At 38.7% G+C, this 72,089-nt stretch overlaps 1 protein-coding gene across 5 annotated transcripts; it reads left to right on the top strand.

Moving 5' to 3' along the window:
• Positions 1 to 31,843: 31,843 nt before the first annotated feature.
• Vstm2a (V-set and transmembrane domain containing 2A) lies at positions 31,844 to 58,234 on the top strand. Of its 5 annotated transcripts, XM_051164803.1 has the most exons (6): positions 31,848 to 32,041; positions 32,136 to 32,257; positions 34,072 to 34,238; positions 35,642 to 35,692; positions 37,406 to 37,742; positions 56,521 to 58,234. In XM_051164803.1, the coding sequence occupies exons 2-6, from the start codon at positions 32,179 to 32,181 to the stop codon at positions 56,643 to 56,645; spliced, it is 759 nt and encodes a 252-aa protein (XP_051020760.1). In that variant the 5' UTR covers positions 31,848 to 32,041; positions 32,136 to 32,178; the 3' UTR covers positions 56,646 to 58,234. The 5 variants fall into 5 exon arrangements, with proteins under 5 accessions (XP_051020756.1, XP_051020757.1, XP_051020759.1 ...); XM_051164799.1 differs by having other exon boundaries at positions 31,844 to 32,257; positions 56,399 to 58,234; XM_051164800.1 differs by lacking the exon at positions 56,521 to 58,234 and adding an exon at positions 56,261 to 56,406 and having other exon boundaries at positions 31,846 to 32,257.
• Positions 58,235 to 72,089: the final 13,855 nt, after the last annotated feature.

Raw genomic sequence — 72,089 nt, forward strand, 5'->3', positions numbered from 1 at the left:
TTTAAAAAATAATATTTTTTTAGTAATTTATTCTTGTTACATCTCAATGTTTATCCCATCCCTTGTATCCTCACATTCTTCCCCCCCCCCCCATTTTCCCATTATTCCCCTCCCCTATGACTGTTCCTGAGGGGGATTACCTCCCTCTGTCTTGGTTTCCAGCCTCAGAGACCTTCTCTTTCTCAGCCCTCTCAACTCCCACTCTCTTTCTTCCCACATCTGATCCCTTCCCCCCACACCATCCCCTACCCTGTTCCCTCTCTTCATCACTTTCTGCTGTCTAATCTCTTTCCCCTTCTGAATGAGATTCAAGCATCCTCCCTTGGGCTTTCCTTTTAACTTAGTTTCTTGGGATCTGTGAATTGCAGTATGGTTATCCTGTAATATATGGCTAATATTTGCTTACAAACGAGTACATATCATGCGTGTGTTTCTGGGTTTGGGTTACCTCACTTAGGTTAATATTTTCCAGTTCCTTCCATTTGCCTAGAAATTTCATGATTTCTTTGTTTTTAATAGCCGAGTAGTGTTCCATTGTGTAAATGTACCAGAGTTTCTTTATCCATTCTTTAGTTGAGGGACATCTAGGTTGTTTCCAGTTTCTGGCTACTATGAATAAAGCTACTATGAACATAGTTGAGCAAATGTCTTTGTTGTATAGTAGGTCATCCTTTGGGTATATGCCCAGGAGTACTATAGCTTGTTCTTGAGGTAGAGCTATTCCTCAATCTGGTAGAGCACCAGATTGATTTCCAAAGTGGCTGTACAAGTTTGCACTCCCACCAGCAATGGAGGAGTATTCTCTCTACACACTCTTGCCAGAATGTGCTGTCACTTGAGTTTTTTATATTACCCATTCTGACGGGTGAAAGACAGAATCTCAGAGTCATTTTAATCTGCATTTCCCTGATGACTAAGGATGTTGAGCATTTCTTTGCGTGCTTCTCAGCCATTAGAGATTTCTCTGTTGAGAATTCTCTGTTTAATTCTGTATCCCATTTTAATTGGATTGTTTGGTTTATTGGTGTTTAATTTCTTGAGGTCTTTGTATATTTTGGATATTAGCCCTTCGTCAGATATAGAAGATCTTTTCCCAATTGTGGGCTTTTCAAATGATCTTTTTGGCTGTTGATTTCTATGTAATTTAATTCCACTGAAAGCAGAGACATCATTTTCTTGGCCTATTTCTTTCATATATTTAAAAACTTCTTTATGTTCCCTCATTCAGTTAATTTTAGAAAGTGGCTGAGATATATATCTATTGAGTAATATAGTGAACACTATGATTATAGGAGAGCTATTCTATTTGTCAACTAGATCAAATTGTTTACTGAAGTTGTCCAAGAATTTTGTAATTCATGGTTATTAAATTTCTCATTCCGTTACTGAGAGAGTTACATTGAAATATAAACACTAATTATGGATCTCTTTTTCTCAACTTTATTTTGTTTTCATTTAAATTCTTTAAAATATACATAAACTTATTATTTTATTTATTATCGCTTAACACTTTTCTCATGATGGAATCTTCTGCTTATCTCAATAATACTACTTATTTTCAGGTCTGCTGGTTTTCTGCTGCTTTCTGCTTTGTTTTGTTGGATGTTTGTTTGTTTGTTTTGGGCAGGGTTGGCTTTGGTTGTGGCATTGCTACACCATGAGTTGACTGACTACCATTTTCTATGTGTAGTTTATTTCTTGCTATTTATAGAACTTTGTTCTATAAAATGGCTCAATTAAATTATGGAGTAAAGGTACAAATACAAAATCACTGTTCTCAGGGAAAACACTGAAAGAGACTCCCTGAAGTCTCTGATCAAATTTCCACAAATTGTGCCTTTCTTTGCTTGTGCTTCTATTTGAAGACTTGTTCTAAACATACTCTATTGAAACACTAACAATGTATTCTCATTCATAATGTTAACTCCTGCCTAAATGAAACTGACACATTTTCCTTAGGTACTTCAGTCTAACTGAATTTCCTCAGCACTATACTTAGAAGGCATTAAAACAGAAAAATTGTCAGAAAAAAAAAATTACACTAATTACAACATCTAAAAGGTCACTTTTAAAAATAACTTTATTCTCTGAGTATTTCATACAATGTACTGTAATCATATTCATAACTGTCACCCAACTCCTCCCAGATATCACCTCCACTTCCTACCAAAGCAACTTTGTGTCCTTTTTAAAAAATATTTTTAGTACAATTTGGCTGCTCATATAATCTTGACTTTGTGGCCATCAAGAGGAATGTGGTTGACCAACTTGGGGCCACACTCTTAAATAAAAGTGACTCTTATTTTATGTTGAGGTCTTTAATCAACTTGGACATTAGTTTTGTGCAGGTGATAAATATGGATCTATTTGCATTTTTCTACATGTAGACATCCAGTTACACAAGCACCATTTGTTAAAGATGCTAATTTTTCCATTGTATGCATTTGGCTTCTTTGTCAAAAAGCAAGTCTCCGTAGGTGTGTGGATTTATTTCTGGAACTTTGATTTGATTCCATTGATCAACCAGCCTATTTCTATGCCAGTACCATACCATTTTAATTACTGTTGCTCTATAGTACAGATTGAGATTAGGGATGGAGATTCCTCCGGAAGAAATTTTATTATACAGGATTGTTTTAGCTATTCTGATATTGCTGTTGTTGTTCCAATATAAAGTTGACAATTGATCATTCAAGGTGTTTTTTAAAAATTGTGTAGCTAATTTGATAGGGATTGCATTTGAATCTGTAGGTTTGCTTTTGGTAAGATTGTCATTTTTACTATATTGATTCTCCTGATTCATGAGAATGGGAGATCTTTTGATCTTCTGATATCTTCTTCAATTTTAAGTTTCTTTTATACAACTCTTTCACTTGCTTGGTTAGAGTTACACCAAGGAGAAAAAAATGGGGAAGAGCCTTGAACTCATTGGCCCAGGAGAAAACTTTCTGAACAGAACACCAATATCTCAGCCTCTAAGATCAACAAATAATAAATGGGACCTCATGAAACTAAAGAGCTTCTGTAAGGCAAAAGACATTGTCAACAGAACAAAATGACACTCTACAGATTAGAAGATCTTCACCAACCCTACATCTGAACGAGTGCTACTATCCAAAATATGTAAAGAACTCAAGAAATTAAACAACACAAAACCAAATGGCACAATTAAGAAATGGGGTTCATAAAATACTTGCAAAACGAATACAAGAACACATCAAAGATATCATTTACCATGACCAGGTAGGCTTCATTCCAGGCATGCAGGGATGGTTTAATATATGGAAATCCATCAATGTAATCCACCATATAAACAAACTGAAAATAAAAAACCACATGATCATCTCCTTAGATGCAGAGAAAGCATTTGATAAAATCTAACACCCATTCATGTTTAAAGTTTTGGAGAGATCATGGATACAAGGCACTTTCCTCAACATAATAAAGGCTGTATACAGCAAGCCAATAGCCAAAATCAAAGTAAATGGTGAGACACTCAAGGAAATTCCTCTAAAATCGGGAACAAGGCAAGGCTTCCCACTCTCTCCATATCTCTTCAATATAGTACTCGAAGTTCTAGCCAGAGCCATAAGACAACAAAAGGAGATCAAGGGTATCCAAATGGGAAAGGAGGAAGTCAAATTATCCCTATTTGCAGATGATATGATAGTGTGCATAAGTGACCCTCAAAATTCCACCAGGGAACTCCTACAGCTGATAAACAACTTCAGCAAATTGGCTGGATACAAAATTAACTCAAAAAAAAAAGTCTGTAGCCTTCCTATACACAAATGAGAAGCTTGCAGAGGAAGAAATTAGGAAAGCCACACCCTTCGCATCAGCCACAAGCAATATAAAATATTTAGGAGTTACTCTAACCAAGCAAGTGAAGGACTTGTTTGAAAAAATTTCAAAACTCTGAAGAAAGAGATTGAAGATGGCATGAGAAGATGGATTGATCTTCCTTGCTCATGGATCAGGAGAATTAACATAGTAAAAATGGCCATCTTACCAAAAGCAATCTACAGATTCAATGCAATCCCGATCAAAATACCTACACAATTTTTAAAGGCATTGAAAGTTCAATTCTGAACTTTATATGGAAAAACAAAAAACCCAGAATAGCTAAAACAATCTTGTACAATAAAAGATCATCCAGGGGAATCTCCATACCTGATCTCAAGCTGTACTACAAAGCAACAGTAATTAAAACAGCATGGTACTGGCACAGCAACAGGTTGGTTGATCAGTGGAATCGAATCGAAGACCCAGAATTGAATTCACACACATATGGTCACTTGATTTTTGACAAAGGAGCCAAATCCATTCAATGGAAAAAGGATAGCATCTTCAACAAATGGTGCTGGTCTAACTGGATGTCTGTGTGTAAAAAAATGCAACTGGACCCATATTTGTCACCTTGCAAAAAACTTAAATCCAAGTGGATCAAAGATCTCTATATAAAACCAGAAACACTGAATCTGTTAGAAGAAAAAGTGGGGAAGAGCCTGGAACACATTGGCACAGGAGAACACTTCCTGAACAGAACACCAACAGGCCAGGCCTTAAGATCAACAATTAATAAATGGGACCTCATGAGGCTGAGAAGCTTCTGTAAGGCAGGAGACAATGTCAAGAGAACAAAGCAACAGCCTACAGACTGGGAAAATATCTTCACCAACCCTACATCTGACAAAGGTCTAATATTCAAAATATATAAGGAACTCAAGAAATTAAACACCACCAAACCAAATAACCCAATTGAGAAATGGGGCTCAGAACTAAACAGAGAATTCTCAAAAGAGGAATATCAAACGGCTGAGAAACACTTAAAGAAATGCTCAACCTCCTTAGTCATCAGGGAAATGCAAATCAAAACAACTTTGAGATTTCATCTTACACCCATCAGAATGGCTAAGATCAAAAATTCAAGTGACACCACACGCTGGCGAGGATGTGGGGAGAGAGGAACACTCCTTCATTGCTGGTGGGAATGCAAACTGGTATAGCCACTTTGGAAATCTATCTGGTGCTATCTCAGAAAAATGGGAATAGGGCTTCCTCAAGACCCAGCTATTCCACTCCTTGGAACATACCCAGAAGATGCTCCAGCACACAACAAGAAACTTTGCTCAACCATGTTCATAGCAGCCTTATTCATAATAGCCAGATCATGAAAACAGCCTAAGTGTCCCTCAGTAGAAGAATGAATAAAGAAACTGTGGTACATTTACACTATGGAATACTACTCAGCTATTAAAAACAAGGAATTCCCAAAATTTGTGGACAAATGGATTGAACTAGAAATGATCATAATGAGTGAGTTAACCCAGAAGCAGAAAGAATCAAATGGTATATACTCACTTATATCTGCATACTAGCCCAAGGGGCATGTCCCAAGAAAGTCTTCACTAAACAGGAAACTAGGCAGATGGGAGGACATCCTATTGGGACTCTAGATGAGAGAAGCATGGGAGAATGGCAAAGTTGAAGGATCCAGAGGATCCTAGAAACCGACAAGAAGAATATTATGATAGGCAGGTTTGGGCTCAGGGGTCCCGATCAAACTATGGCACCAGCCAAGGACAATACAGGCAGTAAACTTCAAACCCCTACCCAGATCTAGCCAATGGACAGGAAATTCTCCACAGCTGAGTGGAGAAGGGGGTGCCTCATATTTGACCACGTCCCCTGAATGGGGAGACCTCGTGGCACTCAGAGGAAGGATAGCAGGCTACCAAGAAGAGACTTGATACCCTATGAGCATATACAGGGGGAGGAAATCCCCCTCAGTCACAGTCATAGGGGAGGGGAGTAAGGGGAAAATGGAAGGGAGGGAGGAATGGGAGGATACGAGGGATGGGATAACAATTGAGATGTAATATGAATATATTAATAAAATAAAAAAATAAAATAAAGAAATTGGGTTCAGAACTCAACAAAGAATTCTCAACAGAGGAATAGGAAATGGCTGATAAACACAGAAATGCTCCAGGCCCCTAGCCATCAGGAAAATGCAAAACCAAATGACTCTGAGATTTCATTTTATACCTATCAGAATGGTTAAGATCAAAAACTCAAGTACCAGCACATGCTGGAGAGGATGTAGAGAAAGGGGAACACTCCTCCATTGCTAATGGGAGCGCAAACTTGTACAACCACTTTGGAAATCAGTCTGGCACTTTCTCAGAAAACTGGGAATAGTTCTACCTCAAGACCAAAATATGCCACTCTTAGGAATATACCTGAAATATGCCCTACCACACATCAAGGACATTTGCTCAAGTATGTTCATAGCAACTTTATTCATAATAGCCAGAATCTGGAAACTAGATGTCCCTCAATCGAAGAATTGATTTTAAAAAAAATGTACATTTACACAATAAAATACTACTCAGCTATTTAAAATCAAGGAAATCTTGAAATTTGCAGGCAAATGGATTTAAGTAGAAGTGATCATCCTGAGTGACTTGACCCAGGCCCAGAAAGAAATGTGTTGCATATCCTCACTTGTAAGTGGATATTAGCCACATCACATAATATAGAATAATCACACTACATTACACAGACCTATAGAAGCTAAGCAACAAGGAGGATGCTTAGGAGGATGCTTAATTCTCATTCAGAAGGGCAAATAGAATAGACACTGAGAGCTATTGAAGAGAAGGAACAGGGCTGGAACCCACCACAGAGGTCCTCTGAAGACTCCACCCAGCAGGGGATTGAAGCAGATGCTGAGATTCACAACCAAACTTTGGGGTGGAGCACAGGAAGTCTAATGGAAAATTTAGCGAATAGAAGACCCTGGAGGGGAGAGGAGCTCCACAAAGAGACCAATGGACCCAACAAGTCCAAAGGAGTGGAGTGCTGCAGAGACTAATGCACCAACCAAGGGCCATGCATGGTGAAGACCTAGCCCCTCTGCTCAGGTGCAGTAGATGGGCAGCACAGTCTCCTTGTAGGTCCCCTAATACGAGGAGTAGGGACTGCTTCTGACATGGACTCTGGTGCCAACACGTTGACCACTTCCCCCTGGCAGGGCAGCCTTGCCTGTCCACAGAGGAAGAGGAAACAGGCAGTCCAGATGAGACTTGATCAGATGTTAGGGGAGGAGGGCTCCCCCTTTCTGAGGACTAGGAGAAGGGGGAATGGTGAGGGTGGTGAGGGAGGGAGGTTGGGACAGGGAAGTGACAAGGTAGGGGGCTACAATTGGGATGTAAAGTGAACAAGTTGAAAAAACAAATAATACATAATAAATAAATGCCCAATATGTAAGTTGGAGGGAGACTTGCTTGTAAGAAGAAGGGTTTTGGTGAGAGGGAGAAAAAGATAAAAGTGTATCATGGGGAGATATGACAAAAGTATACTGTAAGTATATTATATATGGATGAACTTGTGACAAATAAATAAAACCCAAAATACTCATCCCGAATATGTGTATTAGTTTCAGAACAGAAAACTCAGAAATAAACCCTTGTCTTTACTATCAGAGTATCTACAATAACACCAGTTGGAAGAATCCTCTTCAATAGCTGATGCTTTGCACACACAGCATATACACACAGAAGAGTGACACCTGAGTTGTGATACTACAGAATATCCCACGCCAATGGTAAATGCAACTGATAATTTGATAGTTATATGACTCTTTTTGTATATCCTCTCTAAACTCCAGACTTATTTTCTTTAGATGGGAATGTTAGTTATGTAAAATTTATTATTGTAAGAAGCAAATTCAGTGAGATTTTTCCTCTTGTTTTTATGGTATGAATAAAAACACTATAAAAATTCAATGTTGAGTGTGCTTGAATGGTTACTGGATCATGTAAATATGAAAGCCATTTAGATACCAAAAGGAATGACAAACTGAGGAGCATAGAATGTTTTTCTTTACCTTTGTTTTTCTTTCAACAGTTTCTATCATCTCACCACTGGCACTCCAGAAATACTGAAATTGTTTGACAATGCAACTGGGAAATGTGAAAATCCAAATGCCTACTTTATTGTGAATGAGAGAGTTTTTAGTGTGAGCTTCCATTGACTTTATCCACTGACTTCTAGATATAAAAATGGTGCTTATAAAATTGTATGTCTTGGAGCTTTATAATAAAGTTCTGTGTGAAACTTTCACCTTATTATACAGAGATTTGGGGTTGTTAACACATAATTTTGAGGATTCTGGAAAGGTGAGGGAAGCATAAGGACAACTTTCTAGTAGCTATGCTGCTGACTCCCCTACCTAAGCAAAAAAGGTTTGGTTTTCAATGCCATGGTTTTTTTTTTTAAATAATTATCTCCTTCTTTTACAAATAAAAGTTTCTTTGATGAGTGGTGAGAGCTAGTAACACAAAATGGCTTTAAATGCTGTAAGGTATCATATTATCATTTATTTATCTAAAATTATACACAATACATAGAAGTCTATGTGTACATGTATTCAGTTTAAATAAAATTATACCACTTCTGACAAAGCTTCTCCTAAGAGCCATAGGCTTAGAAATGCCCAGTACCAGGCATTAGAATACTCCTTGTCCATTGGCTACATCAGGGTAGGGGTTTGAAAAAAAAAAAAAAAAAAAAAACACTCCTTGTGAGCTGATGGGAATGGGAGTCCAAGTGACCCTCAAAACTACGTATGTGACTTCTGTTGCCCTTGGCTGTCCCATAGAGGTTGAACATAAGTCCCTATGGTTGAGGACACCATGGACCTTCTGGTGCAAGATCCAGAGGATCCTGAATTGGATCTGACTTGAATGTTTCCTCCAAGTGGGCTAGCTTTCATAATACCCATGTGTTGTGCAAGTTTCTGAAGGAGGGAAACAACCAAATGTGCTATCTATGAACCACACTGACCATTGTGGCATGATAACCCTAAGGTTCAATAGTGGCACCCATATCTCAGCAGTAACCAACACCTCTAATTGTACTTCAATTCCAGATTATTTCTAGGTTCTATTTTTGCTCATGTATAATTTTCTTGCTGTTATTTCTTGTATGAATGTTGTGTTTTAACTCAGAGAATTCCTTTGAGTGTTTTTTTTTTTTTTTTAATTCTTTGCTGGGCAATTTGCAGATCTTCGTATTGTTTATTGAGTAATTTGATGTTTCCTCAATTGTTGTTCTTGAGGCCTTGTGCTACTGTCCATTATTTAGATATTTTTGAAGACACACTTATTGCATTTATATATTGGCTTTCGATGAGAAAGCAGGTCATCAGCACGTCCAGAGACTCTCATTAAGCTGCCTAGAAAAAAAATGTGGAGAGACTTACTGTTGGGAGTTCTTGGCTTTCTCTCCTAGCCTTTGGACCTATGGGTAAATAATGTGAAGACTAGATCCATGTGGGTTTATCTACTGATGGGTCCCACTAGTGTTTCTGCTACCTGTTCCTGAAAGGAAAGTTTTACATCCTGTATTTGTAAGGGAGGCAGGAAGACTGGGTCTGTGGAGCCATTGGGAGGTGGAGAAATCCTGTAACATGACCATATTAGAGCTAAAGAGTAAGCATACATCCCAGCATATCAGGAGCTTCCTGTTGCTAGGAAACTCCTTGATTCTGAATCTGTAGAAATGACCCTAACTAGAAGTTAGGAGACAGTCTGAAAACTTGGTCTATAATGGCTTTTATTACAATTTACAGATAAATATTGGGAAATTATTGCCTTGCATACTTTATCCTGATTTCCTAGATTTGTTTAATATTCTTCACTGTTTTGTATACATTGATATATTTCATTTCATTATCTTTTCGAGGTTCTTCTTTGGCCACAGAAGGTTTTCATGTTTTGAATGGCCTTGGGAATTTTGAATCCTTCTTACCTGATAAGTGTGAAATATTTCACACATAATTATTAACTAGCTTTCTCGTGATTATATTTAGGTTGTGGGTTGGAGTAAACAATGCTCAAGGGGCTTAAGAAATAGAGCAGAGTTGCTGGGGATATTTTTCCAGGTGACCGTGTGTTTAGTTTAAATATATTTATTTTACTCTTTGATTTCAAAAATCCCACTTATTTTTTGTTGCATTAGTTCAACTTTGACCATTGAGAATTCTTTCACTTAGCTCCTGTGTCACTGTGACATGTTCCCATTACCGTCTGTTGTTACTTCACTGTTTCTTTACTTTGTGGTGCTGTAAGATACAAGCTCATCTCTTGTAAGCTATGCTCTGTCCCTGTCATGTCTCCAGGGACCCCGGTTACTTACATTGGAGATTGCTATGAGAACATGAATTCTATAAAGTAGGAGGTCTCCCTGTTACTGTGTTGTTTTTCCATCTGTGGTTCCTCAGCTGTAGAGCAATGGTATATAAAAGTTTTCTAACTCATGCAGGCATACAAACCAATTTCTACATTAAATATAAAGTAATTACAATCCATTACTGCAAGGGCCAGTCGTGCTTTCTCTCTGATTGTTCAAATGTTCTCCCTCCACCAATGAGAAGCCTAGCTCCCAAATATCTTCCAATTAAATAATTAGAATTGCTTTCCATAATACTTTCAGAATTGCCATCTCCTATTCCATGGAAAGATTTTATTAAGCAAGGAATAGTTTATCCCATTTCCTTTCTTCTGATATTGTAGACTCAAATAATATCCAAGGTTACCACAAGTCAACAACTCTTCTTTCGTCTATTTGATGAGATCATTTCATACATGCATATTATGTTATTATACTCAATGTTGAGTACTAACTATTAAGATTTGAATCTGAGATGTCCCCATTGGCTTATGTTTTGGCTTCTCCATCTGGTGCTGCTGTTTTAATAGGCAATGAAAACTTTATTTTTCTTCTCTCTTCAATTCTTAACATCCACTCTTATAACTGGAATCATAATATAAATATTTACATTTTGTTTCTTTCAGTAACATGGACTTAGGATTCATCCACACTGTTACGTATATTTATAGTTCCATTTTTGTCCTGCTAAATAGCAACAAATTTTATGGGTGTTCCTTGGTTTATTACTTACTCAGCTACTGAAAGATATCTCAGGTGCTTCTGGCTCATATCAATAAATTTTCTTCTAGCATTTGTCCTATTTATTGTGTGAAGTCTATATCCTGAAACATGCTAGTTAAGACAATGATTGAGTCTGTAATAAGCTGCCAAATTATTTTCCAATATGGTAGTACTATATTTTATCTCCACAATGACTGAGAATGCCTATTGCCCTGAACATTCGTCCAATTGCTATTAAAATTTTTATCATTTTATTATTTTTGTCAATTTGCAGCGGAACCTCATTACTGACTAGATTGCCTGCCTCATATGAAAGTGATGCTCGCATACTTACCTGTAATCTGTAATCCTTGCTGTAAGATGTGTTAGTCTTTGTGCAAATTGTAAATTAGTTATTTTTATTTAATATTTAAAGGTTTTCTATGTTCATGATGCAAGATTCTTATTAAATGTATATTTTTCAGATACTTTATTTATATCTATAGTTTTCCATCTATCATCTTCTTGTTTCCCATAAGAAAAAGATGCTGGTGTTAATGTCTAGTGATGGTTTTGCCTTAACATGTTTCTTTATATATAGCAAAATTATCCTATAACCCAAGGCCATGCTCATTTTCTCTTATGTTTTTATAAATAAAAGTCTTAGGAATTTGCACTTAATATTACACTTTTATTATACAAGAATTTTTCCCATCATTAAAAATAGATCTTTTTTTCACACTGTATATCCTGATTGTAATTTCCCTCCCCAGCTCCTCCCCACTTTCTTTCCCACCCTACTACTCCCCCAAATCTACTCTGTTTCTGTCTCTCACTACAAAATAGCAGGCTTCTAAAATGTAACATCTGAATGTACCAAAATAAAATATAGTAAGATAAAGCAAAATCCATCACACTAAACTTGGACAGGGCAGTCTAGCAGGAGAGAAAAAGAGTCTCAAGAACAGGTACAAGAATCAAAGATACACTTGTTCATACACTCAGTAGTCTCATAGAAATACTAAAATAAAATGTATAATATATATGCAGAGGACCTGATGCAGACCTGTGTAGGGCCTACACTAGCTGCTTCTGTGAACTCATATGCACCTTGATTGGTTGATTCACATGGTATTGTTCTCCTAAGTGTCTTTCTTTCTTTCTTTCTTTCTTTCTTTCTTTCTTTCTTTCTTTCTTTCTTTCTTTTTTCCTAGTGTCTTTCATCCCCTCTGGCTCTTACACTCTTTCTGTTTCCTCTTTAAAGCACTCCCTGAGCTCTGAGGGGGAAGGATTTGATGGAAGCTTCCCATTTAGACTGTGTGTGTGTGTGTGTGTGTGTGTGTGTGTGTGTGTGTGTGTGTGTATGTTTATAATGTCTGGCTGTGGGCCTCTGAATCTATTCCAATCTGCTGCCAGAGGAAGTTTCTCTGATGATGACTGCATGTATCACTACTATTTGAGTATAGCAGAATATCATTAGGAGTCATTTTATTGATACTCTTTTTAGACCAGTAGTGTTCAGTTTTACCCTAAGTCTCAGGGTATCTAGTCTTAGGTTTCTAGTCACCCATGTAGTATTGGGTATGGGTTCAATCTCCTGGAGTGGGCCGTAAGTCAAATTAGACATTGGTTGGTTACTCACACAAGTTCTATGCCACCATTGATCTTGACTATCTTGCAGGCAGAACAGATTGTAGGTCAAAGGTTTGAGATTAGATTGGTGTTTGCATTTCTCTTTTGGTAGCCTGCAGACTACCTCCCACACCAAAGAACCAAATAAGCTAAACTGTAAGATGAAGGCTCCCTGTAGGCACCAGCTGGACTTCATGTTCACTAAATTGTATGGGAGTTGTCCTGGACAATGCCACCTGCCTCATGGTCAGTTTTCAGAGAGTAATCCATTGTCTTGGTAATAGCCTGGGTTGATTGGGAATTTCCACATGACTTCCCTCAGCCATCAACTTAATTGACTGTATCCCAGTCCCATGACTGGAAACCTGTTTGGAAAGAAGAGATGGCTAGGTAAGACTCCATATTCCCCATTATTAGGAGACCTCATTAGAATCATGTTCAAAGATTTAGGAAATTTTCACTGAACTGTGTTTCAATATCATCCTTCAAATGTCCCTCATTTCTAGCTGTCTCTCCCCATGTTCTACTTGCACCATATTTCCTCTCTCCCTCTCCAGTTCATCCTCCTGTTGTCTTCTCCACCCACCTCCAGTAAACCTGTAAAATCTATTCAAATTCTTATTCCCATGAGTCCCATGTGTCCACCCTAGACATTTCCTTTATATCCAACATCTCTGGGTCTATGAGCTATAGCTTGGTTATTATTTCTTTAACAGCTAATATCCACATATATGTGACTACATATGATATTTATCTTTTAGGGTCTTGGTTACCTCATTCAGGTTGTTTCTTCCTCTAGTTCCATCCATTTACCTGCAAATCTTATCATATCATTTTTTAAACAGATGAGTAATACTCCATTCATAAACATGCCACATTATTTTTATTCATTCTTCTGTTAATAGACATAAAGATTGTTTCCGAAGTTGAACAGATATCCTTGTTGTAGAGTGGACAGTCTTTTGGAAATATGCCCAAGAATGAGACATCTGTTTTTTGACATAAACCTAGTCTCACCTTTCTGAGGAAATGCCACATTGATTGCCATAGTGGGTGTACATGTTTGCATTCCCACCAACAGTGCAGGACTGCTTCCTTTATTCCACATCCTCTCCAGCATGTGCTTTCATTTATGTTAGTGATCTTAGCCATTCGGACAGGTGTGAGATAGAGTCTCAAAATAGTTTGGAATTGCATTTTCCTGATGACTAAGGAGTTGAACATTTGTCTAAGTATTCCTCAGCCACTTGAGTTTCCTCTATTAAGAAATCTCTGTTTAACTGAGGTCAGAAACCGAGTTTTCTAGAGCATTTGAACAGGACAATATTCTACTGTCAGTGGGAATGAAATCACACAGACAGTTATTCTCATATTTAGCCTTTTTTTTAAAATACCAAGTAAAATTGTTACTAGAGACTTTGCTGTTATAAGATAGGTTCTAATGAACATGTGTGCACAGGTTTCTCTGTATGCATAGATAAGTCATTATGCAGGACAAATAAATATAAGTAGAATTTTCAATATATTTTGAAGTATAATGCACAAAAATGTCCTAAAAAATCATAGCACTTTGCATTCTCTCTTTTTTTTCATTATAATGTATAGTAGAACAATTTCCATACTCTAGCAGAAAATTAATGTTGTACTGCATATCTTTAATTTTTGCCTTTTTGATTGAAAAATAAACATTTTAATGTTAGCTAAGCTATACAAAAAATAATTCTCTGTTTAGAACAGTAGCTCATTTTAATTGGGTTATTTGGTTTTTTGATATGTAGTTTAGTGAGTTCTTTATGTATTTTGGAATATGGACCTCTATCATATGTATAGTTGGTAAAAAAAAAAAAAAAAAAAAAAAAAAAAAAAAAAAAAAAAAATCCTTTCTCATTCCGAAGGCTGCTGCTTTGTAGAAATGATGATGTCCTTTGCCTTACAGAAGCTTTGGAGCTTCAAGAAGTCTTATTTATTAACTGGCCTTAGTGCCTGTGCTATTGGTATTCTGTTCAGGAAGCCTTATGTGACAATACATCCAATACTATCAGTGTGTATCATTTTGTGTTGAGGTTTTTGATCCACTTGGACTTGAGTTTTGTGCAATGTGGTAAGTGTGGATCTATTTGCATTCTTCTATATGATGACATCCAGTTTGACAAGCACCATTTGATGAAGATACTTTCTGTTTTTCCCCCAATGTGTATTTCTGGTTTTTTATTCAAAAAAAAAAAAAAAAAAACCACAGGAGTCCATGTATATGTGCATTTATATCTGAGTCTTCAATTCAATTTATTTGATCAACATGTCTGTTTTTATGCCAGAACCATTTGTTACTATAGCTCTGTAGTATAACTTGATATTAGGGATGGTGACACCTCCAGAAGTTCTTTTATTGTACAGAATTGTTTTTATCTATCCTGTTTTGTTTTGTTTTGTTTTGTTTTTTTTCATATGACTTTCTTTGCATCTAATGGCATGATCACATGGGGGCATTTTCTATTTGTTAATATGGTAGATTGTATTTATTGATTTTCATATATTGAACCATCATCCCTGCATTTCTGTGATGAAGCCCACTTGATCATAGTGGATCATCTTTTTGATATGTTCTTAGGTATAGTTTGAAAATATTTTTGAAGATTTTTGCATCTGTATTCATTAGGGAAATTGTGTCTGTATCTATTTGCTGGGTATTTATGTTATTTGGATATCAAGGTGATTTGACTGTGGTCTCACAAATGAGTTGGGCAAAATTCCTTCTGTTTTTACTTTTGTGGAATAATTTGAGGAATATTGGTATTAATTCTTCTTTGAAAGTTGAGTAGAATTAATTCTGTGCTAAATCTATCTCATCATAGTCTTTTCGTGGGGCAGGGGTGGGAAACTATTAATGACTGTTTCTATTTTATAAGAAGCTATATGTCTATTTCAATTGTTTGTCTGACATTAATTTAACTTCAGTAGGTGGGACCTACAAAAAAAAATCTAATTCTTTTAGATATTCAAATCTGGCTGAATACAAGTTTTTAAAGTATGAGTCTGGCTTTTAGAGTCTCCATTGAGAAGTCAGGTATAATTCTAATGTACCTGCCTTTATATGTTACTTGGTCTCTTTATTTTAAGTTTTTAATCTTTTCCTTTGTTCTGTATGTTTAATAGTTTGGGAATTATGTTGTGAAGGATCTTCCTTTTCTGGTCCATTCTATGTGGTATTATATATGGTTCTTGTACCTTATAGACATCTCCTTCTTTACGTTAGGAAATTTTTCTTCTATGGTTTTGTTAAAAATATTTTCTGAGCCTTTGAGCTAGGATTCTTCAACACTTGATATTTGTTTTCCATCTATTCTATTCTGTAGGTGAAGCTTGCCTCCATGGTTTATCTTTGCATTCTTACATTTTTCATTCTTTTCCTGAATTCCCTCGGTTTGTGTTTTCTATATTGATTCTGTTTCTATTGTCAGGTCTTGAACAGTTTTATTCATTTCCTTTAATTGTTTGTGTTTTCTTGGATTTCTTTAAGGAATGTATTCAATTTCTCACATTGTCTATATTTTCTTGCATTTCTTTAGGGTATTTATTTCCTCTTTAAGGACCTCTACCATTTTCATAGAGTTTGTTTTTAGGTTTATTTGTGCTTCAGCTGTGTTGAAATATTCAGGGCCTGCTGAGGTAGGATAGCTATGGTAGAATCTTGCCCTGTTGGTTGTGTTTTTACACTGATGACTAGGCAGCTGAGCTTTGGGGTGGTTATAGATTCTAGGAACTGATTTCTGGGTTTGTCTTTGTACGGTGCATGTTTTGTTCCTTGGTTTCTTTTCCTGTCTGGAGTTTTGGAGAGTGTGATGGTTATGTGTTGCTTGAGTTCCTGGCCTGCTTTACTGGTGCGTTCATGAGGAGTCCCTACTAGTATTGGAAGTTGGGACACTGGGATGAGCCAAGTGAAGGAAAGTTGCAGGAGACGGTTACTGGATGTGTTGGGAATTGGGAAAAAAAGGAAAGAGAGAGTGTAGCATGTTTCTGGGACAGATGTGGGGATGAGCAGGAGGAAGATATTGGAATTGGAGGAGCAAATTGAGATGTATGGCTCAGCCTTCAGCCTATTTGGTGTTCTGGAAGGAAAGGCCCTGTGTAATCAGGGGTGCCTGCTGCAGTTGTGGGCTGGTACAAAGCAATGAGTAATGGAAGGGAGATTAGAAATGAACGATCCTTGGGATCCATGGGAGAGGAGAACAGGGGGCAGGTTGGGAGATACTTCGTGTTTTGCTGCAGAGCTGGGTAGTGGGACTGGAGACCTAGATCTCTGGGCATGAGGGGAGAAGAGACCTGTAAGCAAGCTACCTGGTTTTCTTGCAGGCCAATTACTCTGCTCTTTAAACTATCTTTTGAGAGTGGTATAAGATATATGTCATATAAGAAGTTCCTATTGTTAACTACAGGACTGCTATCTTTTTTTTCTGTTTAATTCCCTTTATTTTTAATAATGATGTAAGATATATCCTAATGTCTCTTGTAACAACAATAATGGATTTGGACCAGTTTCATTATTAAAGCAAGCAGGTTTTTGTTTCACCAATGATATAAAATTTGAGCAAAATTACACTCAGGTAATCAGTACTCAGTTTTAGTATGTTATATTCATTAAGACTTTATAGGTCCACGTTTTAAACCTGACCTACACAAAGCTGCATATCGCAATAAATGTAACTCAAATTGTAAATAACAAATCAACGAGTATATCAAGAAATACAAAAAAACTTAATAACCAATTACCAAATGTAATTGTTATTAAATATATCCAATAGGGTGGTTTACTCATGGAACAAATATTTAATACAATGGATCAATGACAGTTTCCTGAAAGGATATTAAAAAAAACTTTAAATTAAATTAATATAATCTGGTATAAACTGTAAAAGGGAGATGAGATAATATTTCGCTCCGGAAAATAAAACAACCTAATACACTATTTAAAAAACAGTTCTTTTCGAGACATGAAAGAGGAATATGAAATTCTGTGGTCAGTACAACAGATAAGACTAATGAGATAGGTAGGAATCTAGGCACAAAGTGCTCTCCCCACACCATTACAACAACTATTCTAATGACTATGCAGAAAAGAATAATAAAATACAGTTTGGAATCTTTGGAAGTAAATACTTTGTCACTGATTGCTTGGAAAGACACTGAGTGATTTCATCAAGAGTGAAGCAAGGAAAGCTATGCTCAAAGGCTGTTCAGCCATCCAGGTAAAAGATGATAGCAAACTGGTGATGGTGGGCGGATACTGAAACTATGAGTAGCATTAACAATAACTTAGAAAAGATAGAGCAAACAGAAAGGGTTAGGGGTTCTGCAGCAACTGGAGGACTGTGGAATGCCACAAAGGCATGCTGTGTAACAGATCTCACTGGAGAGATTTATTAGTGCGGCGGGGACTGGGGGCGGGGTATGCCAAGGGGTGCCTATGGAAGAGAAAAAGAGATCAGGCCATGAAGGCCTAGACTTTATTGTTAAGGGCATGTCACATGTGCACAGGGAGAACATGCAACTCATGGTGACAGTGGAAATGTGTTGCATTTGGCGGTTGGTGATGCCTGGGATGCAGGTGCTGGTCACTGAAGATGGGCTAGGAAAGCACATGGCCCTGGAATGTGGATGGTCCTTGGTTTTATAACAGGAGGAACTACTCAAAGTTTTCCTTACTGAAAAATTGTTTGACAACAGCTCAAATGAGTTTAGGAAGTAAAAAAAAAAAAATAAGTACTAACAGGCTAAGGTCGCTAAATAAATATGTACATTTAGTTTTGTGTGCCTGGGAGGTTTTAAGAAGAAAATTTTCACCATATAGACAGATAGCTTTAGATGCCAGGGGTGTGGTTTTTGCATGAAGGGCGTGTGCCTTTACTGTCAATGATGTGACTGAATCCAGAGGAGCTGAGGATTAAATGAAGAATGAAAAGAAGAGAGATGGCAGGGAAGAGGGTGTTTAACAGAAAAGAGGACTTTTCTTTTTAATTTAAGTAATTTATTCAGATTACATCCCGATTGTTATCCCCTCACTTGTATCTTCCCATTCCCCTCTCCCTTCCTTTCTCATCCCATTATCCTCCCCTAGGCCTATGACAGAAAAAAAGAGTATGAGGACAGACAAAAAAAGCAGGGAAAAAAAAATAGAAGGCTGGGTTTTAGAGATCAAGTGGGAAAACTGGGGAGTTGGAAGTGTCCACCAAAGTCAGCTATGTCGAAAGGTCAAGCTAGGTAAGTCATTTTTTAAAAGCCTACTCATTTTACTTTGAAAACAAGCTATCTAGTCACGTTTTTGAAAACATTGTCAGAGAAATGTTTTGGCCCTGGCCAGATTATGTTAAACTAGTGGCGAAAAGAAATGGTTCACCAGATTATGATTTATTGTGGAACTTTGTTAATATGGAGGCCTCGGCTATAATGGAGATGGCAGCATGTCACAGAAGATCTTCCAGTAAGATGTATTTCAAGGGAAACAGAAAGCAAGCTTACAACTTTTCTTGAGATGAGGTTTCTCTGTATAGCCTTAGATCCTGGAGCTCATTCTGTATACTAGCCTGGCCTCCACTCAGAGAGCCACCTGCCTCTGCTGGGACTAAAGGCATCATCCACCACACGGGCTGATGAAAACTATTCCAAGTTGGTCCAAGAAGACAGTGGGGAGAAAAATGCGGCCTGAACATTATCTGGGTGGTATGTGTTATAGATAATTGGAAAATTTCAAATCATGCCTAGAGGATGCTATTATGTAACACAAGTCTGTCGCTCACCTCTGTGTTTGTTCTCTGTCCTTTACTGTCACCTACATGTCTGTCTGGTACTGTGGCCTTATTGAGATGTGAGGACATGGGCTACATTCAGCCTCTCTGGTGTTTAAAGTTAAAATTCATAGTCCTCAGGTACTATATATCTAAAAGAAAGAAAGAAAGAAAGAAAGAAAGAAAAAGAAAGAAAGAAAGAAAGAAAGAAAGAAAGAAAGAAAGAAAGAAAGACAAGCCCACTTTTGTTTGAGGCATTGTTATCTGTAGGTTTTCTCACACAGAAAACTTAATCATTATTAATAAGAATGTCTTCTAAAAATAACAGCTTCAACTATGTAGGCAAGTTTATTCATTCTGTGACAAAGTGGATGAACTTTTCCTGCCGTAGTTTCTACTTAACATTTGCTATGTCAGCAGAAGGTATTTGCACACATAAAGGAGGAAGCCTGTGGATGGAGATTTTAGGCAACTGGCAAATGTTAGAAATAGTAACTATGGAAAATGTGAAGTGACCCAAGCAGAAACATGGAAAGTTTGCTGTTATTACTGTGAAGAACAGTTGGAAGTATGACTGAGGAAACTAGTCAAAACTGATGCTCACTAATACGACTTTAATGATAGTGATTTGTAACTTCTATTTATTTTGTTTTTAAAACCTATGAAATTGATGTCTTCATCAATAAATGACTATGTATAACACACCCATGTCAAAAATAGAAATAAGGTCATCTTCCTTTAAGCCTTATACCATATAACCTTCTTCTTTTTTCCAACACTAATTTCTAGCATAGGTCAATCAGTTGTTGAAATTTTATTGAGTACTGCTAATCAGTATGCATCCTTCTGTATCTGTTTTCTCATAATCAATGTATTTATGTGCTTTATCAAATTTTATATAGCTATATTTGTGCATTTTCTTTGCTACTTGCTGTTTTGTTATATTAATGCACCATAATCCATTTGCTGTTCTACTTTAGATGCACAAAACTTGATTTTCTCTTTTGAACTATTTAAGTTTCTTTTGTGGATTCTTAAAGGTAACTAATGTCATGTCCTTATGCTAATTTTATACTGTATATACGCCCAAACCTTTTTGATATGTACCCAGGAATGAAAATCGAATCCCTAGTATAAATATATTTATATCTAACAATTATATAAATTGTGATTAAAAAAACTAGTACTGAGTCTGTTGTATTCCTGCCATATTGCTTAAGATTCCCAAAATTACTTCAGATATAGGCTAACACTGTGTATGAAATGAGGTAGTTAGCCCTAGCTGTCAACTTAACACAATCTAGAATCACTTGGAGAGTCTCAGTGAGACACAATGTACATTTGGTTTGGTCTGTGGGCATATCTATAGAAAACTCTCATAAATAATGATGTAAATAAACCCAGATCAATATGGACAGCACCACTCCCTAGGCAGGGTGTCCTGACTATGTCAGTATAGAAACTGACCAAAGCACAAGCGAGCAAGCAAACAAGAAGCATGTACACATTTGTTTGTCTCTGCTCTTGAATATGGAGTTGACAATGCTAATTTTTTAAGTTCCTGCCATTATCAAAGACCATATCCTGAACTTGTGAGCTAAAATAAACCCATTCTTCCATGATTTGCTTTTTGTCCAGATGTTTTATCACACTAACACTAACTAACTAAATTGAGTGCTATTGGAAGATTACAAGACACAAAAAGCGCCACACTCTAAATCATTCCTCTTAAAATACATCAACATGTTCACGGTGCTTGTTTTAAGGCAATAGGGTTGTTGGGAAAATCTTTCAATTTCCCCCTCTTCCACATTCTCAATTACTGATCCATATTGGTGCAACCACTAAGCAAAAAGCATTTAAAAATAAATCTCGTGGTTTGCTTGTAAAGACCCTTACTCAAAAGGAGTAATAATTGCTACAGTTTATAGACTGCCTGCTATGTGTACTTTTTATTTGCATCTAGTAATTAATAAAATGACTAGACACATTTTCTAATATTCATTGACTAAAATATAGTGTCTCTGTAAATGAAGTTGTGTCCTTTTCTTATTGATCTGTACCAAATTTTTGGATTGTTTTATTTTGGAGATGAACTATTTATTTACTATAAGTGTCTCAAGTCTCCATGACACTAAACTACTGTCATTATTACTTAATCAATAGTGTTTTAAAATAAGCAGAACTTATTCAGCTTAAGGGGTTCAAATTTAATATTTCTCTTTAATGAATAGTGAGTTTTGCACCAGGTTAAGTAGTGTTGTTCTCTGCTAAAGGGAAGGATATTTTAGTTTGCATTTTTCCTCTGGAAATGTTGATGTCTTGTTTCTTTATTAAATAATAGTCAGCTTGAGGCATTTTCCTGTGCATCACAATTTAAAGATTATGTATTCCTTGGTCTTATTGGTCAATTACCAGTTAAACAAAAGGTCTTTCATTGATCATTTCCTTCAAATCTCATCATTGTCCTATATAAAACTTCATAAGTATAGAAGGAGATTTCTATATTTTCTATTTTAATGTCATTTGTCTGTCTTCATGCTGAGGTTTCAACTAAGCCTCATAAATGGAAGTTGTGTCTGATTTGGTTTGAATCTGTGATATCCCCTATATACTAACATTTTCAGCATTTGGTCTCCACCCTCTATTGCTGTGTGACCACTGTGAGGCCTTTGGGAAGAGAAACGGGCTGGAAGAAGTCAGTTACTGAGGGCAGGCTCGTGAAGGCTAGGACATGCCTGACACATGCTGGAAAGTGCTCAACTGACACCCCATTCATATCATAGGATGATGTGTCTCAGGAAATTAGAACAACTCTGAGGAAGCAGAACTACAGCTCAACCTTGTAAGATGTTTCTATTTATGCAGAGCTCATTGTTTGGTGAGAATGTGTAACAACAAAAGGTTACTACTAAGCCAAACTGATGCCTGGAGAATTAGGGGAGGAGGCTCTCTGTTGTAGCACACCAATTACAATTATTAAGACACTAGGAATTGCATGGATGATTATTTTCAAAAGTATTACCTGTCTACAAAAGTAGAGAAAACAAACAAAACATTAGCTCTTGCATGACTCAAGGAATTACGCACACCAAAGTAAACATCCTCTCACTATGCTCAGATACAGTAGAATGAAAAAAAAAAAATGGAGCATTCACACATACTGAAGTCACTCCAAAGCATTTTACTCAATTACTTAGAGGATAGCTATATCAAATATACAATTCCAAACTGTTGCTTTTTGTTTCCTTCTCATATATATCTCAAGAATACTGTATCAAGAACCTACAGCAACTTCTCTTTAGTCATATTTTAAACTCACTCTGTTCTGTCCACAGATGTCAGTTCTTTTCGCCTCCAATACCAAAAAAGTTACAAGAGGCCAGAGAGTATATTTTTAAATCTTTACATTTTATTTTTTTTTTATTTTTTTTATTAATTTATTCTTGTTATATTTCAATGTTTATCCCATCCCTTGTATCCTCCCATTCTTCCCTTCCTTCCATTTTCCCCTAATTCCCCTCCCCTATGACTGTTCCTGAGGGGGATTACCTACCCCTGTATATGCTCATAGGGTATCAAGTCTCTTCTTGGTAACCTGCTGTCCTTCCTCTGAGTGCCACCAGGTCTCCGCCTCCAAGGGACATGGTCAAATGTGAGGCACCAGAGTACGTGAGAAAGTCATACCCCACTCTCCACTCAACTGTGGAGAATGTTCTGACCATTGGCTAGATCTGGGTAGGGGTTTGAAGTTTACCGCCTGTATTGTCATTGGCTGGTGCCTTAGTTTGAGTGGGACCCCTGGACCCAAATCTGCCTGTCATAATGTTCTACTTGTACGTTTCTAGGACCCTCTGGATCCTTCTACTTTGCTATTCTCCCATGCTTCTTTCATCTAGAGTCCCAATAGGATGTCCTCCCCTCTGTCCCAGTTTCCCATGAAATTAAACACCACCAAACCAAATAACCCAATTGAGAAATGGGGCTTGGAACTAAACAGAGAATTCTCAACAGAGGAATAGCAAATGGCTGAGAAACACTTAAAGAAATGCTCAACCTCCTTAGTCATCAGGGAAATGCAAATCAAAACAACTCTGAGATTCCATCTTACACCCATCAGAATGGCTAAGATCAAAAATCCAAGTGACACCACATGCTGGCGAGGATGTGGGGAGAGAGGAACACTCCTTCATTGCTGGTGGGAATGCAAACTAGGACAGCCACTTTGGAAATCTATCTGGTGCTATCTCAGAAAAATGGGAATAGGGCTTACTCAAGACCCAGCTATTCCACTCCTTGGAGAGTATGTTTATCGAAAGACTATGTATATACTTTTGAAATTTTCCAGCCAACTTAATGCTTAAGGCATAGAAGAGCTACCAGCGTTCACGATGATGGAGACATATGAAAAACAGTTGATAGTCAAAATTTAGATCATCTCACTTCCCATGTAGCACATGGCCCTACCTTCTGTGTTAGAGGGAACACAACCCATCTCCCCTACATTACACTTCAATTATCTCTACTAAGGTAAACAAGATTCACTACTTTATTAAGCTCTCTTTTTTGCATGCATGTGCACACATATGCACCCACCCACAGTCACACATACATACATGTTCCATCCTTAACAAGATGGTATGCTGTCTTTAAGAGCTTTTACTCACCATGAATGCATTTTTTCAATAACTTATTTATTTTTATTTTATTATATTTTATTTTATGTATTTATTTTACTTTATTTTATGGTGGTTTAACTGCATGTATGTCTGTGTGAGGGTTTGGAGTCCCATGAAACAGGAGTTACAGACAGTTGTGACCTGCCATGTGGGTGCTGAGAATTGAACCCAGGTCGTCAGAAAGAGCAGTTGGTGCTCTTAACTACTAGGCCATCTCTCCAGCCCCACCACGGCTGAATTCTATCTTCAAAATACTAAAATTAGAATTTCAAAGCATGGGTTTTTTTGTGGATTAAACAACCAGTGGTTATTTTGAAACTCAGGTAGTTCAGTCTCAAACTTAAGTCTTTATTTTCAGATGGTCTTTTTAATTATTTGGTCCTTTATCCCTGAACAAAATACCCATGACTCACCATCCTTCACTGGTTACTTCAGTCTTCAGCTGTAGATGACTCTTTAAAAATTCTGAAAGCTCAAAATGTGGGTTGGTGGGGTTTTTTTTTTAATCTAAAATGAATCTATTCCAACTTTTGACTTCATTGGCTCATATATTTTGCCCTTTTCCTAAAATTGTTGCATGATAATTCACCCAGATACTACACCACACCGTTTTTTTTTTTTTTTCAAGCTGTTTTTACTCTACTTCACAAACTTCATTCCACTTTCTGTTCTCACACTCTTCGTGTTATTTTAGCCCTTTCTTCTCTTCATTCTCACACTCAGACCCAGTGTGTTTTCCCTTCAGTTTGTCTTGCCCTTACTCAGTATGATTCCCTAAGCTTCTCAGCACAACTATCCTAACACTCAGAAACATGGAAGGGTTCAACCACATACCTATTGTCTACGCACTGGTGGGTAATCTGAGAGGTACTGTTAGGAAGACAACAATGCCTCCCGGTTGTTATGTTTCCATAGCCTGTATTTGCTCCTCTCTCTCCTCTTCCATTACATGTGTGAAATTGTTTCTTATGGCACAGCATGCTCCCTCCTCCTTCCTCCTTTTCCCTCTCCCTCTCTTTCTTCTCACTTTGGGAGAGGAATTTTCACATCTAGCAGTCAAGCCCTCTAAGGTAAGAGTAGACCCTAGGAACTTCTTAGAGTCTCCTTTCCTCTCCCCTCCCCCAGCTTCTTAAGTTGCAATGCATTTTTTCCAAGGTTTAGTTTCCTGTGTTCACATTTTCCTCAATTCAGTGTGCTTTTGCTTCTTCTTAGCAACGATTATCAAGACTAATTGATGATTCAGTGAAGACATCCACAGCTACTCCCACATGGCCTAGGGGGCTCTCTAAAGAAAAGCTAAACAGACTCCGACTCCCTGAATATAGAATAGTCTTATTGGGATCAAACTTTTCCTTCATCCAACCTCAAATACCTCATAGGACCGAATCCTGACCTCTTAAAGCTGTCTTACGTTATCTTTCAGCGTGTGCCTTGCAAGTTTCCCAGTCATGATCCTTAACTTAATTCATCTAAGCACCCCCAGCCCCATTGCTCTTTAACTTTTTTTTTTTTTTTAATCAAAAACAGACTCCACTCTGAAGTAAAGGTGCCCCTTCCATGCCTATGCTGAGGCAGTTGCCCTTAGGTCCTGCTGCAGGGCTTGGAATGCTTGCCCTGCCCTCTACCTAGGGGCAGGCCTTCCCCACTCCCAGAGACTCACTATATAAACCAGACATTTTTGTTTCCCTTTTGCCCACCCTTGCCTTTGCCCTTTTCCCACCTCCCTGCCCTCTCTCCTCCCCTTCCCCCGCCCACCTTGTGCTCTCCCTTCCCCTCCCCTTCTAGCACTGCTTCCAATAAAGCTGCATTTCTATATTATAGCTTTGTTGCTACTAGCTCACTCCAATTATTTAATCAATCAGCTGCCATGAGTCAGGATCATCCCATCAGGTTCACAATAGTTTAATCATTCTAAGATTTCAATGATACTTCCAGGAGCCCTGGGCTTTTAGGAGTTCAAGCAGTCAACATTTATGGAGTGTGGACCCTTTATCTGAGTCACTCTTTTTCCCTCCTTATGGCTACATTAGCTTTCATAAAAAGCATTATCAAACAGAATCATTTAATATCATTTCTTTTTTCTTATTTTTCTTATTTTTTTGTACATATACATTTATAGTATTACACATATATACAATAAACTATCTACAACAAGAAGAACCACAAAATAATCAGGAATTATATAAAAGATACATTCATAGTGTTTTGGCTATTTGTATTTGGCAACCTTGAAGAAAACTTATTTCCTATCTTGTTGTGTCCTAAATTCTGAATGTAAATCAATATCTATCATATCTCATCTTTATCAACTTAAAACATCTATCTAGACCTAAGAACATCTTAATCCCTAAACTACTAAGCTTAATTGTAAAACTAAATTATCTGGTCTTCAACCCCATCAGAAACTTGAGAAGAAATAAAATTAATTATCTGAGTAGACAGGAAATGCAGATTAGCAGCTTCCAAAAGGAGAATATGACAGAGACAGATTGCTGCCTGAATGTTGGAGCATCATCTTCATCCTTCTGGCCCAATATATCTGACAGACATATTTGTGAGGCAGGAACTATTGAGGACTTGCTTACCCTGTCTTTGCAGAGTTTGGCCATCATTTTTTTAGGCAGAATTCTGTCTGTGGCAGAAAAGAAGACATTTTGCCCAGTTGCTTGTTTGCTACATTTGAAGCCATCTCCAAAAGGAGGTTCTTTGATGCTCATTATCTTCTTTTAGGTAGGCTGAATGTTGCCAGGAGTTAACCTGTCTTCTTGTCAAAGTATCTTTAAAACAATAAAAACATCTTTAAATGCCATATTCTGTAGGTCTCTGAGGTTTCTTCTGGCTGACTTAGGAAGAATAATAACTTTTAGGGGCCCAAATAAAACTGGGGACAATGGTTAAGCAAGCTAGGAATAGCATTTGTGATCCAGTTTCTAAATGTTAAGAAATTCCAGGCTTAATATACAGGAGGAGGAGGTCCCCCTCAGTCACAGTCATAGAGGAGTGGGGTAAGGGGAAAATGGGAGAAAGGGAGAAATGGGAGGATACAAGGGATGGGGTAACAATTGAGATGTAATATGAATAAATTAATAAAATATATTAAAAAATAAATAAAAATTCAAAAATAAGTAAATAGTTTATTTATTTATTCACTTTACATCCCAATTGCAGTACCCTCCTTCCTCTCTTCCAGGCCCCACCCTCCCTTCCTCTTCCCCCATCTCCCTTCCCCCATTTCTCAGGAAAGGGGAGGCCTCCCTATCAAGCCACCCCACTTTATCAAGTTGCATCTCAATTGAGTAGCCTTCTTCCCCTGTTATGTTCATTAAAGTTGTAAGCATTGACATGGAATCATGGAAAAGCTTGGAAATTATAAACTCTACCAAAAAAGCAACCATTTTTTTCTTTGCTTTCTTTTTCCAAATAATTGTTTCTAAAAAATAGACGGATATTCTGCTTACTTGTGTCTAATCAAACCCACTGTATTTGCAATGAAAAAAAATAATTTTAAATGGCAAATATCAGGTACAAGTTCTGAGCTTTGATTGAAACATAATTTTGAAGCAGGAGCTCTCTTTCCAGAGTAGCTTCAGAGAAAAAAATTCCTCAGCTTTTTTTCTTTGGTAGCTAAAGGTGCTTTGAAGAGAAGATGTTAAATTTTTCTAATGAAATTAACTATGTAACCTGTGTTCATCTAAAATTGTTTAAGTGAGAATGAATGGAAGCGGGTTGTAGATTTTGTACAGAGCAGCTAGGTAGATTGTGATATTAACTTTTAAAGAAAATATGATTCTGTTCTTTGCTTTTTCCAGAGGCCGCCTGTAGGCCAGACATTACAGTTCTAAAATGACATAAGACGACCTCATGAATAATTTGTATTCCAACTTCATGAACTTCAATTGCAAAGTTACACAAGATTTCCCAGCATAAAAGCTAGCTCTAGGTAATTTACACTTTCTTGTCATGTACAAGAGGAAAAGGTAAGGGGCATGTGCTCTGTGGGGGATTTAAATGAACAGTAGCTGGGCGTTGACGTGCTTGAACCATCTGTGTCATACACAATCTCTCCCAGAGTCCACCAGTTATTCTTGTGGCATAAACGGTTGGCATTACAAAGCACAATCCCCAAGGCAACATGAAATTGTGTTGAAGAAAACTACCCTGGTCTGGAATGCCAAGTGGCTTGTTAACCAGTGTCTGGGAAAGAATCCTGATGTTTATACTGGCCTTCTCTCCAGTGACTTGTAGAACCAACTCCATTTCAGGTGTTTTAGACCTTAGCATCTTGAAGTAAAGAATGGGTTTGCTTTTATAGCACAGCTTTCATACACTGGTATAGCATGAAGCATTTGAAATTCATACAAGTTCAGAAGTGGACACGGTTCCTAATGATGTGATCTGTACATGTACAGAAAGAGACAGTCACATTTCTTGTGTCATTACTACCTGTCCATAACTTTATAGTATTTTTCAGCTCTAACATGCCAAGAATTTAAATGTGACATGACTTGGATTGAATAGTTCATTAAAAAACAAAATTGTAAAGCTCATTTTTTATAACTTTAAGTTACTGACTTTAAACCTTGACTATTATTTTCTTCAGTTGAAATAAAATTTCTCTGTAGATTTTTTATATTACTTCAATGTTTAATCTCTGTAATACTTTATTTTCCAAGTAGGAAATAAATTAATCCAGGTATGAGATTTTGAGTAAAAATGTTTCTTACAACCCTGACATATCCTTTCTTAGGCAGTTTTCATTATCTCCAAGAAAGGTGTTAAAAACACCACAGTGAGCACCCTAGGGGTGCAGACAGGGAAAGCAGGTGCACTCAGCTCAACTAAGTCAGGGAGATGCCAGCAAGGAAGGAAAAGGAAGGAGGCTTATTTTACTCAATCCATATGGATTAACCTTTGGGTCTACACATGACTATTTTAAACATTTTAAAGGCTGTGTGTGAGAGAAATTATTTTTATGTCTTTAAATTGTTCTGAACTTTTTTCAAATTTTTGTTTGGTATACAGGACTCAGTTTAAAAAAAAAAAAAACTAAAAGTGTAAAACTGAAAGTAGTTGCAGAACAGAATGTGAGGAATCCTTTCAAGTTCACGATGGAAAAATACCCCTGCATCCCTCTTAGGATAAAGAGATTACATGGTCCCTAGCCAGGAGGTGCTTACACCCTCTTCTCCCTTTGACTCTGTGATCAATAGCTCTGAAAGCTTATGCAAAAGCTGCCAAGGAACAGCTTAAAAGACAAAGTTAAGCAACTTTGAATTTGCAAAAAGTACATAAATGCAACCTAAATAAAAGGCTGATGGGAAAACAAGGGAAAGACTCAAATAGACTGAACTATGTTCCAAGGAGGAGCATGTTCAGACAGTCCTCTGTAGCACATGCTTGGAAGAAAAGAACAACTGTGCTAATACAAATGCTCACATCTTCAGGAAGCAAAGTAGAAGATATTAAGTGACATTAAGAAAAAAATTTACAGTCGTTTTTATGAGACTACACATTAACCAACTTTGGGGAGAGGAAGAATGAGAAGGAAATGTTTCTTTCACATCTTCGTGCAGAAAACTGTCCTTTCCCAACACTTTACCACCACTCATGAAAAATACAACATAAAACAAGGACTGATTCAGAAATGCCATTTGCTTTACTGGATACATTAACTTTCTAATAAAATCTTCTCCTTTGCTAGCATATATATTTGTCTTTAATAAAGTAAAGGTTTCTTATTGAATTCTGCAAATGTGTTTGGGAATACTATTTATACTCTTTGGGAAGCAGGAGTGGATATTTTTGGGGAAAAAAAACCAACTATGCTCTACAATGTAAAAGCTGAAAATAAGATATCTATGAGGCAAGTTTCTTAGGAGAATCAAATGTTTCTCCAGTTTTTCTTTCTTTCTGTTTTTCCTCGCCTCCTCTTTTCCTTTCTCCCCCTTTGCATAATATGGATGCAATCACTTCCTGTTTATGGATTGTGATGGTTTGCCTGTCTAATAACAGCTCTTTCCTTTCTTCTTCGCACTTTCAGGTTTGTCCCCTTAAACACGTTCCGCTGCAGTGATCAGCTTTTCCATGTAATGCCACATGCCTTGCTAAACTGATTCAGACAGACCTCTTGCCCACAGTGGGAGCTCTTTCTTGGTTCTGTAAACTGTTTGAACAGCAGATGACCTTGAAGCTATGCCATTCTCAGGACACACTAAGCTCCTGTTTATGCTAAATGCCATAAAGAAAGCTAAAACCCTGTTATCACCTCCCACACTTCAAGTTAGGCATAGCACCTAAGTTAGCAGATGATCTGCCAGATGAACATTTAGTGCCTGCAATATGATGTTTGTTTTCCAAGAAATATTGGTTGGTATGGAGGAGGTGCGCCTACCTGTGTTGTGTTTTTATGCACTGAGTACCTTTTCCAAGACATGTTAGAACAGAAGAAAAAAAAATTTTTCAAGTATGACAAACTTCAAGTTTTCCCCTCTCCATGTGCAAAATATGGTTAGCACAAACATGAACAGAAGCAAAATACCCCCCATGCCTGACTGCAATGGGAATAACCATATTTTCACAAAACAAATTATATTGTCATGAAATCCTTGCACCTTCATTTTTGATATTTTAAATTCCCAATGCATTCAGCTGTAGGAGACAAGAGGTTTTAAAACCTACAACCATGTGAGGGTTAATTTTTTTGTTTGAAGAAAGGCATCAGCCAAGCACAAACTCTTAACTGGAAATATATAAACTTTATTGTTTTTCTGGTACCAATCTGAAGACTAACACATATTTCCAATTAATACTGAATAACTAAGGTGTATCAAATAAGAAAAATAATTAAAATTAATCCGTGTTTTTGATGAATAATAAATTTTAAGAGATAAGCTAGATTTGACAGAAATGGGAAAGAGTTTATGGTTTGTTTCTCTTTAATATTCTTAATTTTAAAAACGACAGTATATGCCTCAAGCTTTTCCAAGACAAATAAATAGGCTTATTCCTAGTTCTGAAACTTACTAAAGGAGTGTGTGTGTGTGTGCGCGCGCGCGCGCCTAAAATCATATTCTCAGTTCATATAATCCTAAATACTATTATGTAATTACTAGTACACAAAAGAAATTGAACAAACAGAAATAAATCTTGTAAAGGGGACCTTAATGATTAGTGAAACCCCTCCCCCACCCGAATACTGTGGGAGGGAGGCAAAACAGGCACTGGATATAAGAATAAAAAATATGATACGCATAGCATGGTGGACTTTTCCTTCTGGAACATTCTCTAATACCTGACTTTTGCACTTTTTGTGTTTTCTATTTGCCAGCTGGAGTGATCTGGTGCCTTCACGAATGGCCTCTCCTGGGCTGCAAGCTGCTCACAATACATTCTGGTGAAATAATAGCATAGGATCGGTCTAGTTGGAGCAGTTAATAACTGCTTAAGAGCCTTTTGCCTCTGAGGGTTGTTTTCATCGCCCCAAAGCAGTCACTCCCAACCCATCCCATTCCTCCTCCGTCTTTTAAAATGCTTCAACTTCCTCCTCAAATCCCTGGCTCCTACACCAGAGCAAACGCCAAGACCCTACATCTGTCCCCTCCTCTTTGCACAAAGCCGTCTGATCCGGTGAAGCCCGAGCCAGCTGATGGGGGTGAAGACGGACCGGAGAGCAGAGATCTGGCAGGGCACCCCCGTCCCGCAGGTGCTCAGCCCCGGCGCGCACAGAGTTAAAGGCATCATCGCAGCCATTAGAGGCAAAGTTGGGGGCCGCCGCGCGAGCCCAGTCCGCACAGCCCCGTGCCCGCTCCACTCGCCGCCGGCTCGCTGGGCGTGGGGAGGGCGGCGAGCACGCAAGCCGAGCGGCTGACGTGGGACGAGCTGCCAGGTAGCGGAAGCAGCCAGCCGCCAGCGGAGCCACTTCGCAGCGTGGCAGCTCGGGTCTGCGCCTGAAGCCTCCGGATCCCAGCCAGCTTGGTCCAACCCTCTCCAGTCGCAATCCCCTGTGCCCAAGTCAGTCTTCGCTGAGAGTGGCAGCATGCATGCAGTGTCGCACCCTGGGCTCTGAGAGTAGCCAGTGGACACGCTTGCCTGCTTGTCTTTTTAGGTTTTGGGCTCTGGGCTACACGGATGTGCTCCCCTCCCTTGGCATGATGGGGATCTTTTTGGCGTCTGTTGGATTTGTGTTCTTTTCTGTATTATATGTACAACAAGGGCTTTCTTCTCAAGGTAAGTCCGTTGTTTGTAATGTATTTGTGGTGATGTGTGTGTGCTGTACCAGACGGCTGGAGAGTGGCTCAAACCAAGCCAATAGTGGGCTTGGGTGGTATGAATAGTGTTCAGTTTGGTTGTTTTTTTTTTTTTTTTTTTTTTTTTTTCAAAGTTTATTAATTGCAAGCAAGCCAGGTTTCAGAGAAAAAAATCTAGTAGACACCAGCCTGGCAATGGGCAGTGGGGTGAGTTCTTCAGTGAGCACACACACAGGTGTGTGTGTGTGTGTGTGTGTGTGTGTGTGTGTGTGTGTGTTCCATGTTCCATGTACATGAACAGGACAACCACTCACTCATGCATACACAATCATTAGGAGCTGGTGGTTGGAAGGGGCTTCTCAGTGCCAGCACTCCCTGAAGGCAGAAAGCTTTAGTTCCCTTCTCTGGTCCCTGCGACTTCTTCTCCATGAGTGTTTACCAGAGAACCCACAAGGAGGTAGGAATTGCATCATAAGCAGCAGCAGCCTGCTGGGCCCCGTTGTTCAGGACTTTGCAGGCTGCAGTGGTTGCTTCGGCACCATGAGCAGATCAGTTTTTGCCTCCTCCGGAAGACTGCATCACTTCTTGCAAGCAGAAATGCCCCACTCCGATGCCCAATGTGAACAGAAATCCCCTTTCAGACAGAATGCCTTCTGAATAGCAGCTATTTCCTTGAGACATAAACAGTTCCCTTTAATTAGTGGTGCTCAACTTGGGATTTCATTAAATAGTGAAAAGAGACACCCAGATTCACTATCTTTAAGGAAAAAGGAGAAAGTGCCTCTAATCTTCCTGCCTTCCCGTCTTGTGATTATGCCCTTCCATCACTCACAATAAAAGGCTCCTTCTAGAGAGCCATCAGCTCTTTGCAAAGTGCCCCTGAGATAGCCTAAGAACAATCATCCTGCTAACAAGGGGGGGGGGGGGGAGAGAAGAGGAATCATCCCATGTTCAAGGAATGCCTCTAGGGAGGAGGGGACATTTTATTTTTTGTGACTTTCACGTGGCTCTATTAATCTTACAACCTGGCAGTGTCAAGGTTAGTAGCAAAGGGGCTAGGCAGAGTGTCCATGGTGTCTTTCAAATAATCTTTGATCTGAACTAAACACGGGTGTATGATTTTTATATCCCCTGACATATTGCTGTTCATAATGGCTTGAAGGGAGCAATCGTGAAGGTTAACTTGCAGGGACAAAACATATGCCTTTTCCATAGTGTGCAACTTGTTTCACTACTCTTGGCCTCCAGAACAAAACTGCTAACCACTATTTTGATAGATTAAGGATGTGCATTTTGACATAAACTTACAACCCACTCCTAATAGGAAACATGCCAGTTAGCCACAGATTGTTTAGGAACTTAAGAATCCAGAGGCTTTGTCATATATCAACTTGACAGATGGTCTAAATTGCATCTCCCTGTATCTTGCAATAAGTTTTAGAGGATGCTGCAGTCTGACAAAAGGTGTTTGCGTCTAACTCTGGGCAGCTTGGCTAGCAGAGAGAGCCACTGGCAAGCTCATTAACCTGTCCATTATCTGGACTTGATCAACAGCAAAGTAATCCAGGCATGATACCAAGAACGAGACATGCAGGGACAAAGAAATGGGCTTGGGGAGGCCTGCAGGGATGTCATACAGGATCGTTATTGCTGTTTTTATTTTCCTTTTCCAAGGCCCACGGGGGCGGGGAAAAAGAAGGCCAAACAAACAAAAACTTGTGTCGAGTTCTCCAGGGAAGTGACATTGGCAAAGCTGGTGTAGACACACCAAAACGATGTGTTTCTGTCTTGCAGCAAAATTTACGGAGTTTCCGCGGAACGTGACTGCGACCGAAGGGCAAAATGTGGAAATGTCCTGTGCTTTCCAAAGCGGCTCCGCTTCGGTGTACCTGGAGATCCAATGGTGGTTCCTTCGGGGACCAGAGGACCTGGAGCAAGGAACCGAGGCTACAGGCGCGCAGGTAGTCACGGCTCCAAGCCCACAGAGCCCCTGCGTGTCACTTTCTTAGTTCAGTGCCAGGGTACTGCCCATGCATTCCAGGGAACCCCCGCCCCCTTGCTCTATGAGAGTAAGAAAGGCTGAATTTGTCTTGCTGATAGCAAGTTAAAGGCACCTAGGAAATCACAGAAGCAGGGACTTTCCGGATTTAGAATGGAAGTAACCCCCTCTTAGTAGCCGGTACTGTGGAGCCCTGCAAACTGGCAATGTGTTTCTGGTATAGCCCAGAACACTGTTCGCCAGCCTTCTGTTTTCGCAACGTCGAAGCGATGGGAGGCATCCTCCTCACCCTTTAATTCCTTTCTAGATATTCTGTCATTTCTCTCATTTCCCCTTCTCTCTCTCTCTCTCTCTCTCTCTCTCTCTCTCTCTCTCTCTCTCTCTCTCTCTCTCTCCAACCCCCCCCCCCAAGAGAGAAGCGTGAATCAAGCTGGCGGGAGGGAGGAAGGAAGGGAGAGAGGGAGGGAGCGGAGGGGGGGAAGGAGCAGGGGTGGGGTGAGGGGAATGAGATAGGCATCAGAAAAGCAAGGAGAGGCCCTAGAGAGGAAAGTAGAGCAGGGGAAGGGAAATAGGAAAAAGAGAAGGAAAATGTAAAGAGAAAAAGCTAGTATCGTAGTGGGAAGAGCGCGGGAAAGGGGTGACCCAGGAAGCTGGAACAGGACTCGGACATGACACCTAGAGGACGAGAAAGTCTGTAGAAGAGGGCCTGGGGACTTGTCAGCGGAAGGACAGACATACAGAAATTCGTCTGGAAAACTTCCACCCACACTCCTGTCCTCTACTAGTTTCGTGTCTGTCCCTACGCTTTCTGGAACCCGTAGGTCGGGCTGACTGAACTGCGAGGGAGAAGACCTGGCAGCACTGTGACTCTCACACCAGGCCAGCCAAGGGGGAGCCCAGATGCGGGCCTGCAGGCACCATAAGGACCCTCCTGGGTGCTGATAGGACAGAGGAGACCGTGGGGACCTCAGAGGCGCTTGGGAATAACGACGACCGAGGCGACCACGGGAATACTTAGGGACGCCAGGCTCTCTTCAGGGGACCACAGGGACCCTAGAGATTCTTGCAGAAAGCTAGGATCGGAGTGACTCCCAGCAAAGACGTGGCACGACCTAAGGGACTGCTTGGCATCCGGCGTGGGGATTCGGGGATGCTCCAGGGAGGGGCGAGGGAGGCAGTCCAGCCGCTAGCCTGGCCTCGGGACTGGATGTGGTTGGGACCTAGATCGTTCTTCGGTCCCTTAATTTGCCTTGGCTGGGGCGTTTCAAAGCGGGCATCTCTTCTAGCGGTTGCCGCGCTGCGGTTTCCCGGCGCCAGAACGGTAGAATTTGGGTGAGGTTAAGCATTTGCACCCTTGTCCTACAGGTGGAGCTCTTACCCGATAGAGACCCGGACAACGATGGGACCAAGATTAGTGTGAGTGTCACAGAGATGATCGACAGGGGGCGCATGCTTTAGTAAATGCCAAGCAGGCCCAAGATAACCAGTAGAAAACAGATTTTAGATTTAAAATCTTTTAATTCATTAAGCTTGAAGAGGTAGTTTTGCAAATTCAGAATGAGAGGCAGTTCTCTCTTTTTATCTCATTTAATGCCTAAAAATTGAACCGAATTTAGAGTCCATAAATAAAATTGCATGTTTTGACCATGTAAGCAATCACAAATTGCTTAAAGTATTATTTTGCTAGCTAATGTTTTTCTTATTATTTCTTATTATTTGCTATCTAATGCTAGCGCTGTTTTTCTTAATCTGTTTTCACAATCACCTAAGGATAACTGTGAAGTTCTGAAACATTAATAATTCAATTCAATTCAAAGTAATGAGAGTACTTACTCTTAACATAAAATGAAAATGTCAGGAAAACAAAAATGAAACCATGCACTGGGATTTTGAAATGTAATGAAAGAGCGTGACTCAATTTGGATATCACTCGTAATTCATGCAAAGCATATAAATCTAGTATCCAAATAATAACAAAAATATAAAGCCAAAGCAAATATAAATGGACACTTGCTATTAGGCCAGACTGACACACTAACAATATGAAAATGAGGGTTATTTGTAATAATTACAATAGCCATGGCTAGAATAGTTTTCTTGATCATCCTTCCTTACTGTGTTTATAAATCAATAAAATCCTTAAGCATGACAGATTTATGTAATCTTTCCATCTATAAATCATGGGATAACATATGATATATGCCAAATTTAACTGCTCTGATAACATATATACATATATATGTATGTATACATATACATATCTACATTAAGTATATATTAGACATGGGGTTGACTTCAGTTTTGAAAATCAAATCAATGTTCAATTAATAGCATGGCAAGTTTGTATAATAGCGTGAGCATATGACTGAGCCTTGACCTCACATACTATTACCTGTAGCCTGAGCTCTGCTATCTTCTGTGGATAGACAACTGAGAAGAAAATTTTTACTAACCAAATCTGTTAGGAGTGTCTTTGGTAAAGTGCACCCTCTTTTAAACTATTATACCCAACACTTTCCCGCCCTGCCCCATATTTGAGGGAGTTGTCTTGCAGCCATACAGAAGAAAAACCTATGCAGTGACGTACTCCTTAGTCAATTGCTTCATGCAGGCAGAGACCAAGCCCATGTTGAAAACTTGGCAGGACTGATATGACAGTTTGAGAACTGTGGACAGTGCTGAAATTGAACTCATGATCTCTTGCATCTATGAGTGGGATTGTTCATAGAACAGGATGAATATGGCCTTTAGATTTGTGCTATGAAGTCAACAAGACCCTATAATTTCCTAACATTAACAAACTTAAAGACTGGGAGTAACATCCCCTGGAGGGGGAGGCCTGGTGGTACTCAGAGGAAGGATACAGGCTACCAAGAAGAGACTTGATACCCTATGAGCATTTACAGTGGGAGGAGTTCCCCCTCAGTCACAGTCATAGGGGAGGGGAGTAAGGGGAAAATGGGAGGGAGTGAGGACTGGGAGGATACAAGAGATGGGATAACAATTGAGATCTAATATGAATAAATTAATAAAAATGTATATATTTATTTTAAAATACATATTTTTTTAAAAGACTGGGAGGAAAAATCCTTTGATGTGAAACTTTGGTTTTCACTTGTAATTTTTCAGACAGTGAAAGTCCAAGGCAATGATATCTCTCACAAGCTTCAGATTTCCAAAGTGAGGAAAAAGGATGAAGGTTTATATGAGTGCAGGGTGACAGATGCCAACTACGGAGAGCTACAGGAACACAAGGCCCAGGCCTACCTGAAAGTCAACGCCAACAGCCATGCTCGGAGGATGCAGGCCTTTGAAGCCTCACCGATGTGGCTGCAAGACATGAAGCCTCGAAAGAATGTGTCGTCAGCGGTTTCCAACAGCGTCCACAGCTCTGCCAACCAGCGAACACACTCCACCTCCAGCCCTCAAGCCGTAGCCAAAATCCCCAAGCAAAGTCCACAATCAGGTATGGAAACCCATTCTGAGCCTTTCATTTTATCACTCACAAACCCTCCACCAAGAGGTCAGTTGAGGAGCGTAGACAGATTAATTTTAGACAGCTTTTCAAAATAGGAGGGTGAGTTCGATTGAAATGAGGAGACATGAGCCGTTGAGAGCAGCAAGGCTGGACGTTTAGGAGGAGTTTGCTCCATTAGTCCCTGGCACTGTTTCCTATCCAGGGATCTGAGAGCTGGACTCTTTTATTCTCTCCCTTCTCTCTGTATTTACACATTATAAGAACAATAAATCATGCAATGTTGGTTACATTACAAATGCATGTTCATTTTCTCTACAGATTTATGTATCGATAATGACCCAAATTAATAGGCTTTCACTTAATCAAAATGGAAATGAAAAAGGCTCATCATAATCCATCCAGACATTTAGTGACCTGTGTGGCTTTAAGCAGAGCTATGCTCCAAGGGCTTTTGATTTTGAAGGAGAAACTTCAGCTGCCTGTGATGAAATTGATGATGATAATGGCAGGAAGTGAGGAGGGGCGGGGAGGGGGGGTGAGGGAAATGTTGCAGAGATAAGGCAGCTCCTACAAATGTGCCTTGGATGCCAATTTGGAAGCTTAGTCACATTTCTGGAGTCAGCTGTGCAAGTTAAAGTAATTCTGAATGGCATTAACTTATGCAATCGTTCCACCGATGGAAACTCACGGAACTTCTAACCTTGAGGCGGGATAAAGACTGCCTGCATTGAGCAAGCAGCCTTGTACTGTTTTCTCAAATGCTTTGCCTAACATACGTTAAGGGGGGCATCCTGCTCAAGCACACATCTGATTGCTTGTTGTGATGATTAGTTGGTTTGGGGGGGGGGTTATTTTGCTTTATTTTCTTACCTGCAATTTTTCCAGAAAGTGAAGTCTAAGAACTTCCATTTTCCGAAGTGGAGTTTATAGGATGTGGCTTTATAGGAGGACAGGGTGACTGATGCCAACTGTTGGGAGCTACAGTGACACAGGCCCAGGCCTACCTGAAAGTCATCAGCAATGGCCAAAGCAGAGCTCTGAATCCCTGCTTGCTAACAATGCATTTAAGAAATATATGTGGCAGGTCTGCAGCATAGTGCACTGTACAGTACTTTATTAGTTTGTAGAAAGCCCTGGATCAAGTCTCCAGCATCATAGAAAACAAGTCAATCAATCTATAAAAACTAATAAAATAATGTATGCCAATGTGTGTTTCCTTTTCATGCTTTTTGTTTGAATAGACATGATTTACATTAAGCAGAAGGCTCAGATAGGGCCCGGTGCATTCCCATGGCTTTAAATGCCAATGAGGCTCTGGGGTTCTGTTTTAGTCCCTGTAGGTAGCGTACCAGTGTGCTGAATAAGGGCTGAGCCTTTCTGAAGCTCAGTTTTTCTGGCTTTGTCTCATTTTCCTTGTAATCTCTTTTGTTTCCCAAATTCAAGAACAAAGCCAGTAGAGCTAGTAATGGTTTTTATTGTATGTGAGAGCACACAAATGCCTACATCTCAATTATTGTTTTTTAACCATTAAGTTGTGACCTTTTCATCCTCTTTTACATTATAAGCCAAGAGGCCACACACTACCTGTAGAATAACAGCGTGTTGTCAGCAGTCATTTTACAACAAAATTAGTGAGAACACCAAACCCTGAAAGAGAAATTGTTAGCCTTCGTAGAATAACCCAAGCTAGACAGCATACATCTATCTGTGCAGTACAGTCAAATTAACAATTACCCTATGTGAGCGACTAAAGAGAATGAAGTTGTTTCTAAAATATCCTATTAACTTTGTGACATAAAATAATATTCTTTAAAAATATCTACTTTATTTTTGCTGTCTCTCCTAGAGTTGTGATGAGAACTAAATTATGAACTGAGTATCTTCTTACAATTTTCAAGTAAAATTACTGCTCTTTTTTGCATCTTCCTATCAGCTTTGTCCTTAGGCTTAAAATTGTTTTTGCTAAAGGTTAAAAGAGAGAAGAATGCTGTCTTCTGCAAATCTCCACCCAGTAAAAACATTATGCACTGCTCCTTTCCTGATTGTAGCAAAGATAAACCTAAATATCACAAAGCATTAAATATTTCTTTTTCTACTAGCGGATAGTGTAAAAATCTTTCATATACTTTTATCAACATTCTGTAATATCTCTTTTGAAGTGGGGAGGCTTTCCTGCCACTGCAGTGTCTTGTCTCAGTTTCATGCTTGTAAGATCATTTCATATAATACAGTAATTGGGATGGATATTTGTATGTTACATATATTATATTATACACATGACACTCCTGTCCCAGTGGATAATTTTGCTGTGCAACTTCTATATTAGATTCATGTAAAACTTACTTCAATGTCTCATTTATTTACCTTTCATCTCTTAAAGGCATGACAAACACAGAAACATAAAAATGAAAGGCACACTTCCTCCCTCTACAGGATTTGTTAAGTTTGCCATGTCTAAAAAATAAAAATAAAAATAAACAGATATTATAGATTCCATATAGTATGTAATTGTTATAGCAAAGACATAAAAATGAAAATCTTACTGTAAGTGGCAGACGGGAATGCTAGCCTTTCATAGTTTATCAAAGGATACAAGGAGGTTTCCGTCATCTAGAATAGTGGTTCTCACCCTTCCTAATGCTCCCTGATATATTTTAATACAAGCCCTCATGTTGTGGTGACTCCCAACCATAAAGTTACTTTTTTCTTTTTGCTACTTCATAACTATAATTTTGCTACTGTTATGAATGGTAATGTAAATTTCTAATATGCAGGAGATCTGATATGTGACCTCTGTAAAAAGGCTATTCGACCACTGGATGGGTTGCAACACACAGGTCGAGAACCACTTTTCTATAACATTGACGGCATTGTCATAGTAACCAGTGCCATAATAAATTTGTTTATTCAGCCCTTTATTTTTATTACATTCTTTGGCTTAGTTGACTATTTAGATTCACGTGCTCAACTCTAGAATCATATAATCTTCCTGTCAAATTTTTCTATATTTTTATGAAGGAAACATTAGCTGAAATAAATACATAAAATCTTCAAATTGTCTTAAAATTTAATCTAACTGTAAAGCAAAATTAACATAAAAAGGAAGGGGGAGATAATATCTGTGATCTCCCAGAGATAACCAGGTGTGCATTTGATAATACTGTGACTAATCCTGATTATTTCCTCAACAATTTCCTCAAATTATACACTATCCTGTCTTTCTTGCAACTATTATCTTTCTCCTTATAAATTATTTTACAAATGACAAATAATTATAGATTCTTAACTTTTAAAATTATTAGATTTTTATTTTTATTTTATAGCCAGATCTAGGGCTAAAATAATAAAGAAAATATAATGCAAACTGATAGGCAAAACTTTCTTATAATTTTGTATCTTAAGTTTTTTAGTGCTCTCTCCAGTTCTCTGTACCTAAGACAGAAGTTGTTCTTATGAAACCTGGATTTCTCATCCTGTTTTTGCTCTGTTATGCTTTACTTATTGTGCACAAAGTTTGGAGAGAGAAAAATGCCATCAAATGCAATGCATGAGACAATCTGGGCATGGAAATAGAAGTTAAATAACTGTTCTAATGACATTCTGAGGAGGAAGAGACCTCTTTCTACCTGTCCGAATCAAAAAAGGCTCCTTTGTAGAAAGAGCTCAGGAATAGGAGAGTGGGAGACCAAGATGGGACCCAGAACCCCTGTCAAGATGGAATGGCTTAACTCACCTTGCAGAAAGTTGGAGACTCCCTTTAGCTCCTTCCTACCTCCACCACATATATCCCTGAACAATCAAAGTAACCTTCCTTTCCTGTGCTTCTAGTCTCCTTCGCTCCTCATCACCAATCTTTCGGCGGGTAAGCTTCTCCCACACTGAGCAAGTCGGCTTGCCTCCTTTCTCCTGTTTCCTTCTCTTCTGCTTACCATTCCAACCCAGCTGACAAACAGGCAAAGAAGTCACGGCCTGCCTCTTCCTTCTCACTGGGCAGAGCCAGATCTCTGTGAGTCTTTGTCCAGCTGAAGCCAGTTCCTGCCAGAAGGGCAGGATTATGGTCTGTCCTCCGTCTCCAACCTCAGGCCAACAGAGTATTGCTCACATCTTAATGGTACTTATCACTGGTGCATTCTGCAAAGTCGCTGATATCGGCTGAGCCTTTTCTTGCTACTTCTCATTTCCAGCATCTAGGCAGCACTGGTTTCCTTGGTGCCCATTTCTGACATTCTGACCTCTTTTGAATGTGAAGGCTGGTTCCCTGTGGTTTTGCCTCATGGCTTTATTTTCTCCCTGGCATCAGTTTCTTCTATCATGCTATTCTTTTATCATCCATAACTTCTTGACGTTATCCTGTGGTACTGACTGCTAATTTTCCTTAGAATACATTTTTATTCACATTTACCCTTCTAATTTCTTTCAGGAGATTCAGACCAGGGTTCATAATTGCCCCCTTAAGCATCTCTGAATGTAGGTCCTCAGAGCCTTGTGCCAAACTTAAGATAGAAACACATTTGCTGATACTCCACTACTGAGAAGTACAATCTGTTTTCCTCTAGCTTGAATTTTAGTTGATCTGGGATCATATAACCAATAAAGTTGGGGAAGCTATACTACTCCAATTCCAGGCCGTACAAGGACTCAAAGCCGTTTCCTTGCCTCTTTGGGGCCAACCACCATGAGGAGGCCATCCACCATGAGGAGGCCATCCACCATGAGGAGGCCATCCACCATGAGGAGGCCATCCACCATGAGGAGGCCATCTTGAACACCTGCTATTCCCAGCCAGCATCTAACCTCAGGCCCAGTTCCATCTCCTAGAAGCAATGTCCACCTCAGTCCAGGCATCATACAGCACAGGAAAATATAATAATTAATTAAATTTTTTTTAAAGTTCTGGATATGGGAATATTCCTTCACAGCAGTAGACACCCCAAATATGCCACTGAAAATCAGATGTTCAGAGCTATTTGCTATTATTTTAGCTTTCTCACTTAAAAAAAATAAAATAAAAACAACAAAAAATACCTTTTCTCCTGTTTCTAAGCATCCAATAATGTCATTGTAAAGACAGCTCCAGTGAGAACTTTGGAAATGTTTGTCTCTCCCTTTTTCAGTTGTCAGTTCCATTAGTCATTTTGTCCCAGTAGTGTTCTCCCACTGAAAATCTGCATTTTTCTATCCTACAAACATTGATTTTATTATGATCACAAACTCTCCATTGTTTCATTATCCTAAATCTCTTAACAGCCTCTGCATTTCAATTTCAACATAAGATATATATCATAACAGCCCATATGCTATTTCTAAAAGCCATCTTTTCTACAAAAGAAAATAAACATTATTTTTAAAGTGCCCGCTACTAATTTTATAATGTCATTTCCTTTTTCTTCATTCAGCATCCTGGCCCTTATTCTTCTAGCTTAGTATTCCCTGAGTATTTTCAGGTGCTCTTTTGCCTCTATCACCCTGCAAATGTTTTTTTCCATTGTTGGTCATTCTATGATCGTGAATTCCTATACGTGTTATCCTTTGATACAACTCTCACCTCCACTGTTTCTTTAACCAGGTCTCCTTCATCCGTGTGGTCATACTTGCATTGAAGGCAATGTTGTACCTTATATTGTGAAAAAAAAATAGTACATATTATAAAAATTTAAGAGGACTCTACGTGCCTAGAAGAAGTGAATATTTATGCCACAGTCTCCCAAAGGATGTAGACTATTGACAATGGTTCTTGAAGTGAATTGTGCGTACTTCCTATGAAAGAGCCTACAGGAGCACTTGAAGTACTGTCCTATGCTAACACTTCATCCAGCGCCTGTTCAGTTATAGCCTCTGAGGATGGGACAAGAAAGGGACACCTTTCTGTTTGTGAACTATGAAAATCACTAGTTTTCAAAGGCCCTTTGTAACCAAGAAGAAAATTATAAGTCTATCAGTGTAGGGCCTGGCACCTCAAAATACCCGTAGACACTTTTCTTTGGCTACTGTCGTTTTCTAGTGTTGAGGACTTGCAAAGCTTTTCTTCACTCCAGGGTAGAGCAGCTGGGAGTGGGAAGAGAGCCGGGAGCAGTTAAGGATGCGGCCAGTATTGATGGTACATGTAAAGCCTCTAGTCGCCCAGTGGAAACGCTGGCTCTCTGAACTCTAAAACATGATTTTTGTTTTTCCACCAAGATATTATGCTTAGAACTGAAATCAGCTGCTGCCAATAGCTGCCAGAAGCCCAGGGCTCACTGAAGCTCCTCAGCTGCTGATAAACATGGCAGCTCTCCAAGAGTGGCTAGGTTCAAATGCCCTTAAATCAGAATTTCAGAGTAATAGGGAAGGTGGGATATGGTGTTGAGGGGCTTTCCTCAAGATTGATGTGTAAGTAAGCGCTGTTCCGCACCAAGGTACAAAAGCATCGCACAATGCAGATGTTAATGTTGATATTTAGAATAAGTTAATTCAACTGTCGTTAGAACATCAGCTAAACAGCAGCTGTGTGAATGGAGTGTCAGTGAATAAGGAGAAAAGCAGGTGAGAGGCAATGATTTGGAGGCCACAGACCAAAGACTGCTTTATAGTTGTTGGTCTAGGAACAGTGTGGATCAGGAGTCTGTACTGGTAAGCTTCTCCAGAAACCATTAGCAACCTTGACTAGCTGCAGCTCAGTATCTTCTTCCTGGATATGCTTCTCAGATCACGGGGAAGGATCACTTGTGATTTTTTTTTTTCCTTCTGAAATAGGGTTTCTTTGTGTAGCCTTGGCTGTCCTCGGCTCGCTTCATAGACCAGGCTGGCCTGAAACTCACAGAGATCTGTCTGCCTCTGCCTCCCAACTGCAGGGATTACAGGTGTGCATCATGGTGCCTAGCTTCACTTGAGATTTTTTTTTAAGCCATCTGTATCTGAGAAAACAGGAAGCAGAATCTATCAGAACTCTAAGCTGTGTCTCAAATGGTGTGTCTGATAGTCCTTGGAATTGCAGAAGGCTGCTGCTATAATGCGAGCGTGTTCCTGGGTGCATGACCAAAGGGTTAGACGGCTACTGGAAATACCTTACTTACCCTATTGGTCAAAGGAACACACTCCTGAAAGAGAAATGAAGGGCGGCATTCCTCCTCCAAGAAATGCTGCTGCCCTAGAGAGGAAGGCAATCTGCAGCTAGTGCATGTTTCAACTGAGAAGGCCAGGCAGGGGCTGTACTCCTTGCTCTGCCTCTGCCACCAGCACAGGAATAGTATTCAACAGTAAGGAGATTGGGCCATGATCAAAAATGTATAGCTCGGTAATTCTACTTCTTCATTCTCTGGCAGGAAACTAAAGCACAATTGTGAGACTTGCGAGAATTATATATTAGAGGCTTGGCACTTAATAGTGTCTTAATAAACAATTACAAAGTAAGCATGGCTCTCAGTGCATGTGTTTGCACATTATTGCCAGGACAAAAATGATAGAGTACACATGTCCATCCTAATTTATAGGGGATGTGTTCCAGGACCCATGAAGCTTCAGTTAATCTGAACCATATAGATGCTGGCCTGGCATTTGTCTACCTACTGATAAAACAGTTTAATTCATAACTAAGAAATAGGAAGAGATTAACAAAAATGAACACAAAGTTAGAGCAACTTTTACAAAAAGCCAAAGGCAATGTGGTCTCTCTAGAAATAGCCAAGACAAATATTTTTAGTATTTTCTCTTTATTTTCATTTTATGTATATGGGCATTTTGACTGCAGGTATGTCTATGCAACACATGAGTGAAGTGCACAGAGAGGCCAGAAAGAGGGATTGAATTCCCTGTGACTGGAGTTTAGGCCTGTGAGCTGCTATGTGGGTGTTAGGAATCAAAGCCTAGAAGGGCAGCCAGGGCTCTTATCCACTGAGCAATCTCTCCAGGCACATAAGATAAATATCAATTTTTGGAGAGTAATTGAGACACAGGAATAAAACACACTGTAGATTAGAAGGAAGGCTGTTAATGGCCAGGTCCACCTGTTGTATGAGTCAGATATTTTTCTTTGGAGGCTTGGAGATAGGATAAGTTAAAGGCAGAAGACCGCCTTTATATCTTGTCTCTTACCATTCCCGAGCTCTCTTTCCCCTTCTCTCACAATGCCATCAATAAAACATAGCTTTCCAACTGTAGAACCATATCATATTGGCCAGCAACTATTTTCCTCAAGCTTGTAATTATATCCTTATTGTAAAGTGCAATAAAATTCCAAAGAATTTTAAGAAATGGACCTGAATAAGAAGCAAGGATTTGAAAGCTGAAAGCATACAGATCTTCTTTTATCTAAATTAAATTCAAGCTTTCAAAAGAGCCTTTGAAAGAAATTTTAAGTGATTAGAGATACAACTGAAAATAGACAGAAATGAAAATATACTCAAAAGCCTTAACTGCAAAGAAAAAGATAAACGTCAATAATGAAAAATAATTAAAGTGTAGTGTGTGATCCCACGTGGATAAAGACTGATTCCCAGACTAACTATCTACCAGCTGTTCACTGTGGATGAACATCCTGCAGAATCTCTCTGAGCTCTAGAAATTCTGTTGTGACAATGCTTGTCTCCCAGGCCTATTCTCAGCCTTGAGTGAAATGGTGGACTGATTGTAAACATCTAATAAAATAAACCTAGCCTGCAGGTGAGGTCAGTGCCCCCACCGTCTTCCTCTTTCCCCAAAGGCTGTATCAGATGGCCATCGTTTAAGATGAAATCAAAGGAAATAGGACTAGAGAAAACAAAAATTGCAAATTCTAAAACTGTTTGACAGAACATGAGCTAGAAACAAAAATTAAAAGATAAAATTTAAAAAGCAATAAAGAAACATTTTTACCACAATATTGGATCTATTTTCAAATGAAAATAAAACCAAAAATAGGAAGACCAAGTCAGAGATCTGAGGCTCTGAAATAGTTAGCAGGTGAAAATGACATTTTACTATAATTAACTTAAATGTTTAATTAACTTTAATGAAAATCTGGAGCAACGTACAAGGAAGTGAGTATGGCAATAGTAAAATGTGCTGTGATCATGTGACCACTCAGCAGGCGAGGCATGTGATAAGGATAAAAAACTAGACTAACGTACAAATTCAATCAACCCTCCATATAAACACAACGCAAGCCAGAACATAATGCAAATTCCTCAGTTGTATCCAAAAGGAAAAGATGTAAAAAGAGTCATTTTTAAAAGAGAATAAATAATAATAAGTCACATAAATGTGAACGGAGCAACTTACTGTGATAATTTAAAGCTGAATAAATAAACATGCTGTGCATTGAGATGGCTAGACTTAGTATTGCATCAAAGTTTTTTTTTTTACAGGTATTTATATGTTTAATGAGATTAAAATCCAATCTTATTTTCCTAAATTGGACATATGTGATTGTGGCAAATACTGCCCATGACAATAAGATTATCAAGGTCACAGTGGATCGGATGCCCTGCCACTCGGCTCTGAGATGGAGCACCCCTTTCCAAGGGTGGTTTGATTTGATGTAGAAGGTCAATCATGGGGCTTTAGATCTATATTCTCAAAAAAACTGTACTTGTGGGAAGAAATTTCTAGATGAGCAGTGAACCAGATGCCAACTTCTGACCAGTCATGTTTATGACAGGCTTTCTTATGACTTAAAGTACACAGTGACAAAAACCAGAGACGTCAACTGATGAGTGTATTAAGGTATACATTAAACATGCAGCTTCAGGAACCACATTTTACAGAACATTTCACAATAGAAAGATTCAATATATAATATAACATGAGAAACTATAGGATACAAAACCCGGAAGTGAAAACACATCAATGTAAAGAAAAAACTTTAGATCACTATGATCATAAAAGTCTAGTAAAAATGATTCGTGAAAATGGATATTAGAAGTCAAGATATTAATATTTGATGCTACTCGTATTCATTTGCTAGTGCAAAAACTTAACACTTTGCCGTAAGAAAAAAGCAATTTAATGTTTAAAATGTGCTGATGCAAAAGTAAAAATACACATCTCATGGAAGTGTAGTAAGCAAAGTAAGATAATACTTCTATGTGACTGTGGAGCTCTTGAAAAAAATTACAATAGATGCATGTTATACACATGTTCACATGAATGTACATGTTTATAATGAAGAACTGTTATGAAAGTGTTATACTGAGAAGTTTTATGTAGGATAAGATTAGGAATATTACATCCACATACTATTTTATACATACTTAACAGCATACTTCCTGGGCACTGAGTAGATACTGTGTCGATCATATCATTGTTTCTAAGCAGAAAGATTTGAGCCTGATGAATTTGTAAGTCAAGCGCAGACATTAGCCACAAGTAAAATATGTAATATTTTGAACTACACCCACCTCACATCCTGAAGAAATACTAAGATACTGGGTAATGTCTAAGTGTTGGGATTATCTAGTGAGTCCATACACAGAAAGATTTATAAACAAGGGGCATTATGTTTAACCCGATTGTTTCACTCTTTCTGTGTGTGACCCAAAGCAATTTGTGAAGCCAGGATTTCAAATTCTTTGTTCCATTAAGCAGGCAACTATGGAACTATTGGGAAAGTAAAAGCAGAAGATGAGATTAAATGAAGCAGTTTTATCTCCTAAATCATAACCATTTTAGTGAAGATTACTAATGCAGTCAGATAATAAAATTTTTTCACTGTACAGGTTTAAGTAAAGCTGTGACAGTATCTATTGTAACAACAGTTTATTTCTTGTGTCATCTAGACATCTTACGGACAAATAAGTGAGTGCATCCTTTGTAGCCAATTGTAAAATATATCATTTGTAACTTTTCTGATCAGACAAACTTATGTGGTTTGAGGCAACTTTCTCATGTATAGCCTCTAAATAATTAATCTGGAAAATGGAGCTAGTGATGGAATTACGACCATTAAATATAGTACAAAAATAACAAAATTTGAAAATTCTATTTCAAACCATCTAAAATATAGTTGAAGATTTGGAGCTATGAATTTTTTTTCTTGGTGCTTTAAATGTTATTGTGGTCCCTAGCAACACTTAGCGAATAGAATTAGAGTAAAATGAATGTTTAGAATTTGCAGATTCTCACTTTAGTTATCTGAGTGCAAACTTCCGGATACATTGTTGTTAAGAAGATGGATACATTTTTATGTAAATCGGTAAATATTTAAGAAGACATGGTCAAACCACTTATAAAGTAATGCCAGAGAAAAACCAGAAAATAGCACTTGGACCATCCTTCATTACAGGGTTAATGATTAAAAACCACACTGGCATTTCAAGTGATACTTAATGACAACTTATGTCTAGGAGGTTAGACGTACAGTCTCTGGTACCAAGTTGTGATGATTCTTTGATTTGAATGTCTTAATCAGGAGAACATTTTAAAAGTATTCACATTAGACTCTCTAATTATTTAATGCCTATAGCTAAGAAGATAATCTCTGTTGTACAAACACTTTTTTAAAAAAAAAAAACATCTTAATTCCGAAAATGTTGAAACAGCTAGATTCAGAAAATGGGTAAAACCTTTAGCACTAATCTGGAAAATGCATGCACAAAATCTGACCCCTTTGCTTTATGTTGAAGAAGTGTATCGTTAAGGCCACGAGACTGATGGCTTCTTTGTCTTGTTGGCATTGGGTGCTACAATGATTGCCAGATGAACATTAAAAAAAAATTGCTGAGCATCAACAATTAAATTTCTAAGTTCTGCAAAATTATCATTTTTCTAGTTATGGTGACGCCATTTCAATTTACTTAAGAAGACACATTAAATGTGAAGTCGTGTCTTGACAGCTTCTGCTCTCCATTCTTTTATTTCTTCATTCCGCATTTTTTTGCCTGTCTTATTTTTTTTAATATGAAGGTTTTTTTTTTTTTATTTGACAAGGAGTTTACCTTGATGGCCTTGAGGATGAGATCTAAAAGAATGCAGAAAACAAATGAGATGTTCTTTAATTCACCAGTTAGTGAGTAATTACTTAAATATTCATGCTGATGCTACGTCATCAATGCAGGCAACATGAAAATACACTTCTCTGGGCTGCTACATTTAGCATTCTGTGAGCCTAGCTGTTGTGCAGTTTGTACTGGCTTCCTAACTCAGGGTCAGTATCCTTCCTGTTCTTAGGTAGCAGGTCTGTGTGCATAGTCCCTGTCATCTCATGCCAATGCCAGTTGTCCTGCCACTGTCTCTAGTCCATCCCCCCACTTTGAATGCACTTACAAAATCCCTTAGTTAAATTCAGAGTGATTCAATATTATCAGAGTGGGAAAGCCACATGTGTAGAATTTGATTATTCAAGGTCTGAATTTGATATAGACCGTCACATTGTAAGAAGGTTTGCTAACTTATAATGAAAGTATATATGCAGAAAACATAAAGTCTATGAGTACATGGTTTTAAGTACATTAGCATAATTTACTCATATGCCAGGAAATGTAGTAATAATTACAAGTAATTCTTACTTCTGCATTAAAATTGTTATTAAAGTGTGATATTCAAACTTCCTTCTTCAGAACCTTCTGTTTATCTACCAAGTCTTATTCTTGATTCCATTTTGTCAAAGGCAGTCACATTCCCCTCTATTTTTAACAGTCAAAATTGAGGAAGTTTAGATTTTTTGGGTGTGAAGAATTACCACATGAAATTACGGGATGCATTAACTGACATTATCTGAGGTCCATTGGAACTCAGTGACACTGACTACCATCTGAGTAAATCTGAACAAATTGAATTGACTCTCTTAAGAATGGTCTATGGCAGCCCAAGGGGCATGTCCCACAAAAGCCTTCACTTACCAGGAAACTGGGACAGAGGGGAGAAAATCCTATTGGGACTCTAAATGAGAGAGGCATAGGAGAATAGCAAAGTAGAAGGATCCAGAGGGTCCTAGAAACCTACAAGTAAAACATTATAATAGGCAGATTTGGGTCCAGGGGTCCCACTCAAACTAAGGCACCAGCCAAGGACAATACAGGCGGTAAACTTTAAGCCCCTACCCAGATCTAGCCAATGGTCAGAACATTCTCCACACTTGAGTGGAGAGTGGGATATGACTTTCTCACATACTCTGGTGCCTCACATTTGACCATGTCCCCTAGAGGGGGAGACCTGGTGGCACTCAGAGGAAGGACAGCAGGTTACCAAGAAGAGACTTGATACCCTATGAGCATATACAGGGGTAGGTAATCCCCCTCAGGAACAGTCATAGGGGAGGGGAATAAGGGGAAAATGGGGGTGGGGGGTGGGATGGAAGAATGGGAGAATACAAGGGATGGGATAACCATTGAGATGTAACAAGAATAAATTAATTAAAAATTAAAAATTAAAAAAAAGAAAGGTCTATGGCTAGTTCACAGGATCATAGCCAGTGGCAAAAGTGACCAAGAAGTATTAGCTTGTCCTTGTCATAACTCATTACGAAATGGGTACAAAATTGACAAGATCAGGTTTACTTAGCTGGGGACATCACTGTGAAACTGTGCTTAGTTAGATGACCTCTGATGGCAGCATTCCTCTTACAGATCCAGTCTTCATTAGAGAGTAGATACCTAAAAATTTGAAGTGACTGGTTTTAGGCAAGAAGGAAATCTGTAGCGTTCTGTAGTGACTGGGGTATCATCCAAGTGTCTTGTCATTTAGACCTGGAATGGGGCAGGGACAATTACACTTTCTCCCTGATCCTCAGTACACATCCCTCTACTAGAAGAGGCTGTAATTTGCCTACCAAACGAAAGCAAAAAGAATCTTTTTTTTTAATTTTTTATGAATTTATTCTTGTTACATCTCAATTGTTATACCATCCCTTGTATCCTCCCATTCTTCCCTCCCTCCATGTACCCTGGAGGGGGAGACCTGGTGGCACTCAGAGGAAGGATAGCAGGTTTCCAAGCAAAAAGAATCTGAAGCAGGTAACATGCCAGGGCATGGCAAAGTCATTCATTTATGTATTAAGTTAAAATGAAGCTCACTTCTTTATAAAAAGCTAGCTTTCTCGAAGAAATTGTCACTGGACCCTTAGGATTTCTAATAAAAGGGTATCCTTTTTAAAAACCTGTAGAAGAAAATCCTACTATTATTTGATCTTTACTCTTCGTAGTGATTTATTACAAGCTAACTTGAACAAAATTTTCTTCAAAAGTTAGCTCAAATTTTCCTCCACAATCATTTTCACTTCTTAAAGCTGACGTCTGTAATAAAGAATAGTATGTCAAAGGGGTCTGTCTGCTCAGAGGCTGTAAGAGGACATGGAGGCACTGACGTCTTCACAGGCACAAATCACCACTCTATGATTGAGCTTATCTTGGAGGACTTCTGATCATATGATGATCATCCCCGATATTCATTCTTACAAAAACAAATATTCTACATTCTGCCTAGTGGAGTCACATAGGGACATAATTTCTTTCTTCTTTTCTTCCTGTTCCTTTTTATGATCTTAGGTGGTTAGGGAGAAAAAGAAGAGTAGGCTGTCCGGTAGCACACACGGGGTGCACAACAGATGCTTTCAATAGGTCTGCTTCTTGTTCTTACACTGGTAACAGTTGTATGAGTATAGGAAAGTAATGTATACAATTATTCAAAGTCAAAATAAAGTGAATATTTAAATAAGCTTTGCATGGATTACATATTGAGGTATTTCGTTCCACTTGGTCATTTGATATTCACAGCTGGTGATATTTCTTTTCCAAACTTTGCTATTCTTTCTTTCTCTATAGCTAACTAATGAGAACATGTTCAACACTCAACCTAATATTTCTTGGTCTTGAATCAAAACCTTGGGAAGAAGAAATTCTTAGCCAAGTTCTATTGGATTAATGGTGGACCCCAATCTCACTCAAACACTTAAGAGGCATTGAAGAAACATTAAACATCAAAAGTTTATGATTTGAAAATCATTGTGTCATGTGCTATGTGATAGATACATTCATTATAAAGAGCTAGCTAAAGTTCACTTAAGACCTGGGGATGTTGTCATAGCCAGTACTTACAAATTCATAGATAGAGAAAAGTAAAGTGTATATGAAATAGGTTTATCTCTTGGGCATACTCTTCAAATGATGACCTAACAATGGTGGGGCACTTGAAGCACTGCCAGCACCCCCAGGATTAAATCAGGAGCATCATAGGGCTCTTTGCTGACTCTGTACCTGGGCTTAATGCCTATGCCTTTGCCCTACTCTGTTTTCTGTGTAACTCAAGGTGTGTGGGTTTCTGTGGCTGAATATTGTTTGCTTAACATGTGCATTAAGCATTGGGAATTGCTCTGAGGAATACGACTGTGTCTATACATGCATACTGAACTGATGCACACTAGCTCTTGCATGCATCTTAGTTATCCTGTAAGTCAAAAGCATAGTTAGAAGTGCAGTGCAAATAAATGGTAAATGAAAAGTATGAGGAGAGTTTAATTCTTCCATCTGGCAGAGGAGAATGGCAAGGGGCAAGAGGAAAGAGACAAGTTAGGGACCTGCCACAGACTCAGCAAACAAGGGGAAGATGGAGTAGGAGCCTCTGTGAATGCAATCTCTGTTGATGACCTGGGAAAGAGCATAGCTGTTGGGATTGGCCATATTAGAAGGCTATGTCACACATACTATTTCTGGCTTCATTGAGGAAGTTGTCAAGTCTTGACTGATGAGCTTAGATGTTTGTCTATTTATTTAAAATTAACCAAGTGACATTTCTATTATATTATATAACAATGATGATGGTGATAGAAATTGCTGAAGCTTTTCCTCATTGCTCCTTGGTAAGACTCGCTTCTTACACTCTTGAGAACCATGTGCTTATCTGCACTTCTGGAGACAATGGCAAAACCACGAGGAATCAAAGAAATGGGAGCTAGGCATCTGCATTACACAGACTTTTAACACTTCTTGGACATCCTTTTTCTACTTATAACAGAGAAGATACTTCCACCAGCTTGCACAGCCATGGGGATGACATCCAAGTGTGCCTCCATAGAAACCATCTTTAAGCACTAAGGGGTGGGGCTGGTGCCATTATTTCTTAGCTACAAACTAAGGTGCATACCTTCTGAACCTGGAAGAAAACTCCATGTGAGATCTGGCCTCTCTCAGCCCAGACATACTCCCTGCATATTTTCTTCTAGCATTTACAAAATAACATCTCTCTCCTTCTCGGAGCATTTTATATATAAAATCTCAAAAAGCTTTCTATTTTATTTATATGAACAGTATGTTTTACAACTGCTTAAAAGAATGCAGTTCTTTGCTTCTAATGGATCATTGGTGTGGCCAGTGAGATAATATATAAAGAAAGTGAATTGAAAAATATGTTAACTACAGAAAGGCACAAGAATAGTGCAACCAAAATACTTGAAAAGTTTAGCGGAGAAAAAAGATACAATAGACAGCTGGTCATCTGAGGGCAATGGTTGCTTCAATGTACAAGGGCAAGTAATCTGAAATATGGCTGCCCTGGTAGAGGGAAAGAAACTAAATAAAACAAAGGAGGTGAATCTAGTCTAAGGCAGGTCTGGCCTAACGATATGAGAAAGTCCCCCAAAAACATGAACAGTGCATAATTAAAGTAACTTTAGAAAACATGTAGTAAATTAATGCCTCATTTGAACTCTCAGGGGTGAATGACAACAGAACTTGGAATTCAGGACTTTTGACTGCAGCTTGGTTTATTGTTTCACAAGAGTGAAATGGTTCCATATGGGAAAACAAGAAGAGTGCCTGAGGAGTTGCTGGGTTGTTCTTGGTGAAAAACAACACTTTGATATTTATATGTAATAAACAAGAGTGTGTTGGCTGACGACATTGTTTTCTGAAAATAGCATGAATCTTAAGAAAAAACAGCGATGTCGGTAACTTGGTTCAATTACCTAAAACAGATCTCAACAGTGTAGAGCCTGAAATTGCGCGGGGGAGTCCCTCTCTTCACTAAAGACACAAATAAAACCCAAAAGAAGTGAAAACCACTCGGTGGTGTGATGAAACAGGAAATAGAATCTGCCATGTAGAACGAAGTCTTAATGATTGTCTGGCAGAAATAAATTTATCTAATGTGCCAGTGTGGTAGAGTGGATTCCAGCCTGGGAAAGGCAAGTTCTGTGTTCCAATGGTGGATTGTGCATCTGAAGGCAACTCAAATTTCCAGTGGTTTTTCAAATATTTTTCAACCACGTAAGACTGGGTTATTAATTTCCCTCTCAAAATATTCATGTAAATTATGCTTTAACTTGCACATGCTAGACGTACAGATGGCAGGAAATGCTGAGTCAAAATGAAGCCGCTGTTCTTTTATTAAGGCATCAAAGGCATGTTCTAGAAAGAGTAGATATAAGAAAGGAGCATGGGAAAAACACCAGTTAGGACCTAACTTCCCATACTCAACCATCGGAAGGAAACTGCTACTTCACAAAGCAACTCCCAGACTGAAGCCTTTCCCAAGATTTGCTACTTTTGTCATTTTTTAAAATTTCTCTTGGTAGCATATATATGTGTATCAAACCAAGTGCAAGCAGCTGTTTAGAGAACTGTGCAATAATTTGTCTCTTCCTTTCTGTCAAATGATCTTCCTTCAAAAATCTCCCATGGTGCATGTTTAGTTGCAGTTAGTGGATTAGCATCTGTGTTTTCCATGCATGATCTCTGTAACTTACAGCCACATGGGGAATGAGAGTAACCTCTGGGTCTCTGAACTTTTTCACACAAGTTGAATGCAGGGCACTTACTGGGTCTCCAGTCCTTATATTAATGGAAGGAGATACCAGGTAACATACAGAGGCTACCTCCCAGCAAAGCAAGTCAGAGGCAGCAGCAAAGCAACTTGCCAAAAAATAATCAGAATTGTGGGTTTTCTAACAGATTATTCCAAAGCCTCGCATGTCGGTTCTACAGCCGCTATTTGGGCGCATCTGTTTTTATCATTGCAATTAAGGAAGCTGACCTGATTTTGCTGAAATATTGAAAAGTTTGAATTCTAATCCTTTCCCTTTCCAATTCCTTAGAACCATTTCTCCAACTAAACAAAGAAGAACGAATGTTTTTTGTCCCTTGTCATGTTTTTAGGTTTTACTAGTAGTTAATCGTATACCATTAAGGCTAGAAATTGTTTGAATAATAAAAGGAATACAATTCAATCCCCTCCGCACCATACAAAACTAGTTTCAGAGCTTACTCAGTGACTGACATCATTAGCTCTTCTCCAGACTTGAGGGATAAAAGCTTGAGGAAATGCCACTCTGAAAGTAGTCACCAGTTCACACAGTCTTGAGCATGGAGCAGAACAGTGCCCTTAAGCTTAGCATTTTTCCTGCACTTTCCACTAACACACTAGTGAAACAGGGAGTGTGCTCTCAGGGACAAGGGTAAGGATAACCAAAGGACCCTAAGAAGTGATTCTCACACAATTTCTTAAGAGAAAAGTGTTTGGATTCGTTTGCTCTCAGAGTTCCCAGCCGTGGGACGGCATTGTTTGAAAACAGACACCACCAGATTCTTGGGACTGAAATGTTTTGTGTGTGTTGTTATTTGCAGTGCATGCCAAGACATTCATGAGCACCAGAGCCAAGCTGGCGAGCTAATTAAATATCTATGTGTATATGTTTAAAACAGCCTAATAAGGAGCGTTGGAAATCTTCAAGATGAGCGAATATCTTATAACTTCTTCCGCAGGTGCGAGGATAGCTACAAGCCATGGACTTTCTGTCCTGCTTCTTGTTTGTGGCTTTGTGAAGGGTGCTTTGCTTTAATCTAAAGTGCTGACTTTTTTCCAATATCACTTTCTCTTCTTAAAGCAAAGAGCAAATCGCCTGTAAAATCTACGGAGCGGACAGCAAAGTTGACCCTAAACGCCAAGCACCATTCCGCACCCCTGTACTCTAGTTACGTACACAAGGAACATCAGCTTCCGGAAGCATAAGCGAAGAGGCTATCACGCTTTATTGATAGTATTTTCTTTGGGAAGTCGCTGATCTTTTATTTCAAGAGAATTAATGTGAAGTGATAGGACATTTTCTAATAACAAGATCCATTTTTTTTCTTTTATCTCAACAAATAAGATCTACATTTCGCTGACTGCTCAGGAGTTGGCCTGAAAGTCATCAGTATAGTAAATATTTCCATGGATTCCACCAATTTCCTACCAAGGGACACCTAACCTGCAAGAAGCAAACAAAGACGGAAAGCTGAAGAAACACAAACTATCTTCAAACAGCACCCCAGCTGGGAGGGAAAAAAACAAAACACAAAATGCTGAGCACTGCAAATCAACAACAGACAACTTTATTTTACATAAGAAATAATCAAAGAAAGTTTTGTTTTTTGTTTTTTTTTAAACTTCTTTTCTGCCCCATGGAATTTACCTTGGAGTTTCCCTTCTTTTCCTTGATTGCTGTTCTTGTTCAATGGTAGCAATTGCCAGTTATGGCCAATCCTTGTCAATCCTGGGAGGTTTATATCCATACATATTGAGTGTGCTATATTTCAATGTACTTTAATTCATTTTGCAATTTCTGTATATGCAAATCTGGCAAACTCTGTAAATTGCTTATAGTATGTGTGATATGACTTCAAGGTAGATAGATTATGACCTTCATGCAAGCCGACTTTCTTCATTCTATATGCAAATATATACATGAGCATATATTAGGCCACCGACTTCTTTTCCTAACGCATTATTTTTTATTTGCAACTCATGCACTGTGTGAATTTTGTAGTGCGTTCCTCTGCTCCACTGGTTTAACAGCCACAGTTTGTCTTTGTTGCCCTCTGCTTCCTCTTGGAAATGCATATTTTAAATTGTGTATGTTTCTGATAAATGAATTAATTTTGTTGTGTGTATGCTATGTTGGAATTTGCTGTGTTATTTTATATGTGAGTTGATTAAGGTTTGGGGATCTTGAGTCTGAAGAATGCACATCCTGGTTTTGACAGATCTCTTCATGTTATCAATATTCTATCTGGGAAAAAGAATGAGGCCAAGTGGGGAGGCTCAAGAAGACATTTTGACTCCCCAAGTTCCTGGAAGAACACTTCACAGTCTGACTAAATAATGCTGCTTCCTTTGTTCTTTGAGACTTTTTGTAGCTTTGTCATTTGCTACTTGCTGCTAATTATATTTTAATGTCTACTAATTAAAAATTAAAATGTGATTGTTGGCTGCATACAATATGCAAATACTGCAAAGCATACTGAAGAAGATAGGTGTTCAATCTTCACTCATTAATTATAATTTTAAATATTCCATCATTATTATTAACCTTGTGATGTTTTGTTTAGACCTGTTATAAATAAATCTTTCTCTGGCAAAGAAAGATAGAACAATCAATACATTCCTTCTTGTAGTGTGGAAGAGTTAGGGCTGGAGAAAGAACACATCCAGATAGTCTTCTGGAGAGATTCTTTTCTTTTCATTACAAAACCAGAACACCATATATGTAGGAATGGTTCATTCCAAGTGGGAGGTCCTAAATTGTAGCCTGTTGGAAATGAATGCCTTTGCTCTTATAAGGGAATAGACTGGACCCTGCCATGCACTTATAAGAGATGTGCATATTTTCGTACCATTCTTTACATTCTCTTTTAAGAAATGTTGTTTTATGCTAAATCTTTCCTTGCCACTTTTCTTATTTCATTTGATTCATTAATTCATTCTAATGAGAAAAATAAAGGTTTAAATATGATACTTTATTAACATACAAATGTATTTTTTTCAAAGTTAAATATCTGAAAGATGTATAAAGTGATAGGTAAATATTACCTGTTCAGTCTCTTTGAGCTTTAAGAATTCCATACATTATGGCATATATTTAAGGTCAATCAAACTGAGAAAAATCATCATGTGTTATATTTTTACTCACTGTCCAGGTAACGATATCAGCCAGTTCTACAGCAAGCCAAACTTGTACCCATATCAGTAATGTGCACCATGCTTGTAATAAAAGGGCATATGCTAGTTTAGGAAGAATGCTCACTAGATTCATTGTATCAGTGTCCAAAATAATAAAGACCTGTGTATCACTGTGTGACCAAAGTCCAGCCCAGCCTACACTTCAAAAAAAGAAAATGGCATACTATCAGTTTTCTCCAAACTCAAAAAGTATGGAACTTTAAATATTAGAGCAGAAAATACAGCCTATCAATGAGAGTTTCTAAACACTTGTATACTATATTTATTCCTTTGGGACTATAACTTTTTATGTAGCCATGACTACGGAAGTGGGTATCAATGCAAAACTAAAGTATCTGTCTTTCTCAACCTTGTTTCCAAGGTTATATAGTGTTTCATCTAAGGTAGACTTAGAGAAAGCTGAGATTGCTTATATGAGTTTAAGTTGTACTTTGCTTCTTAAAGACAAGAGCAGAGGAGACAAATAAAGATACTCCTGAGCTAAGTGCAAATATAGAATTTGCTAAAACAAAAGCTGCAATCTGAGCTAGTAAGCAAGCTTCCTAGAGTCTAGGAACCAGCTCTAGTTATAGTTGTCCCTACAGCACACTGTAGCAACCATCCATGTGGCATTTGTGCTGTGTTAGGCATAGCAATTAGAAGTGACTCAACCTCAAGAGACTGTGTCATTTTTTTCTAAAAGACTTGTGTACCTACACAGCGTGATAGCCAATGAAGGGTGTGTACAGCCATCTAGCTACAGAGGCAAGGGGGACAGAGATACGTGGACGGTTTTTCTGCTATTCATTTTATAGAGATGGTCCTTAGCATGCTTTAATTCTGAAAAGTAATTCAATATTGTGGTTTATCTCACCTAAGAAAGAAATCTATAAATGATTTTGAGAACCTAAGAAGTCCTTAATTCTATGTGTTTGAAGTTCTTTACCTAAAAGTTCTCAGAAGCAAGATGTGTTCAGATAACTACATTAGTATGCATACATACACACATATTTGGCAGGTAAAACATGTTGTTAAGCCTAGACATTTTTAAATTTATGATACATGTGATAGAATAACAGATATTTGTTGACGTTTAACAACAACTGCTAATAAAAAGGCATGATGACACATCTCTGTAATCTCAGTACTCAGATTGAAACAGTAAGATCCGGAGTTCAAGTCCAACCTGTGGTGAAACCTTGATCCATTAAAAATAAAATGGGCTAGTTTAATTTTGCAAAAAAAAATGCATAGATATTATTTCTGTATTAACCCTATATAGAAAACAAAAAAATGACTATAGTGCTAATTTGTATTTTAAAAATATTCACAAGGGGTAAATGTAATCTTTCTTGGGGAAAATGCATATACTGATGATTGTATTTTTGAATTAAGACTATGAAGCTAAAAAAAATGAGAGCACTAAGTTTCAAGTATTTATACCAAACAATTTTATTTTTAGAACTGCTCATTAGCAAAGGGAGCACTCTGCCATTCAGGAAATGTAAAGAGTGAAGCTCATCAGCCATGAAATAGATAAGGTGTTTTCCTATATGTAGTGAGAGACAATAGAAAGCATTCAAAAGCAATAAAATATGTGATGTCAATAAACTCTATGAAAACCCAGTAAGAGGAGAAAAGGCAAGTGACTTGGAGGTCAGAGGAGCCTGCCGTGGGAATGCAGTCCTGCAGTTCTAGGTGATCAGAACCAGAGGACTGGGGAGCTGGGTCTTCAGGGGAGGGAAGAGCAAGGCCAATGCCCTGACACAAATGTCAGGTAGAGTTGTCTGAGGCCTAGGCTGTGAACAGGGGCATACAGAGAAAGAGGCAGGGGAGGGGCATGAGAGACAGAGCATAAGGCAGGGTCAGGCACAGGGTCTTATGAGGGTTCCGAGCCCAGGGGAGCTAACAAAACAGAGCTGGAGTTTGCTAAAATCCCAGTTAGAAACCGTATTCTGTTCTCAGGCTTTTGCTGCCATCCTGACGCTTATTCACAGTTTTTCATATTAGCAACTCTTTGGGAAACTGAAGTTTCCAACTTGGTTGTAGTATCTCTCTCTCTCTCTCTCTCTGTGTGTGTGTGTGTGTGTGTGTGTGTGTGTGTTTGTGCTTGTGAGTGGGTCAGTGTTTGTGTGTGTTTACATGTAGGTTTGTGTGAGAGTATATGTGCTTGTATGTTTGTGTGTGAGCATGTGTGTTTTTATGTGTATACATGTGTTTGTGTGTGTGTATGTAGTGTATTTGTGGGTGTGTGTGTTTATGTGTGAGTATGTGTGTATGAGAGCTGTATGGACAAGTGTGCGTGTGTTGTGTTCATGTGTGCATGTTGAGGACAGAGGAGGACGCCAGGTGTCTTGCTCTGTCATTCTCCCCCTTCTCTTCAGAGAGGCTCTCTCACTGAGCCGGGAAGCAGGCTGGAAGACAACAGGCCCAGGATTGTCCTATCTCCTATGTTTACAGGCATTCTCAGCCACGTCATTGTTGTGTACTGTGTGATTTTGCCCACCAAATCATCTCCCTAGTTCCGAACTAGCTGTACTTTTACACTGACACTGTGGGAATTCAGGAGATGTGAACCATTAACAGGTTTTAATGCTAATAAACAGTGGATATTTTTCAGGGGCAAAAGAGGAGACTGAAAAGATAATTGGGACTGTTTGAAATATGGGAATGAACTAGTTACTGTAACTGCACACGCAACTGAAAATAAAAGCATGGGTACATTTGGCCCCCCCACCACCCCGGTTTAAGTTACCTGTTTCAACCATAGCTTGGAAATAGTAAATGGCAAACTCTCAAGGAATGCATGTGTTGTTTTAAAGTGTATGTTATTCTGAGTAGTTTAATAAACTGCACATCACCCTGTGAATCAATCCATTATTAAAGAAGAACATACTAGATGCCCATTGGGTACATAGCGCCCATCCCAGTTAGCAGATGCACTGTAGTGGTATCCTGGGGAGTATGTTCAACTGACTGCTCTCACAAGAGAACTGATGGCAACAGTTTACTTATTACAAAGAGAAGCTGTAAAATGCTTATTTTAAGCAAAAAGGAGATAAGTTCCCAACCACATCAAAGTCAAGTACATACAGAATAAAAAGCAGTATATAATATAATATATGTTGTAGAGCCCATGGCATCAGGCATCCACTGGGGCTCTTGGAACGTGTCCCCCTCTGTAGTGAACGGGAGAGAAGAGACTACTTTATTCAAATGGAAAGGGAAGATGGGTTGGGAGAACTGACACTCACTCCTAGACATTTATTTGAAGGACTGTTTTTTCAAAAGTAGAGGGAGAATTGATTCTACCACATGTCCATGCATTCATATACACACAAGCTTATTTTTAAATATCAGAAATTAAGATCTTGGAGCTCTCCACAATAGAAACCGCAGAAGAGAACAGATTAAATGGTGAGGGGCTTTGAGCGGTAGGTAGGTGTGTCCCTGCATGCCTGTGGGCTGAGACAGGAAGATCCCAAGTTCATGGTCAGGCCTAGACTTGAAAATGAAAGCCTTGTCTAAACAAACAAAAGATTACAGTGTTTTCTGGGGAAATTTTGTCTCACATACATCTTAGGTTGTGTTATATTTTCACTGTTAAAACAGTAAAATCAATCTGAAGTAGACAAGGCTCTTTGAAAACTAAGATATATAGACTGTTTTATTTTTATTTTAATTAAGGTTTTAATTTAAGAATTATTTTTATTTTTGGTGTGTGTGCATGTGTGTGTGTGTGCACGCGCGTGTGTGTGTACATGTGAATTAAAATGCTCATGAAGGACAGAGAGGTCTTTGGACCGTCTGCAGCTTGAGGGTCAGCTGCTAACAAGGGTACTGAGCACCCAACTCAAGTCATCTGCAACAGCAGTACGCATTTTAACTATTGCGTCATCTTGCCAGTCCCAGGTGTGGAAACTTACAAGCAATGCTTCCTTGTGTTCCCCAACTACAGCTATAATTAAACATGAAGTTATAAGTGCATAAGCATAATATAAACTGTATGTCATCGGAAATTTGAAATTGTGTTTAATATAAAGAGTAATAAAGTATTTTTTTATATTTCACTATACATGAAAGGATTTGCAGAATTACACCATTATTTTGTTCATTCATTTTAGTATTTCCATTTTTGTCCTGTCCTATTCATGCTGACGATTGCACATTAGTTTGACAAGTGTGCTCTGTCCTCTGCTAGTGCCTGTGACCAGGGCTGGGGATCTTCTCCATGTCTGCAGTCTGTGCTTCATCTAGATTCTTTTCCTGGCTGCTAAGCTAAACCTAACCAGCAGCAGACTTCTCCTCTACAAAGGTTCTAGAACCACCTGGGTGAGCAGTAGCTTAGCATGCAAGCCCGGTTTCATGCTGCCCCTGTTGCTGACGACGAAGAAGGGAACATAGAAGTTAGTGATGAGCCACTCCGCTGACTTAATCCGAACGGTGGCTTGATTATGGAGTGTTGAAGGGAGGAGGACTCCTTTCTTCAATCCTCAGTTGATTTGCATGACCTAATTTAAAAAAAAAAAAATCCTCAGTTCCTTGAAACCAGGGTTCTAAACATTGTAATGAAATTATACTCCACCACCAAAGTCAGAACGGAGTTATAGCCTCTCCTAAGCCCACCACCAAAGTCATGAACGTAGAACCTGATGTGGAAAAGAAAGAACCTATCTTAAAAATGTTTTGGCCATCCTAGCAGAAATAATTCTGTCAGCCTTACTTCACACTGAACCTTTTTAACAAAAAGTATTAAAAAGAGAGAAATGCCTACATTTCCCAGGGTTCTCAGACTGTGGCTTAGGACTGCTATTACATTCCATGGACTCTGGGGCACGGTATTCAGCAAGCCCTGGGGGACATGTGACCAATAGAATGTGAGAGTCCTCACAGGCCTGATGAGGCCACTGTGTCTACCAGCAGTCACTTCCCGGTCTTGTAACACACAGTTGAAATGTGTAACTTTAGAGATGGAAAAAGAGTCCACATAAATTTTCTCTGTCCTGCTAGGCAGTGGCTAAAAATCAAGAAAGAGCCCTGAAATGTTTCCTCTAAACAAAAACAGGCAAGAGAGAACAATTCATCTCCTCTGGGAAAATGAAGGAACGGTGATACTATCAGCTACAAGGATAAAGCCTTTATACCTGTCCTTGGTGATATGAAAGGCAGCTGAGGCTTGAGTGTGGATAATCATCGCATAATCATGTGCTGCATATAATTATAGCTGCTGGTCCAGGTGTGGTGCTCTTCCTGAGGAAAATGAGCAACATTCTCGACACCTGCCATGAAGTCACTCCTTCTCTGCCCTTCTCTATTGTAATTAGGATTTTTAAAAAGAAGATATTTTTATTCCTGGAAGGTATACAATTATCATCCTCTTTATTATTTGCTTATCTTCAAGGTGACATTGACTCTCCAAGTTTTAACCACAGGGAGTTCTTGGCCAGATCCTATAGTAATGTACTAAAGGCTTCAACACGTAAGAAAAATAGAGCACCCTTGAGGTCTCAGAACACATACACTGTATATACAATGGTAGATAAACTCTATAAAAATATGGGCAAGAGCTGGCCTCAAATTCATCTTCAGATACCCAACAGCATAATAATTCTAGTCTTTCACAAACTACTACGGTGAATACAACATTATGGTACACTCCCTTGGTCATTTATGAGACTAATATTACCTTGCTAGAAAATTTGACAATGATACGTAAAAGAAATAGAGGTTACAACTCGCTCTCTCTCAAGAATATGAGTGACCATAGAATATAACAAAACAAACCCAGAGAAACATATTAAATATATCATATGAAATAAACATAGTGTATTCCAGAGAAGTAAATTGGAAAAGCCACTGAGGACATTCTCCAACGTCATAGATTATCCAGGGGTAGACAGAAGATGAGAGCTTGTTTCTAATTAATTTATTTAGAAAGCTCAGGACCATGCAGAGAAGGAGAAGAAATACAGAGACAAGATGCATTGGAAAAGGGTGTTTCACCTCATAGAGGACCATAGATAATATAAAATCCAAACCCACCATCCCTGTATGAAGCACACCAAGCCCTATGCACTTTCCAAGACAACATTCCGTAAAGAAAGTGGGCTTTGACAGCTGGAGATGTGTTTGCTCATAATGAGCTGCTAAAGTAGATATAGGCCATGACAGTTTTTAGTGTAGCAATCATTCTCACAATCAAAGAGAAAAAGCATACATGTCTCTCACATAAGGAAATAAAACACATTTGATGAAATTGAATATTTGTTTTTGATTTGCCCTTTATAAACAAAAATGAAGAAGATGACAATGATGCTCACTTTCCATATCTATAGGAAGACTTTAATGATCACTAGTCAAGAAAAATTATAGAGGACCAATATAGGAAAGTATATCTTTGCTTACCAAAGAGAAAGAGAAAAAAAAAGAATAAACTAGAGCTATCTACAACAACACTCATTATGGATGAATGTTAAAGTCATTTTGACTGATTAAAGCCATAAAAGAATGTGTGTGTGTGTGTGTGTGTGTGTGTGTGTGCGCGCGCGCACGCACGTGCACATTCTCTCTTTCTCTGTGTATGTATAGCTTGATGTGCATGTATACATGGGTGCATACGTGCAAATGATTAAGTGGGTATAATACATACACATACTAGATCACTAGATTCATGGGGTATTTTTAAGCAAATAAAAATAGGACTAGGGAAATGAATCCTTTGGTAAAGTGCTTACCATGCAATAGAAGGGTCTGAATTCAAATCCTCATAATCCACATTAAAAGTCAAGCAAGGTGGTATGTATAGGTAACTCCTGCCCAGAGAGGGCAGGGGCAGAGCAGAGAGATAGATTCCTAAAGCTCACTAACCATGCTGCCTAACTGAATGTACAAGGTTAGGGTTCAATTAGCCTCAGAGAATAAAGATGCAGAGCAATTAAGAAAAGCATGGGCTTTCACACATATTCTGTATGTTTGGGTATGCATCCTCTACCCAGAGAGAGAGAGAGAGAGAGAGAGAGAGAGAGAGAGAGAGAAAGAGAGAGAGAGAGAGAGAGAGAGAGAGAGAGAGAGAGAGAGAATATCCAGAATCATGTAAATTAAATCAGATATGTTTACCTTTGGATTCTGGAAGAACACATACTATCACCTGCTGAACATTTGATTTGTTTTCTGTAGACACGGAAGCTTGTCAATTTTCACTGTCTACCAAAGGAAAGGGGATCTTAAAGGAGTCCAGCCCATGATAAAAATAGCTTAAATTTACCAATATGATAGTGTCAGTACTGTGAAGTGCAAGGTGTCTCATTAACAACAATGACAAATTATTGGAGGCCACCGAAGTCTTCTTAGGAACATCACTATGAAGACAAAGAGATTTTTTTTTAGCACAGTCTTGTGTTCTTTAGCAACTTCAAACAAACAAACAAAAAACATAGCAAGGTCATTGGTTAGGAGGTTGACTCAGTTAAGGTTTCTATTGCGGTGTTAGGAGGTTGACTCAATTAGGGTTTCTATTGCAGCAATAAAACCACCATGACCAAAAAGCAACTTGGAGAGGAAATGGTTTATTTGGCTTATACTTGCAGATCATAATTTATCATTGGAAAAAGTCAGGACAGGAACTTGTGTAGGGCTGGAAGCTGGAGGCAGGAAGTGATGCAAACGCCATAGAAGTGTGCTGCTTACTGTTTTGCCTTTACATATCTTGCTCAGTCTACTTTCTTATAGAACTCAAGATGACCAGCCCAGGGATGGCATCACCCACAATGGGATGGGCCCTCCCCCATTGATGACTAGTTGAGTAAATGCTTAAAACTGGATCTCATAGATGCATTTCCTCCACTGAGGCTCCTTCCTCTCTGTTGCCTCTAGTTTGTGTCAAGTTGACAAACTAAGCCAGCCAGCACAAAAGTAAATAGCAAAAGGCAGATAGGATGTATACATAGCTTTCACTAACATGTCACAAGTGTATCTGTTCACATTACACTGTCAGTCCTGAGACAATCTACCCTACAACACCACAGAAAGTTGCCACTGATGAAGAAGAAGTTGTAAATCTGTCTTAACAATGGGTTTGCAGCCAGAATATTCTCTTACTTTAAAATATCTATAAAGATGGAGCAAAGATTGAGGTAATAGCCAAACAATGACTGGCCCAACACGATACCCACTTTATGGGAGACAGCCAACCCCTGACACTATTAATGAGACTTCACTATGCTTTTAGACAGGAGCCTAGCACAATTGTCTTCTGAGAGGCTTCACCAACAGCTGATGAAAACAGGTGAAGAGAATCACATTGAAATAATACGCAGAGGTCTGAGAGTTCGGTAAAAGTGTGGGAGGAAGAATAGATAGAGCCACAGGGGTCGAGGACACCATAATAAGTTCTACAGAGTCAACTAACCTAGACCCATGGGAGCTCACAGAGACTGAACCATCAACCAAAGAGCATGCATGAGCTGTATCTAGGCCCCCTACATATATGTAGCAGATGTGCAGCTTGTTCTTCATGTGGGGTCCCCTAACAATTGCACTTGGGGGTTGTCTCTGACTCTCTTGCCTGTCTTTGAATCCCTTTCCCATAGTTAGGCTGCCTTGTCTGGCCTAGGTGGGAGATAAAGCATTTAGCACTGCTATGAATTGATGTGCCAAGATGAGTTGGCACCTATGAGGTCCTCCTTTTCTAGAAGAAAGGGAGAAGGGAATGGGAGAAAGAAGGGATGAAGGTGGGGCTGGGAGAAGAGTAGGTGGGCTGTGATCAGTCTGTAAAGTGATTAAGTAAATTAATTAATGAAAATATCTAGAGGATATCAAAAATATGGCAAAATACTGAAGAGAATTTAAACAGTAAAAGTTGAAATGAGGGCATGAGACAGAAAAAGGGGAAGAAAGAATAATGAGAACATCTCAAATGATGATGAGGGAGATTATAAGTAACCCTGTAGTTAGTGATTATTGGGGGGAGGGATCAAAGAATGGGAAAAATGAGTTTAAAAAAAAAAGATTAACAGGTCATGAGACCTTAGCACAACCATCACCATGTCTGAGGCACCATTCTGACCTTAGAACCTGGCAGGTAGGACCCAACATCTGTCAAAGTGGGAACCACAGCCTAATTTATCCAACACCTAGCTAGTAGTTCTGGCATTTAGGAGAGTTCTGAAAAGTCTAATCTTGTATTTTGGCTTCTGTAGGTTTGCTTCTCGCTAACTTTTCTCCCTAACTGAAGAGCGTCGACCAGGATATAGGTTTTGTGCATAAAAAGCAAAGAGTGGGGAGGCTTGGAACTGGGTGAATTGGGCAATTTCCCTGTGAAGCTGCCATCCAGAGATAAAGACTTTCTACCCCACTTTAACAGTGTCTGAGAGTGTTCTATTTCTCAACAACAGTGCATAACTTAAATTTTAGGTAATAGTTCAAATTCAAAGATGAATGAAAGAGAAAAGTTCTCTTCAGTACACGTGATTATCCAAAAATCAATATCCAGGATGTTTTCATGTAATTTAAAGAAATACAAAGAAAATCACCTCAGTTACTTAAACAATGGACAAATGACTATGATTTTTAAGGAGCATAAATAGCTAACATAGATGAAAATGAAAATGTTCAATCTCATTGAAACGAAAGAAACCAAATACAAATAGATTATGATGGACTAAGTGTTTGTTTTCTTCCATATTCTAAGCCCAGTGTGAGATCAAGAAGTGAGTCGTAAGAGTGGAGTCAGTGCCCTTAATACAGGAGACTGCGAGAGTATATTCTATTTCTTCCCTAACCATCTACACCGTCATTGCCCACCGCCCCACATACACACCAAGGGCACAGCAAGGAGATATCGTTTCTGAATCATGAAGTAATCCTTCACAACATCATCCTTGCCGCTACTGCCAACGGAACTCTGAGAAACAAACCCTTATGGTTAAAGTCATTCAGTCTAGCATTCTTAGCATCCCAAATGGAGTGAGAAAGACTTTTTTGCATATGGAAATTATAGTTTCAGAAAATATATAGTCTCAAGTATTTTGGTATCAAATATGGCAATTGTATGAGTGATATTGCTGTTCAAGAAGGTTAAAAAAAGAACCATGTAAATGAAACAGGATATAAAAAGAAATAATAATAAAGCAAAAATAATGAATTATGCTATGGAAAATTCAAGAAGTAAATGTAAGATAAATTTTATCAAATAACTAATAAAACAATCATTATTTCCAGCAATATATAATCAAGAAAAAACTGGATAAAAATCAATACATGTCTAAATCATCAAGAGATAAAAGACAAATATAAAATCATGTGATTATCATAATAACCTTCAATAGATTCTATAGTATGCAGAGCACAAAGGGCAGATAACGATCATGACTTGTGGTGCACTGAACGTTGTTCCCCTGATGGAGGCATATGCATCCTGAGAGTTAAGACCCTGTCTCTGAGCCTACTCATTCGTATTATTTTAAGATGAGAAAATATTTTAATAAGATTAAAATATAGTAATCACTTTTATAGACAAGACATGGAACTTACACAGTTAAAAATTCACCAACACCCTCTCTCTCTCTGTCTCTCTCTCTGTCTCTCTGTCTCTCTCTCTCTCTCTCTCTCTCTCTCTCTCTCTCTCTCTCCCTCCCTCCCTCCCTCTCTCCCTCCGTCCCTCCTTCCTTTCTTCCTTCCCTCCATCTCACCTTCGTAATTTGAATTTAATATTTAACTTCTCACTATGGCTAAAGAAAAGTACCTTAAACTGACATTTAAACTCTATGAACACTTTGACTCAGCTTAGAAACCTACAAAAGATATAAAATACTATTTAAAATATAATAGTTACCTGATCACTGAACCAGTACAAATATAAAAATTAACGGGAGGGGGTCTTAGAAAGAATATAATTATCACAAATACAAGCGGGCACAGTGACAGCTTCAAAGCATAAGATAAACTTACAACTCTTAAGATTAATAAGTGCCTACATAGGAGAGATAGAATATTAATATAGCAGGCATGGCTTTCCTCTGTTAAAGAAACATGGAGATGAAAATGTGCACACAAACAAGCAACAATAACAATGTCAAGAGTAATAGTTACTCATAGAGCCTCAGCTAGGGGTGGAATGTCATGGATTACTCCCTCAATTCTGGCAGGAAAAACCACAATGTTTCGGGATATGACCCATGAGAGACTGCACTTATATAGTAGATGCTCCTACTCTCATACCCTGATAGACATCACTAAGTGAATTCAGTAGCTCTAAAAAGAGACCACATGAATTAGTGGATGGGAGTGGTTAGATGAATAAAGGGAAAAAAGACAGGAAGTAATAAGGAGTAGAATTGACAAACGTATAATCTATCAATGCATGAAATCTCAAATAATAGAAAAGAATAAAATTAACTAGAAATATTCCAGACAGAACTAAATGAAGAAAATTTCCACCATGCATAAAAACAGAATATGGTGGTGCCAATCACACACTGTGTCTGATCGACTAGACTGAGCCCAGGAACACGGGTGAGAGCTTTGAGTCCCTGGGTCCCTACTGGCTGGTGGCCAATCCGTAGAGTCCGGACACAAACCACCAGCCTGGGAGCTGCATTTGCACTCAGCCTCTCAGACTCTGTGTCTCAGACCTGAACTGTGGGCTGCAGAGCAACAGCATCTGGGGCTGCTGGCCCAGTGTGTGGAGCTCACGGTGAATCTGACCTCGGATCACCAATGAGCACCACCCATGCCCTGTGTTTCAGATGAAACTGTGGGCCACGAGGTGACAGTGTCTGGGTCTTAGAGCCCAGAGAAGAACCCACGGTGTAGAGCACAAGTGGATCTGACCTTAGGCCACCCAGCCAATCCAGGGACAGTTCTGAGATCTGAACCCAGGTCACCCACCTGATCCATGGAAGGGTTCCCTGATCCCTTCAGGTGAAAGTTCTCAACCTATAGTCATTCACCTATTAGCTGCTCTCAACTGCCAGTGAGGACCACCAGAAACTACCACCCAATGACAGAAACAGCAAGATGACTAAAGGCCAGCGTAAAAATACACAAACAACAAAAGCCGAAATAATAAGTCTTCTCCAGAACCCAATTATCCCAAAGTAATCAGCCCTGGAAACTCAAACACAACTGAAGCACAAGAAAACGACCTCAAACACTAAATAATGAAGATGGTAATGAAGGAAATGAATAAAATCTGTAAATACAGGAAGATATGGGCAAACAGATTGAGGACCTTAAAGAGGCCGTGACAGGGGCCTATAGAGAGGAAATGAAGAAACCATTGGAAGAAATTCAGGAAAATGCAAACAATGAGGTGAAGGAAATAAATACAATCGTTCAAGATCTGAAGATAAAAATGGAAACCATGATAAAAGAATAAACTGAGGAAAGCCTGTAATGATAGAACTTAGAGAAGAAAACGTGAACTGCAGAGGTAAGCACCTAGCATAGAATACAAGAGGAAATAATTTCAGGTGTAGATGATACAATGTAAGAATTTGAGGCAACCATCAAAGAAAATGTTAAATCTAAAATTTCCTCACACAAAACATTCAAGAAAGACCATAAAAAGACAAAACCTAAGGATAATGGGAATTGAGAAAAGGGAACATGCCCAGCTCCAAGGCCCAAAAATATTTCAACAAAGTCATAGAGGAAAAATTTCCCAATTTAAAGAAAGAGATGCATATAAATACACAAGAGGCCTACAGAACACCATAGAGTAGATCGGAAAAGAAAATCTTCCTACCACAAAATAATCAAAACACACAATGTACAGAATAAAGCAAAAATATTAAAAGCAGCAAGGAAAAAGGCCAAGTAACATACAATGGCAAACCTATCAGAATCATACTTGATTTTCCACCAGAGACCATAAAAGCCAGAAGTGCCTGGGCAGAGGTCTGATGCCAGTCTAGACTACTATACCCAGCAAAATTTTCAATAACCATAGATGGAGAAAACAAGATATTCCATGACAAAGACAAATTGAAACACTACCTAATCACAAATCTAGCCCTGCAGAATAATAGATAGAAAACTTCAACCCAAAGAGGCTAACTATACCAAGGATAACACAGGAATTAGATAACTTCACTTTAGCAAAACAGAAACCAGACAAACACAAAAATACCCTACCAAAGAAAACATCAAAATAAAAGGCCCTAACATTCACTGGTCATTAATCTTTCTCAACATTACTGGCCTCAACTCTCCAATAAAAAGACACAGACTAACAGAATGGATGCACAAACAAGACCTAACATTCTGCTGCATTCAAGAAACACATCTCAGCCACAATGATAGACATTGCCTCAGGGGGAAAAGGCTGGAAAAATTATTCCAAGTAAATGGACACAAGAAACAAACTGGAGTCGCCATTCTAATAGCTATTAAAATACTTTCAACCAAAACTAATAAAAAGAGATGAGAAAGGACACTTCATACTCATCAAAGGCAAATACAACCTAGGTGACATCA

This window comes from Acomys russatus, chromosome 22, assembly GCF_903995435.1.
Source record: "Acomys russatus chromosome 22, mAcoRus1.1, whole genome shotgun sequence".
In the NCBI taxonomy this organism is placed as follows: Eukaryota; Metazoa; Chordata; class Mammalia; order Rodentia; family Muridae; genus Acomys; species Acomys russatus.

What these genes read in the sequence shown, in the direction of transcription:
- Vstm2a (XM_051164798.1), top strand. Translation starts at nt 32,071, where the DNA reads ATGCAGTGTCGCACCCTGGGCTCTGAGAGTAGCCAGTGGACACGCTTG. An exon ending in ACAAGGGCTTTCTTCTCAAG is followed by an intron (nt 32,258 to 34,071) that starts GTAAGTCCGTTG and finishes TCTGTCTTGCAG; the next exon opens with CAAAATTTACGGAGTTTCCG. An exon ending in CAAGCAAAGTCCACAATCAG is followed by an intron (nt 37,743 to 56,520) that starts GTATGGAAACCC and finishes CTCTTCTTAAAG; the next exon opens with CAAAGAGCAAATCGCCTGTA.